This window comes from Pseudorca crassidens, chromosome 2, assembly GCF_039906515.1.
Source record: "Pseudorca crassidens isolate mPseCra1 chromosome 2, mPseCra1.hap1, whole genome shotgun sequence".
In the NCBI taxonomy this organism is placed as follows: Eukaryota; Metazoa; Chordata; class Mammalia; order Artiodactyla; family Delphinidae; genus Pseudorca; species Pseudorca crassidens.
This window is the reverse complement of record NC_090297.1, coordinates 181,888,545-181,960,633: the sequence shown is the minus strand read 5'-3', so window position 1 is coordinate 181,960,633 and position 72,089 is coordinate 181,888,545. Positions and strand designations below refer to the sequence as shown.

General features: G+C 39.4%; 1 protein-coding gene across 1 annotated transcript; it reads left to right on the top strand.

The window, feature by feature from the left end:
* The first annotated feature begins 17,891 nt into the window (after positions 1 to 17,891).
* On the top strand, positions 17,892 to 39,663 carry ATP6V1G3 (ATPase H+ transporting V1 subunit G3). Its single transcript, XM_067715489.1, has 3 exons — positions 17,892 to 17,973; positions 31,762 to 31,862; positions 39,490 to 39,663. The coding sequence occupies exons 1-3, from the start codon at positions 17,892 to 17,894 to the stop codon at positions 39,661 to 39,663; spliced, it is 357 nt and encodes a 118-aa protein (XP_067571590.1).
* Positions 39,664 to 72,089: the final 32,426 nt, after the last annotated feature.

Here is a 72,089-nt window from a genome sequence, read left to right as displayed (position 1 = left end):
ATACATTTAAGATGCCCCCAAGTCAGAACTCTTGGAATATTGTTTGAGTCTAGAGAGGACAATTCTGATATGAAACTCTTGCTTGAAATCTTGAATCACCCCATGTGTCCATCCTAAGCATAAAGGGTTAGAGACCCAAAGATCGATTTATTAAATTTTAAATATTTGGCTTGCTGATTTTATTTTATTTTTTATATTCTACACTTTTGGAGTTCTGTATGCCCATTCAACTTGGCGGTGTGTACAGTGCTTCCTCCAGAGAGGAATCTGGTTTTCAGATATCAAAATCCAAGGAAACAAAAGACAATTAAGGGCTTCCCTTAACCACTGGTGGCGCAGTGGTTGAGAGTCCGCCTGCGGATGCAGGGGACACGGGTTCGTGCCCCAGTCCGGGACGATCCCACATGCCGCGGAGCGGCTGGGCCCATGAGCCATGGCCGCTGAGCCTGCGCGTCCGGAGCCTGTGCTCCGCAACGGGAGAGGCCACAACAGTGAGAGGCCCGCGTACCGCAAAAAAAAAAAAAAAAAAAAAAGCTCAAAGTCAAGAGGGAAACACAGGTTACAAAGCAACATGGTAAGTCCCCTACCTATGAACCTTCAGGTCGTGAACTTTCAAAGATGCGAACATGCGTTCACATGTCCAGTCACATAAGTTAGCTCACAGGTCTGGCATAGGTTGTCACGTGCGTGCATCCTCTACAAGTGGTTGTGCTTCTGTGTACTTTACTGTACAGAACTGTATAGAGTGTAGTAGTACAATATCTTTATTTCAAGCCCAGGATGTCCGGAAGCAAGCGTAAAAGCAGCCGTGATGTAGCTGGTACTACTGTACTTTTCAAGGTACTGTACTGTAAGATTAAAAATGTTTATTTTTTTGTGTTTGTTTTTTATGTATTATTTTTGTGAAAAGTATTATAAACCTATTACAATACAGTACTACATAGCCGATTGTGTTAGTTGGGTACCTAGGCTAACTTTGTTGAACTTAACGAACAAATTGGACTTACGAATGCACTCTGGGAATGGAACTTGTTGACGTGTAGGGGACTTAACTGTGTGTAGGGTATCAACCCATTTTTGTAAAACTAAATGCTTGGTAGGATGCGTGACCAAATGTGAATAGCTACTGCAGGGTGACAGAATTAGGGGCCAGTGTGATTTTCCCTGTCTTTTTTATTTTCCAAATTGTCTTCATCGAGTCTATATTGCTTTTGTAATTGAGAGAAAATAAAAAGCAGATGTAGTAGCCCAGAAATATGGGAGTAAAACCAAACAGGTAATCAAAAAGAATCATTCCCAGACCAGAGGAAATGGAGAGTGTCACTGGGCACTCAGGCTGACTCCAAGGTGGACAGATATGCCACATTGACTGTCTCTGCCCTGCAGCCAGCCTCACCTCACTCACCCGGAAACACACACGAAATCTCACACACACAGTGAGAAACTCACAAGCCTACGCTCACGCACACGCGCGCGCACACACACACACACACACACACAGACTCACTCCTGCACTTCCTTTTTCTTAAGATGACAGGAAGCCGGAAATACCATTCACACAGGCAACCACGCCCAGAGCATCTCTGCACTTCTCTGTGCAGCTCTGGATGGTTTCGACTGTGCCCTCTGGTGTCACATGGTAGGCTTTGGGACAGGTTCATTTAGGGGGAAGGTTGATGTAAGTCGGGAAAATTGAAGTAAAGAAAATTAAGTAAAGCTGTTTCCCTCTCCTGTCTCCATCTTTCCACACCCGTCTTCCCTGTTTCCCTGAGTAATTGTCAGCGCCACGATCCGGGCAACTGGAGGTTTCTTTCCAAAAGATCATCCTGGTGAAATCCATGGACTTTTCCCTTACGCTCTGGCAATCCCTGCTACCCGTGATTCTAGGGCCATGTCCACTGCAGTACAGCACATGAGATTGGCTACTTAAACATTTTTATGTTCAATTCAACTCACACAAGTAGTAATAGATGCAAACCATGTGTACATCAACTCAATCTTCTTTATGAACTCTTTTTTGGTATCTCCTTTGCCTCTTCGAATCTTCCGCTTTGAATTCCATTCCTTTTGGGCTGGTTTATTTCTCCTCATCCAAGGGCTACGATTTTGCCTTAGTCCCACGTTGGTCCTTGGAAAGGCAGAATTCCTTGGTTGAAGGAGCAGGTCCCATTTTCCATTTCATGTGAGCAGGGTGTATCTTATCCTCAACCAGATGGGATCTTGTAGGTTTGTGGCACAGAAGTTTCCTGACACAATGTTGGTTTTCTTTCTCAAACCCTTCAGCTGTCATTCTGTGCTGACCTGCATTCTTCATTCCAGAAAACGCAGGATACATGAATTCAAGAAGCACTTGTGACCTTAAAGGAAGCCAAGGTGTGTACAGGGAGTGCGTACAGGGAGTCCTGGTAGCTGAGGAGGTGTCTGCATGAACAGGAATGATCTGCACTGACTCAGACTGTGTCCAAATTCTTCTAGTCACTTTTAGCTGTACAACCTTTAGAAAATCAAGTATTTGAACACTCGTTTCCTCAACTAAAAATGGGATTCTAATCATCTAATGCAGTCATTCTGAAGTTTTAAGGGGCTTATGATGGGTCACACAGCTCCCAGCACAGAGACTGGCAACGATGCACAGACATTTACTTGCCTTCCATCGGGGACTGATCGTCTTTTCATCCGCCGGACGTCAGCCATAATATTAGCACATCTTTAACTTAAGTTCAAAAGAACATGCCCCAGGACCAAACGTTTTTGAGAGAGAAATATTGTCCTGCCTAAGAATTCAAATGAGAATGGCCAGCATTCCAGCAGAACCACAACTTCTTGGGAACAATCAAGGGCAGATTCAAACATCCAATTGGTTCTAAGGGGAAGAGGAGGTGGGAGACAGAGAAATGAAGAAGAGAAAAGAGAAAGCAGAATTAGTTGAATTCCTTAGAGGAGAGAGAAAAACAATCACTCTGTTACTGTTCACCTCCTGGACCCCTGTAATCCTGTCTTACACATCCAATGAAACCATTAACCTGTAGAGACACAGGTCTCTCCGACAAAATAAATCATTTCTACGACTTCATTTAGACTTCAATAGTCTTCCAAAGTGATCAACTTTTCTAGTTGACCTAAAAAATCAGAATCTGCCTTTGATCATATTTTTTTTAGTGTAACCTCTCTCTCTTCTCCACCAGTGCCCATTTCTCTCTTCAACTCTTCTTTTCCCTAAATTAAGAAAAGAAAGCCTCTGCCAGAGGAGATACTCTCAGAAATAGCCCTCCAGATAGACTCTTCTGAATAAGAAATCAAGGAGGGATATCAAAATTAACTAAGAGTATAATCATCTTGTCTTTGGACCTGCTACATTTTCTGACTTGCCGGTTTAGAGGATGCCCCAGTTTCTTTTAGGACTTGGCTTTTGAATTGGAGCACGCTGAATTTTCCAGATTGAGCGATGAGGGGTATCATGTGTTTCTCTCCTTGTTCCTACTGAGATCACAGGAAACACACGGAAGAGGAAAAAGAAATTGAGGTCCATTCTGGCAACAGACCCAGCAAGTGGTTGCGAAGGAACTAGGGCTGTGAAAGCGAAACCTTCAATGCATGTGCCACAGTCAAGAAGTCTGCTTTCCTTTCAGTAAATATTTAACTTTCCTTAATAAATCTAAGTTCTAGAAAGACACAGTAGATTCCAGGAAGGGCTAAGGTAAATCTTTCTGAGTGTTTCTTTGCCAGATCTAATGCTAGTAATCTCAGGCTGAGTAGTCTGGAAGGTCTTTGGAGTCTGATGGGCTTTTCAACACTGGAAGCTTTGGGCCAACAGGGAGAGTCAGTCTCGAGACCAGCCTGTTCTCATGAATCCTTCAGATTGCAGATTACCGGTGGACAGGGTTACCTGCATTCCCAACATTCTGCTTTAGATGGGGTTTACTGGTCCGTAACAGCAACCCTGGCATTGGCCTCCTGGCAATGGGAGACAGAGCATCATGGACAGGTAATTTTACCTAAAGCTTTCATATCTTACAATAATGATAATCACCTTGTTATATTCTTAACACCTGCTATATTCTTAGTGCTTGTCACATAGTAATAGATACTTACTGAATGAATGAATGATGTAGTGCTTATATGATGACAGACACTTAGCTTAACTACTTTTTGTGCATAATTGCATTTTAATTACAAGTTCACACTCACCCTACAGGGCATTAGGTATGACTGTTCCAATTTTACAGATAAGAAGAAAAGCCTCAGAAAGGTTAAGCAACTTGTCCAACCTAGAAAAAGAGCTGTTTGATTCTAAAACTCCTGTAACAATGCACCATCATCTCGTCTCATCCTCAGTCTTAAAATCAAGGATTATTAAGGAACTATTTGTAATGGTCCTAATGGCAACAAACTAATTATCTCAAATTATTCTAAAATACCCTTTCCAGAAAATTTAACGTCCCTATGCTTATTCATGCATTCAGGCAACATACGAGGACACTGCCAGGTTCTGGGAAAATGGAAAAAGAAGGCTTGAGTTCCTGTCCTTGGAGATCTAGAGGGACTCACACAAAAGTGGAAAATCACAATACAGAGAGTTGAGCATCATGTTAGAGAGACATACAGGGTATTAGGGCACATGGAAGAAGGAGATCTGTGCCCCCCTTCCTCCAAAAATGTCAAATGCATGAGAAGAAATAAGAAGCACGAGCTTGAAAGCACGTAGGTGGTGGCAGGGATGCACCTGAGACAATCATGTAACAATGCCCATGTTCACTTGTTAGACTCATGGCCTCAGTCTCATTTGTCATTTCCAATTTTGGTAAATTGTCACTCAGCCCTTTCCCAGTTTAAAAACTCTGTGGGTTTTCATTTTAAGGGTTAAAAAACTCTTGTGTTAAAATGCTTTGTTTTCAGGTATTTTATTGGCTAATCCTTTCATCATTTTTGCTGTTTTTCTCTATATCCATCACATTCGTTTTAAATTGTGGAGTCAAAAATTAAAATCAGTCCCCCCCTAAAAAGCATTGGAGCAATGATACATATCACATAAAAGAGAAACTCTCCTATGATTCTACTCCTGTTTATATATCCCAGGGTGTGTGGATAGATTCCTACGTGTGCAAGCAATTCTTGAACGACATACCATATTCTTGGTATCCTATCACGTCCCTTAAATTACAGCAACTGCAATTTTTCTATTTCCCCTTTTTCTTTTAATCACCCTCCTCCAATCCAACCAGAGCTTTCGGATTTTCCGTCCTTAGAAGTGTCCACATGTTATAGGTTTTAGGCTCACTTCTAAGCAAATTAAAAGTAGTTTAGGAGAAGAAACTAGCAAAAGAAAACACACAAATAAGTTGCAGATTCTAATTAAACAACTCACAAATTCCAGTGTAATTTTTTCTTATTTACAGTAAACAACCAGAAACATTTGTCTGTTTATACTACAATGCGTGCTGGACCTGCTGGACCTGCTTTGTGTGTTTATTGTCATTGCAGTCACAAAACAAGAAGGCTCTATGGGAGTTCACATTTTTAAAAGATTGTGAAACTCTTTTGAGAGCTAATTGAATTATTATTATTCCATTATCAGCAATATACTTTAGATGCTTTCCATAGCTACAACAGTTGGCTGGAAATACAGAAATGCATTCCAATTCAACCCCTTTCTAACGGTTCATCTCTGATTTGTAACTGTAGCTCACTGAAACTCTTTTATGAAAGAAAGGAAGCAAGGAATGAAGGGAGGGAGGGAGCAAGGAAGGAAAGGAGGAAGCAGGAAAGAATGAAAGAAAGAAAGAAAGGAAGAAAGAAAGAAAACTGTGATAATAGCTAAATTTTCTACACTGCAAATATTTTTCTAAGTGCTTTTCGTATATCAAATCATTTCATCTTCACAACTCAATTACTTTATAGTTGAGGAATTGCAGGTACAGAGAAGTTAACCTACTTCCCCAAGGATACACAGCAAATGAATGTCAGAACTGGGTTCAAGAGCAACACAGTCCAATACAAATATAATATGAGCCACATATGTAATTTTATACTTTCTAGTAGTCACATCAAAAACAGTAAAGAGATGGATTAAATTAATTCTCATACAGTTTATTTCACCCAGGACGTCCAAAATATTATTTCAGCATGCAATTAATTTTACAAAGAGGTGTTTTTACATTCTCTTATGCACACTACATTCTCAAAGTCCAGTAGGTATTTGCGTTTATAGCGCATCTCCCTGTGGACTAGACAGCCACATATGTGATCTCAATGGGTGGGTACGGCAGATGGCTACCATTTTGCACAAAGCAGCTCTAGAGTAGAGTCTGGGCTTTTTTTGCTTTTTTTTTTTTCTTTTGATGTTTGACATTGATCAATGTCAAATGATGAACCTTTGAAAATGATGAACCTTTCCACTGGGTTAGTGGATTTAACTTACATGTACATAACATCAGTTCTAGATAATAATCCAAGTACTTTATGTCTGTCTTGACTTCAGAGGGTGCCTGATGCGCATAGCTGAGTGTTAAGGACCACTTACCTTTTACAAGAATAGGAACCTATTTCATGCAGATGAGCCCAGGCTTCCCCTCACTGCTCCCATCCACCCCACAAGCTTCAGTTCCCCTGTGCATCAGCACCCCCCGCCCCCTCCTTCCCCCACAGCTACCCATTTCCTTCTGATGGGTGTGCAGCTCCTTCTGCCTGGGGCTCTTCTTCCAACCGACCCTTCTTTCTTTGTGTGAGTTCCCAATGCAGAAGAACTTCTCGAGCTCCCTAATCTTGAACTCTCCTTCCTGATGCTCTCTTCCATCCTCTATGGTCGGGTGCTTCGCTGGCCAAGGGGACATGGTGTCCTGGGAGCCAACGTTGCAGAACTGGGAGTGTTCCAGGACCCAGACTGTGTGCATGGGGACAGCACCTATTCCAGGGGAAAGGCTGCACCTGGCAGTCCTTTCTCTAGGTCTGCTCCTAGGCATTATTATTATTATTACTATTGACCACCAAGCAATATGGAACCTTTATTTTAATGTGATTACTTAAACTCCTACGGACTCACATCAAATACCAGTTTGGTTTTGTCAGTAATAATTCTTCTAGTGATAACTCCATTTATAATAGGGTTACTCCTGGGTACTTTCTCTCTGACACCTTAGTCCCTTTTGCTGAGGTTTCCTGAACATTCTTCGGGGTCACCAAAGTGTAGCTCAGTGGTTGCTCCTTGTTTCCCTCTCCCATATACCCATAAAGCAGGAACTAGGTTAAAGGAGCATTTAGGCAGTCCTAGAAGATAAAAAGCTCCTTAAAAGGGCAGCCTGGGGCGAGAGTGAAATGCAAGAGGGAGGTCGCACCCTTCTTTGCCTCCCTGTGGAGTTTCTGGTGAGGAGGTCATGTGAAGATGATGCTGTGTAGTCTCAGTTCTCTATAAAACAAGCTGGGAAACACCCTCTTCTCCCCAGTCGTGTGATGTCCTAAGTCACCCAGGGGCAATTTTTACCTTGACCAAGACCATGGGGTCCCCAAGGGCTGCCTCATCAATTTCTTTACCATGGTTCCAGCCCAGGGGTGGCTCAACCCCATTTTACCTCAAGGTTCTGCATCTTCAGATTCCACCTCAAGCTTCCTTGCTGCTTTCTTTTCCTTTTTTTTTTTTTTTTTTGGCTGAGTTGGGTCTTTGGTGCTGCACGTGGGCTTTCTCTAGTTGCAGTGAGTAGGGGGCCACTCTTCCTTGCAGTGGCTTATCTTGTTGCGGAGCATGGGTTCTAGGCGTGTGGGCTTCAGTAGTTGTGGCACACAGGCTCAGTAGCTGTGGCTCGCGGGCTCTAGAGCGCAGGCTCAGTAGCTGTGCTGAACAGGCTTAGTTGCTCCACGTCATGTGGGATCGTCCCGGACCAGGGCTCGAACCCATGCCCTCCGCATTGGCAGGAGGATTCTTAACCACTGCGCCACCAGGGAAGCCTGTTCCTTGCTGCTTTCTTCACTTTGCTGACGGTGGCAAAAGGCACAGGGAGAAGATAACTCCAGTGGTTGTCGATGATGGACGTCCACAATATTTTGGACCCCATGCCCACCTCCAACCACCTCATGCCACATAAAAACAATCCAGTTTATCTGCAGAATACCCTGTGTCTTCCACGCAAACCCAGGCATACTTTATTCCTAAACCTCTTAAGAGTAAGGCAGCGGGCTTCCCTGGTGGCGCAGTGGTTGAGAGTCTGCCTGCCGATGCAGGGGACACGGGTTCGTGCCCCGGTCCGGGAAGATCCCACATGCCGCGGAGCGGCTGGGCCCGTGAGCCATGAACGCTGAGCCTGCGCGTCCGGAGCCTGTGCTCCGCAACGGGAGAGGCCACAACAGTGAGAGGCCCGCGTACCGCAAAAAAAAAAAAAAAAAAAAAAAAAAAAATGATGACCTGAACAGGACTGCACAGTTCAGAAGTCTGCTAGACAGTCACTGTGATGACCCATGCCGTGTAAAAGTCAGGGAGGTTACACATTATTTCTGCTTTATCCAATGGCTGCCGATAATAGCAGCACTTACGGAGTGCTTTCTCCGTGACAGGCAGTTCTCACACTTGATCCAATTTAATCTTCAAGATATACTCATGGCACAGGTAGTGATTTATCTAACGTTTCATGGATCAGGCTAAATAACTTGCCCAAGATCACCACCCTTATCAGTGACAGGGGTGTGGCCCTAGTGTCTTGAGCTTTGGGTGCCATTTCTGAGCCACCTTACACCCTAAGAAGCCAGGGTCCAGCTGCCGGAGGTTCAGCCTTTGGAGCAAGGGATTCTGCAGCAAAAAGCGTGTAGCGTATCTTTGAAGAAGAACTCCACTGAAATCTGCCCTTTTAGTGGGGATACATTTCAAACGTTGAGGACTAGAAAATATCTTTAATAAAAATGTCTTGCTTTTCTTTCAGCCCTTCCCTGGATTCCCATTTAAATCCTTTTATCTTATCTCTGAATTGTCTATCTGATAGTGAGAATTCTTGCTTGAAAACAGAGTTTAGCAATGTATCTTAGCTAATCCAAAGCTAAGTTTGGATAGTTTTTCATAATTAGAAATCGATAGAGGTTCTCACAGCAAAATTAGGCCAAAAGATAGGAGTTTTTACTGTTATAAGTCACAAAATGAAGCACTGTTTCTAGATCATTATTTCATAGACAATTCCTTTTAGCCGCAGAAGTTTGTCTTGAGAACAACGATTCTACTTGAAATAATAAATTTGATTAAAAAATACATAAAGTAGGTCCTGACAGAGTAGGGAAGTGAGTTCTCTTGGTGGGCAGATAGAAAAATCATAAGAATGTGAGCCGTGAGGGTGATGAGATAAAGGGACTAAATATAAGGTTTTGAACACTTTTTATTTAATTATTCAATTTTTTAAAATGTAGCAGTAACTTGTGCTAGATACTATTCTAAGTTCTTTATAAATATTGATTAGTTTAATCTTCACAACAGCCCTGTAAGGTAGGTACTGTCTTTATCTCTCATTTTCCAGTTGAAGAAACTGAGGCACAGCGAGAGGAAGAGCTGAGCTGGGACCCAGACTAAGCTCTCTGCTCCCAAGTCCCTGTTCTTAGCCAGCTTTATGCTATTTTATTAGTGGTGATGCATACTCCTAACTAGACAGTGAGGGCGTGGAAACTAAGACATAGTCACTTAATGCCTTGACCAACAATTTTGGAATATATTATAGTACAGGTTAAATCTAGCTGAATGTCCTCTCAAAGAAGAGATTGTACAGAAAATTTTTAAAACATTACTTTTCCTCCTGGTAATAGAAACCTTGATCTACCTAGTTTATTAAAAGGAATCTCTTCTGTCTTTCCTTTTCTCTCTCTTCCTTCTCTCTTTCACTCACTCTTTTCTGCCTCATTATGCTTTAGGTCTGTGGTTGATTAATATGTACAGTACAGGGAGCAAAGAGGTAACGTGGTGGTGAATGTACTTTATGAACAGACCTCTTACATAGAAACATTCACACTTACTATGGGATAGACCAGTTGCAGTCAACATACTCTCCCTGGAAGCCCCATATACCTTTGCTCCTGTAGCCATATTTGAGGACATACTGTTTAGCAGGTACAGTAATTCTCCTACATACAAACAAGTTCTGTTCTGAGAGTGCATTCATAAGTCCAATTTGTTCGTTAAGTTCAACAAAGTTAGCCTAGGTACCCAACTAACACAATCAGCTATATAGTACTGTGCTGTAATAGGTTTATAATACTTTTCAAAAAAATAATACATAAAAGACAAACACAAAAAGTAAACATTTTTAATCTTACAGTACAGTACCTTGAAAAGTACAGTAGTATCAGCTACTTCACTGCTGCTTTTACACTTGCTTCTGGACATCCTGGGCTTGAAATAAAGATACTGTACCACTGCACTCTATACAGTACTGTACAGTAAAGAACACAAAAGCACAACCACTTGTAGAGGATGCCCACACGTGACAACATACGCCAGACCCGTGAACTAACTTACGTGACTGGACATGCAAACGCACATTCGCATCTTTGAAAGTCCACAACTTGAAGGTGCGTATATAGGGGACTTACTGCACTGTTATAGAAGCCAAGCGTAAAGGAATGAATTAAACAGGTAAGATCTGTGCCTTCATGGAATGTATTATTCTAGAGGGAGGAGATGGATAATAAGAGAAATAGAAAAACAAAAGGTGAGATGGTGGCGTAAAATAAACAGAGAAGTAAAGTAGTGAGCGTATGGGAAAGGGAGGAAGCAGGGCCTGCAAATTCAGATGGGAGGTCAGAGAAGCCCTCTGTGAGCCAGGACAGGAAGTGGGAGGACCCAAGCTAGCAGATACTAGTGGAAGCACTGCAGACAGAGGAAAGGGCAAGGGCACGGGTTCTGAGGCAGCAGCGTGCCCGGAGTGGGAGCCTTCAGATACCTTGGTTAAGGATCTGATATTTTATTTTTCAAAGTATGTCCTTTTATAAAACAATTATTTATTTATTTATTTTTTGGATGCTTTGGGTCTTCGTTGCTGCACGCGGGCTTTCTCTGGTTGTGGCGATCAGGGGCTACTCTTCATTGCGCTGCACGGGCTTCTCATTGTGGTGGCTTCTCTTGTTGCCGAACACGTGCTCTAGGTGCGCAGGCTTCAGTAGTTGCAGCACGTGTGGGCTCAGTAGTTGTGGCTCTCAGACTCTGGAGTACAGGTTTAGTTGCTCCACGGCATGTGGGATCTTCCCGGACCAAGGATCGAACCCCTGTCCCCCGTGTTGGCAGGCGGATTCTTAACCACTGCACCACCAGGGAAGTCCTAAGGATCTGATTTTTCCCCTAAGGGCAATCGCTATAAGGCCTTGAGCAGAGGAGTGACATTGTTCTGGCTGTTTTAATAGGATCACTCTCACTGCTGTACTGAAAACAGATTTAAGTGGAGCAAGGACAGAAATAGAAGAACGATTCCTAGACTAAGGCCTATCATCTATCTGAGATGATGGCGGCTTTGCCCAAGATGATGATGAGAAGCAGGTGAGCAGTCAGATTCTGAATTTATTTTGAAAGGCGAGTCAAAAGATTTGCTGAAGAACTTGATATGGGTAAGGAAAGAAAGAATGACTCTGCTTTGATCAAATATGTGAAGGGAAAGACCATTTTCTTAAATGGCGGAAAATGTAGGAGGAGCAAGTTTGCTGGGTTTCAGGAACTCTGATTAGGACTTGTTAAATCCAAGATGACTTTTAAACACCCAAGTGAATATGAGGATGGTATTCAGGGCAGAGGTGCAAAGTGGAGATTTCATTTATGAGTCATCAGCATGTAGATGGCATTTAAACCCGTGAGACAGGATGAGATCACACAGGGAGGGAATATAAATAAAAAGGGAAGTGGTCCAAAGATCAAATCCTGGGCAGCTCCAAAATTTACAAGAAAATGGGAAGGAACCAGAGAAATAGAAAGGGAGCAGCCAGAGAGGTGGAAGGAAGAGCAAGATTGTTGGTGTCCTTCAAGGTATGTAGAAGGAGCCTTTCAAGTGATTCAACCAGGAGTCATGGCCAGAGATGCCCATGCCTACCCTTCAAAGCAACATGGTGTACTGAAGACTGTATCCTCCATCCTTTTGAATAAACAGATACTTCAGTAACAACAGTTGGCAGAACAGGGGGTAGAGGCGGTGGTAGACAGTTACACAACTGTCTCAGGATAACTTCCTTAGACTAGAACCGTCAAGATTTTTCACAGAATCCATGCCAAGAAGCAACATCAGCTTCACAGGAGATGGGGAAGCCATTAAATACTGCAAAAGACATAGAAAGACCTGAGTGACAGCATTGTAAGTTTCTCACAGGAAATAGGGTTATTTGTTGTACTGCATATGAAGGAAAGTGTCAATGTAATAAAAATATATATATATGTGGAGTGAAAATATATATGTGAGGGCAAGTGAAGCTTGAGAAATGCCCTCTGACAGGTCATCACAAGGTGCTGCAAGGTGGAGAAGGGATCGGTGACGTCTGAGAGGATCCAGAAAGTTTCGTTCTTTCAAGTTGACAATGGAAATCGACCTTGAAGGCTTTGTTTTCCAGGCAATACAAGAAGGCTATTCCAGGCGAAGGAAGAGTCTGCATAAAGGCGTGGAGGAAGGTTTCTGGGGGTGGGAGAGAGGATGAGTAGTAGGGTGAACGAGCTAGAGGAAGAAGACGGTCAGAGGAGGGGAGACAGGAGTCAGGAGGGCTGCCTCCCTATCGAGTGACAGATAAAGAGAAGAGGATCATATTGGATTGGCATTTGTTTTGTGTATCCCTGCTCAGCTATAATGAATACGTGATGTGAATAATGATTCTGGGCTCTGTAGAAGCCTCCAGACCAAGACTTGGTTCTTTGCTTAAAAACTTACAGCTTATAGTTTTGAAATACCTAGAGGCTCCAGGTCTTCAGGAAACCAGGAATTAAGCTACTTTTCACTATTATTCGGACTCAGGGACTAAACCAACGTGGGCAAAAGGAGGAAGGATCATATGATTAGCTGAAATATGCAGGGGATGGATGGATGGTGAGAGGAAGTCTGAGCAGAAATGAAACTTCAAACGAGAGAAACCAAAAAATATAGACTGAACGCTTGCTAAATGTATAAGTTAGCTATTCAAAACTTTCGATGCTACATTTTTTTCAAGCTAAGTACAAGCAAAACTAAGAGGTATTTCACTGGAATCCAACATTCAACAGTGAAACATTTTCAAAGGGCACAGGTTTTGTTTCTAAGAGTTTGTCATTTATTGCAACTTCTTTTTTTGCATTCTGCACTAATAAAAAAGAAATATGAAAGTATTTAGAAAAGAGAATCAAAGAACAAAGACCTAAATCTACACTATACTAATTCTTACACTTCCTTTTTACAAAGTTACTAGGAGTGCTATGCCTTATTTCTCTACCTCATCTGAGAAACCAAATCACTTCTACTTTTTGGAATTTGTATAAAAATATATAACCTAAATATTCAATTTATTATTGAAAATAATAATAAATAAGCATAAAATAACATCATATATAATAAATAATATACATAATAATAAGTAATAGTATCAGTAAATTGTGTTTCTTATATGGTTACACATAGAAATCAACATGAACACAGAAACCAAAAATGATTCGTACCACTCAAATTAAAGAAAACTGTATTATTTGGTTTAATTTTTAGGTATAAAAGGAAATATAAAATAGAACAGAATAAACAGTAAGACCAGAACAAGTGGTCCCAAATAAATAGGATAGGAAGAACTCTAGTTGCCTAAAACGAGTATTTCTGAGGAGGAATTTTCACTAATTAAGGAAATCTAAATTAAGTCAAATCTCACTTTGTTTTGATATTTTTGTTTTCAAATGTTTGATCACCTAGCATTTTGTTTGATCCATATTTTGATCATGTTTTTATACAGAGGGAAATGCCAATTGATAGGCTTGTTTTCTGTTCATCTTTTTCATGAAGAAAAAAGAAATATGGAAGGAAATTGTTCCTGGGAAGAGAGAGGATTGGGGGGTGGGGTGGGAGGGAGATAGTTGACCTTGAGATGAGTTCAGTCCTTCCACTTAGGAGCCCCTGACCTTGGGGCTGCTTTTCAGGTTTTCTGAGCCACAGTTTCCTGACACTAGTCTTGCTTATTTTATAGGTGCCCCAGTCTCTTTACTGATTAAATCGATGTGATATGTGACAACAATACCCATTTCCAGGACAACCGGGAGAATCAAACGGGTGAATGTAAGGAAATATGCATTGGAATTGTGAAGTCTCAGACGCAGTTGTGTTGGTATTTTGCGGGTGAACAGAAAAAGAAATGCTTGTCCATTAATGCCTCAACAACACAAAATATTTAAAGAACAACTCAAATCTGGGTTATTAACAGATAAAATTTTTAAAGTATGATTATCCTCAAAATGTTAAATTTTATAAATGAAAAGTCACATCTGGAATTCGCTTTGATTTTAAAAGGGACTAACACAGTTACAGTAACCCATTAGTATGATAAAAACGAATCCCTTCCATTTATGATAAAGTTCAAATTCCCCTCCCAGGCTTCCGGCACTACCCACCCCCACTCTGCCCACTTCCCCTGCACTTTACCTTCCCAGTTGTTCTGCAGTTTAGATTGTAAACTCCTGTCCAGCATGGTTTTATTTCTACAGAAGATCCTGTTAATATACCATCAAATCTACACAAGTGTAGGCCTGTAGTTACTTTTTTTTTACCCAGAGCCCAGGCTGAGACGAGATCTTTCTCTGCTTATGGGTAGATTTTTCTATCCCTCCTTCTAAGTGGGACTGTGATCCTTTGAGAGTCAGGGAAAGACAAGATGGAATCATTCTAACTCCCCACTTTCAGTTACACTCAAAGCCCTTTTCTCCTGTGTAAGTGGACACCTCTTCCAATATTCCACTTTGCATCCTTTTGTCAAGAAGGATCGTGCAATGTTCTGTTGGTATTTCTGGTCCCGAGAAAGACTCCTCTATTAATTAAATGAAGAGAAGGAAAACTTCTGTCATAAAATTTAAAATTATGAGTGAGATCTTAAAGGAAATATAATTACAATTTTCTGCCAAGGATATGTTCACTGTAAGTTACAGGTATTTTGAAAGTACCTGACAGTATTATTGTGTTAGTAGCATCTAACAATGGGTGATTCCTCTGTTCTGACTGAACATCTAGGTTATTCAAAACTTGTCATTACTACAAAATAAAGTTGCCATATGACCCAGCAATCCCACTCCTGGGCACATACCCAGACAAAACTATAATTCAAAAGATACATCCATCCCTATGTTTATAGCAGCACTATTTATAATAGCCAAGACATGGAAGCTACATAAATGTCTATAGACAGAGGAATGGATAAAGAAGATGTGGTACGTACATGCAATGGAATATTACTCAGCCATAATAAAGAATGAAGTAATGCCATTTGCAGCAATGTAGATGGACTTGGAGATGATCATACTAAGTGAAGTAAGTCAGAAAGAAAAAGACAAATACCATATGATTTCACCTATACGTGGAATCTAAAATATGACACAAATGAACTTCTCTATGAAGCAGAATCACAGACATAGAGGACAGACTTGTGGTTGCCAAAGAATGGGGGGATGGGTTTGGAGTTGGGATTAGCAGATGCAAACTATTATATAAGGGATGGATAAAAGGCAAAGTCCTACTGTATAGCACAGGGAACTATATTCAATATCCTGTGATAAACCATAATGGAAAAGAATATGAAAAAGAATATATATATATATGTATAACCGAATCACTTTGCTGTACAGCAGAAACTAACACAATATTGTAAATCAACTATACTTCAATAAAAATTTTAAAAAGAAGTTATCATTATTGCTATCAGAGTTTACATACAGAATTCTGATAAGTGTTTGAGAACTTTGTAGACCAAAATTCAATCAGGGCATTGCTGAGTTCTGAGTGCTTGAATTTGTACAATTAGTCCCAGTGTAAATCACTGTTGAGCATCATTTTGTGTTAGTGGCAGGAAGTGGTGTTGAACACCTTTTGTATTTCACATAATACATATTTTCTGTACTAAGTGTCTGAAAGTAAAATGTTCCCCAAGTTGATTTAAAACACACACATTAATATTATATTATTTAGGCAAACTGATTTGAATGAAAAAAAAAATGAAACACCCAGGAAAGGAGTCTTAGAATCAGGCCAGGAAGGTGTTTATTGTGGACCAGAGATGCCTTTGCTGGTGAGAATCTAGCTAAGTACCTTGTTCAAATGGTGACAAAGTCATACCTGTCCCTTCAAGCTTTTAGTATTTTTCTATGCTAGTGTAAAAAAATCATCTTTCTTACCTAATTCCTCTCCTGTAATCTCCCTCCAGAATCACCCTTTCTCTGTAATTCAAGATCTGATTCTCCTGAACTGGCCTCATTTGGTGCAATGCATTCAGGAGATAGTCAATAAGCACTGTTGGTATAAAATTAAAGCAAGTTTCTTACAATGACCTCCACCTAACCATTCACTGAAATCACTGATGATCTCCATTCTCTCAGTTAGTAAAAAAGTACTGACTGATGCCTAAGACAGGCCAAACATGAAGCCAATGAATGAGTTTGCAGTTCGCCTTCAGTCTTCTGCTCTTACAATTGAAATCTGCGTTTAGCAAGAGCTGTGTTTGTTCACATATCTGTTTATCCCAGTTGGATTGTAATTATGCAATAAAAATTAAATTTTATAAAATGATTAAATATGAATGCAAAAAGAAAGAAAGTGCCCTTGTGAAAAAGAGCTTTTTTTTTTTTTTGGAAAGATTTGTACACATGATGTACACCTGGTGCTTTGATACAGGTATGGACGATGAGATATTTTTAAACTGTTAGGAGGAAACTAAAATCTTAAAAGATTTAGCTCTCAGAATGTATTCTACTTGTCTTTAAATTCATTCATCTATTGAAAGAAATGGTACCTGATATTTACAGATGAGGCAACAGAGGTGTCGTTTATGAAAGCAATAGTACATGACACTCCATTCTGCTGATTATAAAGCCTTGGCCATATGTCAAAAGATTAACTTTTCATTTCAGATAAAACTCTTAGATACGTGTGAATGATATTTTATGATCCTCTACTGTGATGAACGTTCCGATCTGTCCAATCACTAGTGGATTGAATCACATCAAATATGATGGATTTCATTGGACTGTCTTAGGACAACCCCCAATGCAAGCACAAAGCAATTAACATAAAATGCATGTTTAGATGATTTTAATTTAAACTCAAAAACTTCAGTAATATTTCCCTTAATGCTGATTTAGTCACTGTACTAAGATCGAACTCTAGCAAACAGCGTTGCCACAGAACAGCACAAAGCCCCAAAGAATCCTTCTCTTTCCTATCACCTGAGGCCTAGGGAGAGAACAGAATAGATGTCTATCATAAACCCAGGAAATCCCCTTTCCTCCCAAAATGTTAATAAATTTGTCCTGAGGATATAATTGAATCGCTAGAAACAAATAAAGACCTAAAACTAGAACTACCAGGACAAAGAACAAAGAAAGATCTTGTAACTTGAAAGAAAAATTCAGCAAATAAGTCAGTATTCCTAGGAGGGATAGGTTCGCTGATCTCCCTAAAGACCTCTTACTGACTCTTTGTAAGTAGATGCAACACCCATTTCACAGAAAAGAGCTAAAGTTGGCAGAAATAAGTTCTCAACTTCCTTGACTTAACTTGTTTTTCTGGATTCCACCCTTGGGCTCTCCTTGGAGTCCAGCTATCCTACTCGCTCAGGCCATTTTGGAACCAACAGCTGTGCTTAGAACTCACTGTTGACACAACAATTTGAGCTATGTGGTGATTTCTCTAAGGATAAATAGATCCATCACTTCCCAGAGTCACAGAAGCCGCCTGGCTGGAGCCGCCGCCATGACCAGCCAGTCTCAAGGGATCCACCAGCTCCTCCAGGCAGAGAAAAGGGCCAAGGACAAGCTCGAGGAGGCTAAGAAGAGTAAGTCTCCATTCTGTCTGATTTGTGAGAGTTTTGTCACAAAAAGGGACGAGGGGGGGTGCAGTAGGATGAGCACGGATCTCAGGGGCAGGCAGACTCTGGTTAAATCCTGGTTCCATGGGGCTTCCCTGGTGGCGCAGTGGTTGAGAATCTACCTGCTAATGCAGGGGACACGGGTTCAAGCCCTGGTCTGGGAGGATCCCACATGCCACGGAACAACTAGGCCCGTGAGCCACAACTACTGAGCCTGCGCGTCTGGAGCCTGTGCTCCGCAACAAGAGAGGCCGCGATAGTGAGAGGCCCGCGCACCGCGATGAAGAGTGGCCCCCCGTTTGCCACAACTAGAGAAAGCCCGCGCACAGAAACGAAGACCCAACACAGCAAAAATAAATTAATTAATTAATAAAACTCCTACCGCCAACATCTTCTTTAAAAAAAAAAAAAAAATCCTGTTTCCACCACACTCCCTGGTAGACCTTGGCCAGTTCATAGAAACTACCCAGTTGTCTGTCCCCCATCACTGTAGTGGGGATGGATTTTGCCAGTTCAGATCTTTTGGACAGGCTACCTGCTACGTGAAATGATAATGGACATTGAAGTTAGGGAGACACAGGCTCAAGCTTTGCCTCTGCAAGTTCCTTCACATTGCCCAGCCTCAGTGTCTCAATATTGTGACGTGGTTCAGAGATAGACCACTGGGAATTCCCTGGCGGTCCAGTGGTTAGGACTTGGTGCTTTCATTGCCAGGGCTGGGTTCAAGCCCTGGTTGGGGAACTAAGATCCCACAAGCCATGCAGTGTGGCCAAGAAAACAAAAAAAGAGAGAGATAGACAACTTCCAGATTGAATCTGCTTACTAAGGAGTGAACATAAGCAAGTGACTTAAGCTCTGTAAGCATCGGTTTCTGTTTCCATAAAATTGTGATCATAACAGTTAATGGCTCATTCTCCTCCCTCTCTGGATAGCTTTTAATTTCTAAGTTTTAAAAATATTTCCATTTTATTCTCATTTTCTAATACTCTTGCTATTTAGCCCTGCATCTACTGACTTAACAGGTAAGATGTTCTCAATAAACCTCAAGCCCCTTCCTGTTCTCCTTGATACTTACAACAACCATATGAATTAGGTATTACTATTATTTCCATTTCACGTATCTAGAAACTGAGTCCATAATTTGCCATGATATTTTTTTAAAAATAGAAAATATCATCCAAGCACCATGTTCAAAGCTTATCTTATTTACCCCTCACACAAATCTATTTTGCAAAAAGGGGAAAGTGATGCTTAGAGAAATTCTGCCCCTTTCCCAAGGTCGCACAGAGGGTAAATGGTAGAGACTGGATTTGGATGGGGTCTGATTACCCAGCCACGATCTTAACAACTGCATGGTACAAAACGTACATGATTTTTATAATGAATAAACTAAGATCACAGATCTGCAACCCAAATTCATGTTCCCTGGGCCAAGACCTCTGTTCTTCCCACTGTCTCATTTCCTATCACATGATGACTTAATCTATAGGAAGGTATGTCATTTACCTTCTCCCTAATCACATGCCCTGTCTCTGCAATTAAATTCAAAGCCCTGCGAGATAGGGATCATGTCTTAAAATCATTGCTTATGTAAATAGTTGTATGCATGGAGTGATAGGAATCGGGTGATACTGGCAGAAGCTAGTTTCAGTGTATCGCATGAAATGCAGGCACAGGACATTATAATGTGAGAGAGGAAGTCGGGCTGAGGCACTGCTCTGTCCCCTGGGGTTTTCTACCGCAGGCAAAATCATTTTCCTTTCTTAAGATAAATTGATTTCCTGAACACTCAGCAAGGTGGGCACCAACAACAAAAAAGAAAAAGACCCCATGTGGAAGAGCTAGAAGAGAACAGGATAGCGAAAGATAATGAAAAAGAAAACTTTACCTAGTTCTCCATTTCTTTTTCTACAAGAAGCCATGCCAAGGATGGCAAAATGGTATGAATGCAGCGTAATTGTACAGGAAACAAAGCAGTCCAGTACCTGCCAGCTGAAACAGTGTAGAAAACTCCCTTATTTTTTATTCAGATTTCTTTACCACATTTGAAATATCCAGAACAGAAAACCAACCTATTTTAAGATGTGATCATTATGTTACCTTTATTTTCCATTATGGAAGAAGTGAAACAATGATAAAGCACATACAGGATCAATGTTATCAATAAACAGCAAGGTCCTACTCTACAGCACAGAGAACTATATTCAGTATCCTATAATAAACCATAATGGAAAAGAATATTTAAAAGAAGAATGTGTGTGTGTGTATATATATATATATCTGAATCACTTTGCTTATACAGCAGAAATTAACACAGCATTCTAAATCAACTATACTTCAATTAAAAAAATAAGTAAACAACAAATGAGAAGCCAAAAAAAGAAAAAAAAAAGAATCACTATTATTATAGGATCCAAATGATTTTTACCAACTACTTCTCCTTTTTCAACATCATTAGAGAAGTACTGTAAATCATACAAGTTTTTTGAAAGTGGGAACCAGTCAGAACAGTCTAAGTTCAGATTTCATAATAAAGATAAAAGCCAAACTTCTTTTCCTTTCCTCAAGTATGTATGCTGTCCTTGGGCAATCTTTCCTCAGAAGTCAGTACTAGAAAATCCATACTGTATTATTCGTATACAAAATGTTCATTTTGTTTGCTGGTCACTGAAAGTACTTGTGTACTTTTCTTTTTCTTCGTCTTTGTTCTTAAATATTCAAGCAAATATCAGTCAGTAATAGTAAATACCCAGACCTTAAAAACATTTTGGAAAATATGTTTCCAAATGTTATTTCAACCAATAACCTCTGCACTCAATTTTACAGAGAATGTCTCTCCTCTGCCTCAAACAGCTTTGAGAAGCATTTTCACTGGATAGAAGCTGTTTTCTTGCCTAGCTGTAACGGGCCATCATACTCACTTCTTAAGCACGCTAAGGCAACATAAAATAATTCCTTTGCTACCTGGTATTTTGTAGCTTCTCTCATATTTCACTATGTTTTATTTCATTCATTTATTTAATTCAATAAGTACTTATCGGGCACCCACCATTTCCAAGCCGCTCTAATACATATGCTGATGAGTAGACCTAGACCTTTCCTTAAAGAATTCCCCAGTGACGTAAATATGTAAATGACATGAGAGGTACAGATAGCCATCATTTTTATAAACCCATATGTTTCACTTTATCTTTTTCCATAAAGAGATTTATTTGAAAATCTGACATAACGAAGGCAGAATAGAGATTCAGAATGAGAACCAACAGATCACAATAAGTGAACACCATTGTAGAAGGTCTAGAATCACCATCTCTTTCTTAAATCCATTTATTGGAAAGTCCCTCAGAAACGTACACATAGAGTCTCTGCTAGAAAGAGACTTGGGAATATTCATTTTAAACGGGAGAAAGAGACGGAGAGAGAGAGAGAGAAAACACAGCAATTTACATGTTAATCCTTTTAGAAAAATATAAGATTAATAAGGTGGACATGTTTAATATTATGTTGCAAAAATATTGATTTATTCCATTAAGGAGGCTGCCTCAGATCCCGGTGAAGCTGTTACATAATCCAGTAGATGGTATAAATAAATGTTAAAAAAATAAAGGTTTTCCCTAAAGGGGTACAGATTAGGGGTTGGAGGCCCCGTTATATAAGGATCACAGGTCCCCACTGACCAGCTGCTGAGACAGATGAGGTTGTTTTTTGTTTTGTTTTGAAGGAGCGGGAGTGCGGAGTTGGGGGTGAGTGAACAGACTTAAAAAGTGAGGCAATAAAATAGAAAAAACATTGGCTTTTTCTTATGTTTCTTTTGCAAGTTATTGAGGATTTCTGAGTTTCAATTTTTTCTTTTCTAAAATATATAAATATCTTTTATATTTTTTAAAATATAAAAATATATAAGAATAAAATATATATAATATTTATATTATATATTATGTTTATAATATTAAATATAAGCATTATATTTTATATAAATATTTAATACGTATATGGCCAAATATTTTTAAGGTTCAGAAAATGATGCCTAAGGCAGTAGGGTACAAACTAACTAGTTATTGTTGTTTTTAACTTATACTATATATATTGTATATTACTATAAGTAATAACAATAGAAGAATGAAATAGAAGAATAGAATACACAGTCTAATTTCATTCTTTTTTACAACTGCAGCTTCTGGGTCAATTTTTCTTGTAATAGGGGAGACTGGGTCTGCTTCTAGATGTTTGCCTCTATTCACTGATTATGGATTCCATTGTATTTTTTAGTTAAGATCCTTACCTACATTTCATTTGAAGAACTCAGATATTTGCCTCTATTCACCGATTATGCGTTCCTTTGTATTTATTAGTTAAGACCTTCACCTAAATTTTTATTTGAGACACTGTTTGGTTGAATTCAGATGGAATCACAGTAGGTTGACACTATTTTAAATAATCTTACTTGAAGTTAATACCTTTTGCCTAAAAGTTGTTCATCAATCAAAGCATCAAAGTGGGTGTGTTGGCCAAAGACAAACTAAATACATTTTTGCAACAGAACTGGGACCTATCCTGGAGCCCAGGTTTGGGGACTTGAACTGCATCTTTGATCAGAATTAGAATAGAAATTCAAGGTACCATTATCAACAGGAGGAATAAGGACTTGTGTTTCTTTGGAATATGATTTTTTACTTTAAGTTATGACCTTTTATGAGAGCAGTATTTATTTCACTTATACCACTGCAATTTTGGAAAGGGACACACCCACAGGGGTTGCAACCAGACAGTGTGGGCTGAGCCTCCAACTGGCTGGGTGGCACTGGGCAGGTCGTCTCTTAGGATCCTGATGCCTTGACCTTCTTAGCCTCAAATTGGAGGAACAGTATCTACCTCGTGGAGTTGATGTCATAATCAACTGAGCGAATGCTTATAAAGGACTTAAAACGCCCGTTGGTACCCAGAAGGGGCTGCACGAGAATTAGCTATGAGTATTCTTCCGCTACTTAATAACGAGGATTCTGAGTTCAGCTGAGTTCCCCTGACCTCCTCAGCATCTTTGATGAAGTCCCCATTGAATTATACTTTAGTGCAAAATAAATAATTGAAATATTTCTACTTCTTACTTAGATAACGCATCAGGGAATACAATAGTGCAGATCTGTCTGGCTCTCTAGGAGGCCTACCAACGATAGTTTTGTAAATCAGCATTTGTAATTGTTTGTTTCCCAGTGTACAGATATTCCAAGTTTATTTAAACAAGCACCTTGATTTCATCAATTTTCACTATGCAAGTGTGTGTTCTGATTCATGAAGATACGCCTTCTACTGAACTAATAAAATAAAAATTGTTACAGTAAAAATTCATGGCCCTGTTTTGTATGTTTTGTAGGCTTGTAAATGCTTCCTTTTTCTTTATAGCCCACAGACTAATGGGGTATTTGTAGGTATGTTGGGCTTTCATTTCTTTGAGTGGGTCATGTTAAAATAATAACCACACGACATTTTCATCTCTTAATAACATTTGGTTGTATTTTTTTTAACAAGGAAAGAACAAGTAAAAGAAAAAGCAAAGTAATTACAAGGAGGTAGAGTAATGAAAGGAGAGATGAAGATAGGCACCAAAAGAGAGGAGCTTCTTTGTTTCCTTGGCAAATTCACTTTTTCCAATGTTTGTAGTAGGTGAACCAAATAAAAGCATTCTTCAAACCAGGTTGGTTATATCATAATATTAACAACCCCCCAGAGCCAAGAAAGCTTTTTCCTTTTTTTTTTTCTTTGTGGTAGAGCAGAATAAAAATGTTATCAGCAACAGATAGAAATCTCCAAGCATTCCTCAAGTGCGCTTTGTGTTTATACCAAATCAAGGTGACCTCTGCTCCGTTTATGCTTTTTTGTTTTCACTTGTATACCTACTGTTTGTACCACACTCAAGTACCTGATTTGGTTTCCAAAGCTCAACTAACATTGTTGCTCTGATTCTCTAAGCCACTCTATTATCTTCCTCGGGCCACTGTAACCAATCACCACACACAGGGTGGCTTACGACATCAGAAATGTATTAACCTCCAGCTCTGGTGGCCAGAAGTCCAGACACAAGGTGCTGGCGGGGCTGCTTCCTCCTGGAGACCCTCAGGGAGAATCTGTCCCGTGCCTCTCTCCTAACCTCTGCTGATCGCCGGCAATCCTTGGCTTTCCTTGGCCTGGAGCCGCATCCTTCTAATCTCTGCCTCTGTAATCACAAGGTCTTCTTCCCTGTGTGTCTACTCTGTGCCCCTATGCTTCTGTCTCCAGATCTGCCTCTCCTTAGAAGGGCACCAGTCATCAGACATAGGGCCCATCTCAATCCAGAATGACCTCATTTTTGTTTTGTTTTGTTTTTTTGCAGTACACGGGCCTCTCACTGTTGTGGCCTCTCCTGTTGCGGAGCACAGGCTCCGGACGCGCAGGCTCAGCGTTCATGGCTCACGGGCCCAGCCGCTCCGCGGCATGTGGGATCTTCCCGGACCGGGGCACGAACCCGTGTCCCCTACATCGGCAGGTGGACTCTCAACCACTGCGCCACCAGGGAAGCCCTAGCATGACCTCATTTTAACTTGATTACATCTGTGAAGACCTTCTTTCCAAGTAAGGTCACATTCACAGGTACCAGATGTAAACATATTTTGAAGGACACAATCCAACATCCTCTAATTGTCAGATTCACTTGGCTGTCCTGAGTCCTTACCTTCTTAGTCTGTTTTTGTTAGTGAAAACGTCTCAAAGAAGTTGCCTGTATTGCCTGTGTCTGCATTTTTTTAAACTCCATTTTCTCCTGAACCCATTCTAATCAGATGTTTGTCCCTCCAACTCCACCAAAGCCCCCCTTGTCAAGACCAGCAAAGTTGCTAAATCCAATTAATTAACTATCTCAGTCCCAACTGAATTCCTCTTTCATCTCTGAAACTCTTCCCTCACTGGACGATGCAGCCCTGCTCTCATGCTTGGCTTTCTCTCATCTTCCCAATCTCTACGGTTGGGGGCCCAGGTGGGACTTGCTCTCTTCTGTATCCACAGATACTTCCTAAGTGATTACATCTAATTCCATGACTTTAAATCCTGGCTCCGGGTTGATGATTCCCAAAATTAATATTTCCAGCCTGAATTGCTTCCCTGATCTCCAAATTTATATAAACATCAGCCTTCTCCCCACACCACTAGATGTTTAATGGCCATCTCAATTAAACTGCTTTCTTGACTCTGCCCCAAAATAAAATGATGGAGCCAGCATTGACTCATCTATCTCTGTTTCTCCATCAACTCTGTCTTCAAAGTATATAGAACTTCTTGTCAATTCCACTGCTGCTTTACTATTTCTAATCATCATTAACACTTGTCTGACCTATTGCAATAGATTTCAAATCGATCTTCCTGCTTCTCCCTAGCCCTTACAATCTATTTTCACCACACTAGCCAAAGAAATCCTTTCTTGTATTATTTTTTTTCTTTTTTCTTTTCTGGTCACTATGTGCAGCATGTGAGATCTTAGTTCCCTGACCGGGGATCGAACCTGTGCCCCCTGCATTGGAAGCTTAGAGTCTTAACCATTGGACCACCAGGGAAGTCCCAAGAAATCCTTTTAAACCAGAAGTAGTATAATGCCACATTGCGGCTAAAAACCCTTCATGGCTTTAGCACCTCAGGGATCCCAGTCTTTTATCAACCCCAAGAGATCTCCGTGACCTGGTCCCACTGCTGCCTCTCTGATATCATTTCCTAACATTCAACCATTCTGCTCTCTTTGACCTGTGACCCAGCCAGGCGGATGCTTTTACTGTTCCTTGAACCTGTCAAATGCCCTTCCCCCTCAGGGTCTTTGCCTCTGCTGTTCCCTCTGCCTGGAATGCTCTTCCCTTTCAGGCATTTGCATGGCTAGTTGTTTCATTCCTTGAAGTCTCTGCTCATATACCCCGTCCTCTGAAAGGCTTGCCCTATCTGTGTCAGCACCCACTGCTGTCTCTCTGTCCCTTAGGCGCCTTGATTCCCCTGCACAGTGTTCATCATCCCTGCCGTATCATATCCTTACTACCTGTTTCCTATCTCTGCTTCCCCCTCTTACATTCAGAGCTCCACAAGAGCAGAAATTTTGTCTGTTGTGGTTTTCACTGCTGTATCAACAGACCTAGAAGAGTGGGGGACATAGTAGATAGACAGGAGTATTGGTTGGTTAGATGTCTCTTATTTCCACTTCATGGAATGTGTGTTGGCCACCTCCTCCTTGCACAGTTCTGTCCTCTCTCTTGGTTTCCCCTACTTCTCTGATGACTACTCTCAGATCCTCCTGAGGTTCCTCTTCCTTTCCTCATCCCCCAATGTTGGTGATCCCTAGGTTGAGACCTTAGCCCTCTTTTCTTCTCATTCCACACCCCCCCCCACCCCGTCCCCTGGCGTTGATTTCAGTGCAAACCCGCTGCTAGGACTAGTACACGCACAAACTCAGATGACTAACAAGCAAATCTCTGTCTCCATTTTAGACCTTTCTCCTGAATTCCAAAGATGTCTGTCCAGCCGCCCTCTGGATATACCCACGTAGGTGTCCTCAGGGAAGCCTACAGAGGCTTCTTTTTTGGTGACATCCTAGGGACCTTTCCTCCAGCTCATGCTTTACTCGCTGCCTTCCTTCTTAGCAAAAGGGTCCCAGGAACTGGAATCTGTTTTCCTAACAATGATTAGAAATTGTTGCATATTCTTACAATCACTTCATATACGATTTTAAAAATCCTTCCAATGACTCTTTGCAGTAGATTCTTAAATCTGTTTTATAGATGAGAATACTCAGGTTCAGAAACTCTAAATAACTGGCTTAAGGTTACAAAGCTTCTAACATCTTATTGTATCAGTGCCTACTGTATCATTCTGATTTCCTTCGGAAATGATCAATGTCATCTTGTCTTCCCACCAGAACACGTTCCAGAACCAGTTTAGCCATACAACCAACAGAGTGTCTCAAGGACCCATCAGCATCTTGGGACAGTCCCTTGGCCTCCTCTAGCCAAGAAACCAGGCAGGATGCAGCTGTGGGCCTTGCCCTCTGTCCCCACATAGAGTTCAAGTGTAACCTGCCCAATTTCTTAGTCCTTTCCCCACAAATCACCTAAAAATCAATCCAATCATCTTTCTCTCCTGCTTTTCCTCCCACAAAACATCCTATGGAATAGATCCCAATAATGGCTTGTTGAATGTAGGACATTTCTATGTAACAAACCAAATGTCTAAAAATGAGTGACTTCAGAGATGGAGAACAGGCTTGTGGTTGCCAAGGGGGAGGAGGGTTGGGGGAAGGATGGATTTGGAGTTTGGGATTAGCAGATGCAAACTATCATATAGAGGATGGATAAACCACAAGGTCCTACTGTATAGCAAGGGGAACTGTATTCAGTATCCTGTGATAAACCATAATGAAAAAGAATATGAAAAAAGGAATGTATCTATATGTATAACTGAATCATTTTGCTTTACAGCCGAAATTAACACAACATTGTAAATCAGCTATACTTCAATAAAATAAATTTAATAAAATAAGGGAATTCCCTGGTAGTCCAATTTTCCCAAAAATATCTCAGAAAAGATGGTCTTGTATTTTTTCTAATCTCAAAAGTAGACAATTCATTCCCATTTCTGTCCTGGCTAAGTCTATTCAGCTTAACGTTTCCTCCTCAAAAGTCTTCCCTGACCTTCCCTAGCAGCCTTTTCTGAGCCCCTTACTCTACATGTGTGGGTCTGTTTGTATTTTTCACTTCCTCTGTTACCAGAAGATGCAACATGACTCTTGGGATGAAGGGGAAGCACAAGCTCTAGAATTTTCATAGTAGAAGTTTCCATAAATGTTGTCATCTTTAACTGTCACAAAACAAATAGAACAAAGATTTCTGTTTCATTGCTTTCACAGTTGATTTTGTGTATCCTTCACAATTTTATGCATTTTCTAATTTTCCTCTTGGACGTTGAAGCAGCATGTACATGTTTCCAAAATACACCATATTGGGACTTCTCTGGCTGTCCAATGGTTAAGACTGTGCTCCCAATGCAAGGGGTGAGGGTTGGATCCCTGATTGGTTACGGAACTAAGACCCTGCATGCCTCGCATCGCAGCCAAAAAAACAAAAATACACCATATGTACCTCAGCTAGAGGCAAGGACCATATCATATATTTTTCTGGCTCTAGCCCTGTGCATAATAAGTAGTATTGAGTGTAGTAATAAGTGTAATAAGTAATAAGTAGTAATAAGTGTTCAATAAATATTGAATGAATAATGGATGAATAAATGAAAACCATCCTTTCCTGCACCACCCTGAAGCACCTGATTTAGCAGTATTTAAAATCGTGACGTGTGAGATTACCACATTCTCTAAAACAAAAGTTAGAGCATTCAGCCTAATAAGCCTGTGTGATCTTGGAGGAAATTTGGGACAAAAATTTGACTGTTGTATTTAAAATCTGTCATAGGGTCGCCCTTGTGTTTGATAGAGAAAGTATTGAGAAATAAGAAAATGAACCCCTTTTGGTTCACAGCAGCCATGTTTTTAATGCTTAAGAAGAAAGAGGTAATTTTTTATGTTTTTTTTTAAAATTTTTATTTTATATTGGAGGATAGTTGATTAACAGTGATGTGTTAGTTACAGGTGTACAGCAGAGTGATTGAGTTATGCATATACATATATCCATTCTTTTTCAAATTCTTTTCCCATTTAGGTTATTACAGAGTATTGAGCAGAGTGCCCTGTGCTATACAGTAGGTCCTTGTTGGTCATCTATTTAAAATAGAGCAGTGTGTACATGCCAATCTCAAACTCCCAATCTATCCCTCGACACCCCGACACGTTGCCCCTGGTAACCATAAGTTCATTCTCTAAGACTGTGTTTCTGTTTTGTAAATAAGTTCATTTGCATCATTTTTTTTTAGATCCCGCATATAAGCAATATCAAATGGTATCTGTCTTTCCGGAAGAGGTGTAATTTAAAAATTTGGAAATCTCCCGCAGAGACGGAGAAGCCAGCTAGAGGTTAATACAAGTGGATGTGACGCATGCATTTTGCTTCACCTCCAGCGAGACAGTCAGCGTGAGGCTCTAGTTTCTTGCCCTGGATGAAATCAGGTGGAAGATATGCAAGCTCTCACAGGCGGCAGCTGCCCAGTCCTTCCAGAAAATTGCTGTGCTAGCAGCGACTTCCCTGTGGCTCTCCTCTTTAACTGAATGAGAACCAGCGGGTGACTGGTGCCACGAGGAGGGGCTCAGACACACTCTGAGCTTGTCACTGCACGATGGAGCTAATATGCAGCCTCTTAAGTGGAGTACTGGATTCTTCCCGGAGGCAGGGCACATGGAGATTTTCTTCTTTCTGTTATTATTTTTATGTGCTAGAGTCGAGACTTTGAAACCAGTATATTTAACATAATTTGCAATTAAGGTGGAAAGTCAAGATGTTTTATGGGGTTGAATCGTATCCTACAACCCATCATTATGTATCCTAGAACCCATTATAACTAAGAAAATGTTAATACATCTTAAACGTATTTTTGTCCTAATGTGAATGATAAGCCGTGATAAGAAAGTAGGCTGGGGATCCAGCAACAGCTTTCCTTGCCAACATATCTAATTGTTCTGCGGATAGCATGTGTTTGGTTGCCACAAAATGGTTAGAACTATCGAGAATAAAGAAATCTGTATATGCAAAATGGTAAGGAGCATTAATTAGGTGGGAAAAAGGTAAGCATTGCTGTGAATGTTCCATTAAGCCTCAAGCATCAGAAGACCATTAATTTATATGAGACCTTGATTTTACAGAGAGTGTAGACAGATTCTGTTCTGAATGAGCTCAGCTCAGTCCCATTCAAGGGTAATACATATTCAAAGAGACACATCTCAATTTATAACTCAGCGACTCTCTTTATCCCATCTATATACAGTGACTAGCAAAGCAACTCATACGCAGCAGGGAGAGACATTTAGACACCATCTACACTCAAATACAACAAAGGTACAGAGAGACGAAACGATGTAAAAGCCTGTATGTAGATTGACACATAGATAAAAGTTTAAGATTTTTTTAATGCTACTTAAAGAGAACACATTTATTTATTTATTTATTCATTCATTATTTTTATTGAAGTATAGTTGATTTACAATGTTGTGTTAGTTTCAGGTGTACAGCAAAGTGATTCCGTTATTTATATATATATATATATATCTGTGTGTATATATATATATATCTCTGTATATATATATATATCTGTGTGTGTATATATATATATATATATATATATATATATATATATATATATATTCTTTTTCAGATTATTTTCCCTTACAGGTTATTACAAAATATTCAATATAGTTTCCCATGCTATATAGTCCTTGCTGGTTATCTATTTTATCTAATTTACGTTTATATATAGTACTGTGTATATGTTAATCTCAAACTCCTAATTTATCCCTCTTCCCCCCTTTCCCCTTTGGTAACCATAAGTTTGTTTCCTATGTCTGAAAATACACTTATTTAGTTCAAAGTCTACACCATGTAACAAATCCTTGACAACGATGAAAAACAAAAGCTTGAGACCTTATCAGAGAGAAGAAACTATGTTAAATGGGCAAAAGAATAAAGGCATTTAACTAAAATAAAGAGACGATAGATTCTGAGACAAATTAATTTTAATACAGTTGAGAATTTCTTTAAAGTTTTAATGATCACAAAGCATTAGTATCTGAAGGTGGTGGGTGGTGAGTGCCTAGCAGCGATGACTATTACTCTATAACCCCCCAAACTTATTCTGGTTGTCAAAAAAAGTCATGTGCTCACCTAATGATCTCCACCGCTTTGTGTTTGTCTGAAACTTTCATCTGCATTGCTGTCTGCTGGCTTAAGGCTTACACCTTTGCTCTTAATAAAAGAAAAGACAGCTACTTAACTAAATCTCATAACCATTAAAAACGGTTGGTTTTACAATCACTTTCAAGTCCCCCTCAGAGAAAGCTACTACAAAAAGTATCTACTTTGATGTGCTCTGGGGCTTAATCAGACTTTCTAGAGTCAACAAATGGCAAGGAAAAAACCCAATAAAATGCTTTAAAAAATTGTTAGTTGGTTTGATAGAGTCTGAGCTGCATGTTTGTGCATTTGGAGATCTGCCAGTATTCAATAGAATCCAGTTGGTATGGACTGAAGGATTCCTGGCAGCAAATCAGGACAGAAAGTCTGACCAAATTATGTCTTTTTGACTCAGTGACAGCTAAAATCTGTTCTCTGGCTGGTACTGCTGTGAGTAAATGGGCAGATATTTTATTGAAACATGGAGGTGTGAAAGAATGTTGTCATTTCCATGTTCTAAAGAATCCAATTGAAAAAACCAGGAATTTTTCAACATCTATCATTTTTTAATGCAGGATGTCATTCTAGAAAAAAAAAAAAGCGTCAAAAAATAATGTAAGAGGGCTTCCCTGGTGACGCAGTGGTTGAGAGTCCGCCTGCCGATGCAGGGGACATGGGTTCGTGCCCCGGTCGGGGAAGATCCCACATGCCGCGGAGCAGATGGGCCCGTGAGCCATGACCACTGGGCCTGCGCGTCTGGAGCCTGTGTTCCGCAACGGGAGAGGCCACAAGAGGCCCGCGTATCGCAATAATAATAATAATAGTAATAATGTAAGACCTCACCCATATTTTTAAAAATCAAGTTGTAAATTCCAGATGGGTTGAAAAGAAATAGTGCTCCTTCTATGCCACTGTTAATTTTCAGGAAAAGCCAAGCGTTTGCGTCAAGCCAAGGAGGAAGCAATGGCAGAAATTGACCAGTACAGAATGCAGAGAGATCAGGAATTTCGACAGAAACACGCTAAGGTAAGTAAGAAAGTCAGCACTGATTTTTTTGCAGCATAGACTATAAGGTATGAATATTCATTAATAATGATATTAATCCTCATAAGGTGTCATGCACACTACCAGGAGAGAAAAATATCCTGGATGGAGCGAATATAGTTCAACCAAGGCTGAATATCAAGCAAAATCTTAAACGTTACAGAATTACTGATTTTACATTTTCACTTCCAAGGCGTTTTGATTTGTCATAGAAAGTGTCAATCTATAGTTATTGTCTAACACATTGTAGATTAAAAATCGTATTCTCAAATATACAAGTGGATGGAATTGGTTAAAGTATTATTCCTACAACAGATTCTTTTTTTTAATTAATTAATGTATTTATTCATTTATTTTTGGCTGCGTTGGGTCTTCGTTGCTGCACGTGGGCTTTCTCTAGTTGCGGCGAGCGGAAGCTACTCTTCACTGTGGTGCGCAGGCTTCACATTGTGGTGGCTTCTCTTGTTGCGGAGCATGGGCTCTAGGCGCGTGGGCTTCAGTAGTTGTGGTCTGCCAATGCAGGGGGCACCGGTTGGAGTCCTGCTCTGGGAAGATCCCACATGCTGCGGAGCAACTAAGCCCGTGCTCCACAACTACTGAGCCTGCACTCTAGAGCCCCCGAGCCACAACTACAACAGATTATTGACTAACACATTTTAGAAAGAAAGAAACATCAGAGAACATTTTGGTTGCTGTTGTCTGTGAACGTTTACTAATAGAATCAATAAAAAGTGTTGCACAATGTTCTACAATGAACTTGTTAGGCCAAATTTCCTTTGGTGGATTCAAGATTTAGGAATGACCCAAGTACATGTTGTTATCTATTGCTGAAAAGTCTTCTGGTATTTCCTTATGATTTCCTTTTCAACAGGCTGGCTTCATTCAACAAATCTTTTAGGAAAATATAAAGAAATGCTTTTTCCTACACTAGCACTTAAAAAAATATCTACAGTTTTCAGTAAAAAAGATATATAAGTAGCGAGAGAGAGGCATGGACATATATACACTACCAAACGTAAGGTAGATAGCTAGTGGGAAGCAGCCGCATAGCATAGGGGGATCAGCTCGGTGCTTTGTGACCACCTATAGGGGTGGGATAGGGAGGGTGGGAGGGAGACGCAAGAGGGAGGAGATATGGGAACATATGTATATGTATAACTGATTCACTTTGTTATAAAGCAGAAACTAACACACCATTGTAAAGCAATTATACTCCAATAAAGATGTGTGTGTGTATATATATATATATATATATATATATATATATATATGCGCGCATGAATTTTTCAGAGCTGATTGCAATATGGCTTAAATTCCATGTGCCATAACTAAAGTTTATATATTTTCTTTTTGCCTCAGCAAAAATACAAATAAAGCTCTGTGCAGAAGCCTGACATTGCAAGATGAACTACAAGCAGTTTGTAAATCTTTCTGTTTACAGCTTTGATTTTAGTGGCAGTAGGTGCGGAGCCCAGGTGGGATCGGGTAAATTGGATTACAAGGTAGGAAAAACTTTTCCAATGGGCTGTTTCTTAAAATAAAAAGCCATTTCTAGAACAAAGTGGACCACTCAGCGAAAATAAATTCTTCTTATCGATATTTGGAAAAAGGAATCATAAAGTCCCAAGTCCACACATGCATATACGCACTCTATGATTGGCCCTTGGCTATCTCTCTAAACTGTCAGCTCTGAAAATGTCATGCACTTACCTTTTACTCTGAACCGCAGATATTTTTTAAATGTTGGGGTAGGAAACAGCATTGCTTTATATTTTCATGAAAGATTTATGGAATGAAGCCAGCTAATTGAAAAGGAAATCATCAGGAAATACCAGAAGACTTTTCAGCAATAGACAACAATATCTACTTTGGTCATTTGTAACATTTTTTTACTACTTTTGTCCCTACTTGTTCTGTTCTCGCCATATGTCTCCCTGTTTTACCCCAGAAGAACTAAACAGGCTGCTGCCACAGGGCCTTTGCCTATGCTCTATCCATTCCAAGGATCTTCTTCTTTTACACACATTCATCTCTCCTTGATCTCTGTTTAGTTGTTAGCTCTTCTTCCTGATCACCTTATCTAAAATTGTGTCTCTCATAAAAAAAGAAAGTAAGTACCCATTGTACTCATAGCATTTATCACTACTGGATATATTATATATTTACATAGTTTGCTTATTGTTTATCTTTCCTTCTGGACTATAAGCACCAAAATGCAGGTTCTTTGTTTTGTTCTCTGTTGCTTTCCTTGACATTGGTATGGAGTCAGCTCTACAGTCAGTATCCAATAAGTATCCAGTAAGAGTGAATAACTAAACATCCCTTCCATGCCTTTATCTTTCCTACTGAGTTCTGTCATAACCATGCCATATTAGGACCTGAAAAAATAATCATTCTTCACACCAATCAGCTCTTTTGATCCTGTGTTGGATATTTCTAATATATACATTTTTAAGTAATTACAAAACTGACCATCATTTTAGAAAGTGGCTGGGTTTAATCTCTTGAAATATTATTTCTCCAGAAGAATCTCCTAAAATGTAAAACTGGTTCAGGATATTTGTTCTCTGCATCAGAGAATAATTAAAATTCCTCATTACTCTCATAATTAGAGCTCTAAGCCAATCTTACAGCTAGTTAATCAAAAGCTTACATAAAACGTTCAGCATGTTTAAGCCTCTGCTACCTCAAGCATATTGTCAACCATGAGCACAGATCTTCTTTCCTGGCGTGACCTCCATATGTCAGACACAGAGCTATTCCAGTTAAAGCTCATCATCATTAACCCAGGGCATGTGGGAGGTCTGGGAGGAGACCCAAGAAACCAGTTTTCTGCCTGCTGTGGGGATTGCTCCTTGATGCTACTTTTTTGGTTGCTTTTTAGCTCTTGTTCATGTCTGGGTTTTTCCAACTCCCCTGACTTGTCAATAGAAGCAAGTATCCCAATGTGGGCTGTATATCAACGAATATTTTTAGAACAAAGATTTACTGATCCCTTGCTTATTTACTTATTCCTTGTTTCACTTTATCCCTTGCTAGAATTTCATACCACTCCGCAATGAAAAAGACCAAACTAAAAATATAGGCAACAGCTTGGGGACTCTAAAAATGATGCCATGCTGAGTGAGAGAAGGCCGTCATTTACACTGTTTGATTTCATTTATATTGGATATGAAGTATATACTGTGTGATTCCATTTATACGATATTCTCAAAAAGACAAAACTATAGTGATGGAGTTACTGCAACCATCCTGTAGAACTTTGGGAAAGTCCTACAAAATAACATCTTCTACCGAAGAAGATAAAAAGAAATCTGGACTACTACAGTGGAAAAATGAAATCTACTGTTAATGCAAGTAGAAGTTAGATGCACCATTCATGTAAACCAAAGACCTGAAAATGGTTGCCCTGGGCATATTGAAGATTTTTGTCTTTAATCTTTCTTCCTAAATTCATATCATGAAAACATTTTTGTTTCCTTGAAGCAACCACAAATTGAGAACGCAAAACTGTGTGTGGGACCTGAACCTCTGATTACCCTTAAACTGGAACATGTAAACAACTCAAAAAGAAACTTATTGAATGCTGAAAGATTTCACCAACACCATCGGTCATTAAGCTGTAAAGCTATACACATCAGTCTCAACACTGAAGGTTTGAAAATACACGTAGAGAAGTCTTTAAATTGTACCCTTCTACCAAATGTACCACTAGTTGTCACTTAATTATCAACTTCTAATTTATACAGTGTCCCAAATATTCAAGCAGCAGGCTTTGGCCAAGAAGAACAGTAGAACAGGTAATAAGTTCTCTGTAACACCTGGTGATCTGCTCATTCTATTCTGTTCAACAAATATGTATTGAGCATCTACTATGTGCCTGGCAACGTTTGAGGCAGTTATAACTCATCAATGGACGAGATGACACTTATCCCTCCCCTTGTGGAGCTTACATTCATTCATTTAAACTCCTACATGGCTTAAAGTAGTACTGTCTTCAGATACAAATGCAATTCTTCCCAAGGAAGACCATTTAAAGTGGTGTATGGTGAGTCATGCTATCGTACCATCTAGGAAACAGTGCAGAAACTCAAATTATTGCAGGTCAAATAAACTCAGAAATAATGTCATATAATTATGCAGGATGAGACATAGGAGTATGGGTTGTTGACAAGGGTATTCCAATGTTTCTGAAAGTTTAAGATGGATTATACAAATTTTAAAGTACAAGCAACACAGTGAGAAATCATAATAATCATTACTAACATTTACTGATTATTTGCTCAGTGCTAAGCTTCTGTGCTAAACACCGTCTTCATAATAAATATCTTCAGAAAATTATCATGTTGCCTTAACAAATCACCTTAAGAATATAACTAATACTAGTGGCTGTCATCTGCCGCCCTAGACCTGCACTGCCAAAAATGATGGTAATTCTCATGTAGATACCAAGCACTTGAAGTGTAGCTAGTCCAAATTAAGACATTCTATAAAGGTAAAATACATACCAGACTACAAAGACTTAGTATGACAAACAATAATGCAATAATATTACACTGTATATTAAAAGAGTAGTATGATTATATTGGGTTAAATAAAAATATTATTCAAGTTAATTTTACCAATTTTTTTAAATACAACTCTAGAAAATTTAAAATTACTTACATGGCTCACTTTGGGGCTATTGCATTTCTGTTGGACAGCACCACTTTGCATTCATGAATCCGGCTGAATTTTTAAAACGATCGCATCAAATGGGTGATGTTATCCCCATTTAAAAAATAAAGAGCCTAAGGTTGAGAGAGTAGCATTGACATATATACACTACCATGTGTAAAACAAATCGGTAGTGGGAAGCTCTTGTATAGCACAGGGAGCTCAGCTCGGGGCTCTGTGATGACCTAGATGGCTGGGATGGGGGTGGTGGGAGGGAGGTTTAAGAGGGAGAGGATATATGTATACCTATAGCTGATTCATTTTGTGGTACAGCGGAAACTAACACATCATTGTTAAGCAAATACACTCCAATAAAAATAAAGAGCCTAAGGTTGAGATGAACTTTTCCAAAGTCCTTTAGGACAGTTGCAATAACTTAGCCTAATAATAACTATTTTTAACACTACTCCAAAGAAAAGTAGATAATAGTTTCATAACTGTGTGTCTTTTAAATTTTTCACCACTTAAGACATTGAATTTAGAAACAATAATTTTTTTTTTTTGAGTTTGGTAGACTCTATCAAACTCAAAAAAAAAAATCCAATATTGGATTTAGAGGAAAAATTTTATTCTGGTAGAACTAATTTTGGTAAGTAGTTCTCTTCTATTTTTCAGTATCTTCATAGCAAAGGAAATTTCGTCCACATGTCTGTGCTTCTTGTATACTCACTTATCAAAATGTTATTTTATAAAAGTTATTTGATGTCTTAGAAGCTATATCACCCCAAAATGACTTTCTTTGAACTAGGAGGCCCCAATTGCCTGGACTATAAACAGAAAAGAACTTGAACCTGATCACCTCAATTGCATTTGATTTCAAGTTTGGGACCCAGAAAGATCATGTGGATTCTAGAATTTAGAATAGCCTTCTTTACCTTGAAGTAAAAAAATCAACCATTAGTGAGGTCTCTTGGACTAAATTAAATGCATACTTTCCATAAACACTCATGGAAGAGAAAAACCAGCTGTGTTGCCTTCACAATGTCCTGTTCAAGAAAGGCTGAGTTTACAAAGGAGATAAAATTAGGAGTTGTCTGCTTGCTTTAGCAAAGGATAACCTTACAAAGGTTTCTCTGCAGAATCCCTTTAAACTGGTAACTCCCCTGGTAAAATTATATTTCAGTCATATCATTACTCGACAGAGAGGCTAAGAGATAGAGGAGGTACTGGGAAATACTGGGAATCACTGCCCATGAAAGACCAATCAGAAAGATAAGTTAAACAGAAGTCTAAAATTACAATGGAACTAGATGGACGAGTACAGATCTTCCTCAGCTTATGGTGGGGTTACCTCCTGATAAACCCATGGTAGGTTGAAACTATCAAAGTCGAAAATGCATTGAATACACCTAATCTACCCATATCATAGCTTAGCCCAGCCTGCCTTAAACGTGATTGGAACACTGTCATTAGCCTACAGTTAGGCAAAGTCATCTAACACAGCTGATCTTGTAATAAAGTGTTGAATATCTCATGTAATTGATTGAATACAGTACCGAAAGTGAAAAACCAAATGGTTGTTTGGGTACAGAATGGGTGTGAGTATAAGGGTTGTTGACCCTTGAGATCACTGGGCCCACTGGGAACTGTGGCCTCCACTGCTCAGCAACACAAGAGAGTATCGTATAGAATATCACTAGCCCTGGAAAAGATCAAAATTCAAAGTACAGTTTCTACTGAATTTGTATCACTTTCACACCATCAAAAAATTGTAACTCGAGCCATAAAAATTAGGGACCAAATGTCTGTATATCCCAATTTATACCAAAATTTTCAAGATTATATCTAATACCTAAAAAAAGGTACACCTGTGCATGTGAAAGTATTTTATTGAGCATACTGTGGCTGTATCTTTCTAAAAAAAAAAAAAAAGGGCTTCCCTGGTGGCGCAGTGGTTGAGAGTCCGCCTGCCGATGCAGGGAACATGGGTTCGTGCCCCGGTCCGGGAAGATCCCACATGCCGCAGAGCGGCTGGGCCCGTGAGCCATGGCCGCTGAACCTGCGCATCCGGAGCCTGTGCTCCGCAGCGGGAGAGGCCACAACAGTGAGAGGCCCGCGTACAGAAAAAAAAAAAAAAGATTTAATGAGTTCAGATAATGTATTTTAAAAATTGACAAACCAGGTATTTGCTCTTTAAAGACCAGCAAAATGGGTTTAATGATGTCTTTCAACTTTATTTTCCAGACTTTTAATACAGAAAGTAAGCAATAGGTAAGATACAGGAATTCAATGGAAACTATTATAAATATCAATACATGAAAAAATTTCTGAGCATGGTATAATGACTGTGAACTTGCATTCAATTTGTACTGTGTGAAGGTCAATTTAGAAGTAGAAGTCACCTGTTGTGGCCAGCTTCCTTTTTTTTTCAATAGTTGATTTACAATATAGTTTCAGGTGCACAGCATAGTGATTCAGGTTTGACTTTTTTTTGCAGATAATATTCTTTTAGAAAAGTGTATCTATCCCACTCATAATACTGGTGATCTTACCCATTCTCTGAAAAATTCTGGGAAAATAATGCATAATGTAAATGACAAACAAGCCAAAATGAATTTAACTTACAAAACAATTAATTTTTTTAATAGATCTTTATTGGAGTATAATTGCTTCACAATACTGTGTTAGTTTCTGTTGTACGCCAAAGTGAATCAGCCATATGCATACATATGTCCCCATATCCCCTCACTCTTGATCCTCCCTCCCATCCTCCCTATCCCACCCCTCTAGGTGGTCACAAAGCACCAAGCTGATCTCCCTGTGCTATGCTTCTCCTTCCCACCAGCCAACTATTTTACATTCCGTAGTGTATATATGTTGATGCTACTCTTACAAAACAACTAAATTTTAATATGATGTATAATGTAGTGAATTGTCTGTTTTATTTTGGCAGATAATGGGCTCTCAGAGTAACATCTCGGAAGAAATAGAAGCGCAAACGCTAGAGAAGATAAAAGAACTGAATGGAAGCTACAACAAGTCCATGGAAAGTGTGATCAACCAGCTTTTGAGCATCGTCTGTGACGTGAAACCAGAAATCCACGCAAACTACAGAATTGCCAACTAAATGTGCACCCCATTGTTCAATAAACGGTGTCTGCATGCCCCCTGGTTGCTTATGGTTTCATGTTTATATTAAGAGATTTGAACTGTACATCTTATATTTACTAGACATCTACAGATTATAATGTGACATAATTCATACATGAATACTGAATTTAAAAGCAAACCAACAAAAAAGTTGTTACAGCTTTCCTGGTAATAGCTATGACCTTGTATTTTAAGTCAGAGTAAGTCAGGAATGCAGGGCAACATATTTTTTGACACTTGAAGAAAAAAATGGACTTGACCATTTTTTAGTGGGTGTAGGTTTTTTTTTTAACTTCCTCTCCTTTTTATCAGTATAGAAAATGTGTACTTACTTGCAGTTGTTAAAAGATCATTTTTAAGGGAGATAGAATCATGACTCTGATCCAGATATAAAATGAATATATGTTAAGGAATTTATTTAATTCAATAATCAATGAGGAAACCAGTAAGATGTTATCACTAGTTCAAAGAAGAATAAGAACTTCATAGATAGAAAGAGAGATGATAGATAGACAGATAGATACATAGGTACTTAAAGAGTAATGGGTTATATAACCATCCTCTCTGCCTAACCTGAACAAAACAAATATTCTTCTCTTTCTAGCAGAAATGTTAAAAAAAATTAAATGAAATTAAATGAGTTGCTAGCATACATGTTTAGGCTAAAAAAACCAAAACCAAACAAACAAAAAAACCCAAAATAACAACAACAAAACCTCCCAGGAGAAATAGTAGGTTAGTATGTGTGATAACCTGAATGTTTGTATTGCCCCAAAATCCATAGGCTGAAATCTAATCCCCAATGTCATGGCATTTGGAGGTAGGGCCTTTGGGAGATAATTAAGTCATGAGGGTGGCACCCTTGTGAATGGGATTCATTAGTGCCCTATCGAAGGAAGCCAGAGGGCGCTCACCCTCTTTCTGCCAGGTTAGGATCCAATAAGCCCTCTGCCCGTGCTTGGAAGAGGGCCTGCATCAAAACCTGACCACATTGGCACCTTCATCTCAGACTTCTAGCCTCTAGGACTATGAAAAACAAGTTTCTGTTATTTATAAGCCACCCAGTCTGTGCTGCTTTGTTACAGGAGCCCCCCCCCCCCAACTCGAATGGACTAAAACAGTGTGCCATTAGCCCAATTGCCTAGACAGTCACAGCTAATTTCTTGTTAAGTACCAGGTACTTCAAGTGCAATGTATAGATTATCTTGATCCCATTGTGGTGGGTAGTATTAGCATCCCCATTTTACAAAATGGGAAACAGAGATTAGGAAACTTGCCTAGAGTTGCTTGAGAAACTCTGACAATTTGGGGCTTCAATCTGGAAATATGACTCCAATGTCCCCAGGCTTCAGTACTGACCCTGCTGCCTCTCTGAAAAGTTTCTACATTTATATCATTAAGAATCCTAGGTACTCTGATCTTCCAATAATATATACAGACAAATTTTAATTCCATTGCAAACAAAATTTAATTAGGAAATTTTCATTGTTACCAAATTATTTGTATACTCAATTCCAAATACAAACTGTAATGATTCTAACTGATCATTGTTTTAGATTACTAGCATCACTGTTTCCTTTTAACAGACAAAGTTAAAATTTTACCATAGTTTTAGATCTCAGAAATATTCAATCGTACATTCACATTAGGTTAATAGAAGAAAATTTGAATTCCATTTGTTTTCCCAACTTTGGGGGCCAAGAAAACCAAACAGTTTAGCTTACTGGTTTCATGTGGTAGATTTCTCCATTTACCGGAAAGACAACTGATTCCCCAATTAATTAGGAAAGGTATCAACCTTTCCTAGGACACTGCCCCTCATTTTTTCAGGGGGAGGAGAAGATTGGAGGAGGAGGTGAAGGCATCAAGTAAAGTTACCTCTATAAAATGAGGGTAGCCATGGAGGAGTTCCAGCTCAACACAGATTTGGAGAATTCAATTACTCTATCCTACAGATCAAGACATGTAAAACAATGAGTAAAACAGTGTATTTGAAAAGTCATTCATGTGAAAAGATCACTTTGAAAAACACAGACTTGTGATTTGCCTTGAATATCTAATCTCACGAAAAATATCTTAAATACCCTGTCCCATGAAAACCATCAAGATGTCAATTTTCTGGATGTAAAAAGCTCATATAGTGTCCAGAACACCAAGTTAATAAATTCCTGCAGAGGAGATAGGATAATTTTTTAAGCCTTAAGCACGACGGAAACACACTAAAATCAGTACAAGAGTTTTCTCAGCAGTAAAGTAGCGCCCACAGCCAGAAGACAAGCATGAAGATTGGGTGAGTCTGGTCCTGGCTGTGCCCCAAGCTCTCTATGTCCTGTCTATGTCCTCTCTATGTCCTGTTGGGCTTCAGATTCTTTTCTAATGGCTTAATAGACAAAATGGTATTGAACTAAATGATCCCTATAGGCCTTCAACATTTAATTCCACCAATCAAATCAAACCAATCTCAAAGAGCAGTACCCACTACTTGGCATTTTCTCGTCTACCTCTGTAGTATTTGTTAACTTTTCCTTGACCCCATATCTACCCTACATGCTATATTGGCAGTAGTGTGTACTGATACCCAGCTTCCTAGATTCTCTGTAACTCACATAGTTTTACATTCAAATATGGTTTCATGTCTTTGCCTAACTGAATGAGTCATTGTTCAAGAACTCTTACACTCTCACAGAAGGTAGAGCCACTAGGGTTTATTTTATTTACATATGAAGAAGGTTTTACATATTTCAGAGATAACTCGATTATCTCTGATAGCTTTCTCAGTCACAAAAAAAGTTGACCTTTTTGCACATGCCCTTATCCTAAACTGCTTTTTCTGTTCCCACAGGTCTTCACACAGAAATGGAATAACCTAAGGGTGCTTTAAATCCTCCTTTATTTTTGTTTTGCTCCTTTGCAACATGAAAAATGACTCCATTAAGTTCTTACTCATTTCCGTTGTATCTGAAAACAAAACCATGCCATTCACAGAAATGCAGAGGGATAAAAATATTTCAGGTTCTTTTCCTCTATATTAGCACACAGATACACACAGAATCAAAAATTGCCACCAGTAAATCAGCCTTATTACCTTACAGAGGGACTGAGCTAGAATAGAGCTGGCCAGAGTATGCAAAGCTGCCAGTGTTGAAATTTGCAGCTGAGGCCATCCTAGAACCAGCCAACCCACTGCATGTAAGAACCTAGCCTAGATCAGCAGAACCACATTACCTGCACTTGACCATCACACTTGAGTGAGAAAAGAAGAGACCATATAAACTGCCCAGAAGACCCATAGACTCACGAGCAACAATAAATTGTTATTTTAAGCCACTGAGTTTTGGTGTGATGCTTTGGGAAGCACTAGCTAACAGATAGACCCATTCGGTATTGCTTTTAAAAAGGAGAGGGTAATCACCTCTCTTGAACGCTGCTGGGAGTTCCAGTGAAATAATACAGAGGTGGGACTTTTAGATTCAGGCATGAGGAGGAGGAGTTTAAGGGGAGAATGTGTGGTGAGCAAGGGAGAGATACCAGCTCCAGATAACCCTAAGACTGCAAACACCACCAGAGACATGGAAATGCAGCTTGAGGGAGATGTTGATGAGGAACACTCACATCTATGCACTGGTGCCTAATCAAATCGCGGAGACAGAGTTTTGGGTAAAGCAGGAAAGAATAGCTTTATTGCTTTGTCAGGGAAAGGGGCACACAGAAGGCTTGTGCCCTCAAACACTGTGTGTCCCAACCTGGGGGGATTTGGTGAGGGGTTTTATAACAATTGTTCAAATTTGGGGCTGCTGATAAGGATCAGGGTGTGTGTAGGGCCTACATTTCTTTAATCTGGCCCCAGGCTGTCTCTTGATGAGCTTCTGTGGTTCTCAAAGTTATCAAACTGTGATCTTCTCTCTGGAATGAAAAATGCTTCATCAAGTAGTTAATATCTTCCATTTGTTGGGGGTTTTAGTTTTGCAGAAGAGCTCAAAGATATTGTTATGCATATCCCTTGAGGTGGAACCAGGACCCTGCCCCAAGGCTGCACTAATGTTTTTTGGCTGCTATACCTGTCTCTGCATCCCCTCCCTTCCCTGATTAGCAACTGTTTGAACCTGCCCTTTGGAATTTGGGGCAGGTCATGGAGGTTGAAGCCTATTTCCTACAAACAAGAAACAGGGGACACAGACAGGCTTCCATGCCCAGGAGCCCCACGGGGTCCTGCTTGGTTTCAGTGTGTATCAAACATGTGTTCTTTGTTTGGGACAGGACACGTTAGAGCATATTCATACACTGACTGAAATTCCACTGAAGAGGAAAAGATTGTGATGCAGAATAGAAGAAAACTATGGCAGAAGCCAAGTCCCTGAGAGAGCAAGAAACATAGGATTCTGATTAACGCAGAAGAGTTGGTCTTAGATAAAATTAGGGACTCTTGCATGAACAGGAATATGGCAGTGGGACTGACATACAAATGGGTGGGTAGATTTAGTGCTAGGAAGATGAGAAAGTTCCTGTCTGATTTACTGCCGCTGCTGTTGTTTGTTTTAATAAATAGGAGGAAAATGATTGGCTGAATGAGAAATTTTAGGAGACTTAGCAAGACAAAACAAGGGGGGAAATGATCATTTTAGAAAGTATGAAGATGGCTATGCTAGGGAAGTGTAATAGGATTGCCAACAGCGTTGAGTGTCAAAATGAGATATAGTACGTTGCCATCCTTTTAAAATGAGATGACGTCAGTCATGTGCTTTTCTCTGGTGATAGCGGGATTCAGGAGTGGGCAGAGGGTGGGCAGATGGTCTCGTTCCACCTCTAGATTCATCAACAAAGACCTGAGATCAGCTCTCTTGTCCTGCTTCCTTCAGCTCAAAAGTTGCACTGGGAAAATTCTTCTCAAAATGGTTATTGTAACCCTAGACCTAAAGAAAACAAGATCACTGAAAGAAAAGCACTAAAAATAAAGATAAGAATATATTCTTTTTTTTTTTTTTTTGCCACGTCATGTGGCTTGTGGGATCTTAGTTCCCCCACCAGGGATTGAACCCGAGGCATGGCAGTGAAAGTGACGAGTGCTAACCACTGGACGGCCTGGGAATTCCCTAAAGGCAGGAATCTAGAGGTCATGGAAAATGTTATGTCTCTATTTTATCAGCGAGAGGGAATGCAATTGCTTCTATTTCTAGCTGGTTGTCCTGTTTCCCATTCTCCCATCTCCATCCTCCTAGGACGGTGGGATCCTGGCATTGCAGGGAGTTACTGGTGTAGGGAATTTCTTCACTCACTTCACAGAGTACCTGAAGGAGGTTCTTGCCAATGACATAATGGAGATCTTACATCCTGTGCAATAGTAATCATTCATCCCCTCATTCATTTATTCAACCAAGGTTACTGAATGCCATTAAATCACACATTGGAGATGGGAAATATATCCAGGGCCATTACGGTAATTGACAAGTCCATGTTCTTACTCCTCCCACCTCCAGTCACCCAAGTGCTCACTTCCAGTGTAAGAGGGGGTACTTGGATGGCATGGGGTTCCCTATGTCCTCAAGTCAATTAAACTCCTGCTATGACACTGTGAAGAGAAGCATATTGACTATGACTGTGGCTAGAGAGATTGTGTAGCACGGTATTAAAAGGCAGCATGCCTGCAGCTAGACTGTGTGGACTCATATCCCAACACCATCAGTTACTGACTCTGTGACCTTGAGCATGTTACTAACCTCTCTGTGTTTTAGCTCCCTCATTCCTCGAACAAAAGAGTAATGGTGTTACCACAGAGAGTTCTTGTAAATATTAAATAACTAGATACCAGAAAATACTCAGCATGTTACCTGGCACATTATGTGTGATATATAAGAGTTTATAATAATAATTATCATTATTGTTATTATTATAGTAGAAAAAGAACTAAGCCAAATCAACTGATTTAAGGACAGAATGATTGTGGTATGGGGTGGTGAGGTGGGGAATGGCAGAAAACCATTGTAATTTACTTCTGCAGCCAGCTTAAATAGACTATTATGAAATTATCTCATTTTTAGAGTAAGCTGTTTATCTTCGGTGACTGTAGAATCCAGGAGAACAGAAGTTTAATGGAGCCTGTTTTATCATGCTAGCACTTCCACTGAAAAAGCATCCACAAGTGTTAACTTGTTATCATTTTTATTAATGTGTAATCAATTAATAAGAACATATGTGTTCCACAGACCAACCCCAGAGATATTTAAATAGAGCTTACAGTGAATATGAGAACCTTGCCAATATTCTAAAGACCTGTTTCCTAGTGAATTCACAGTTTGTAGTCACAGTTCAGGAAGATGCTTTCCTAAGCAAAAGTGTAAATATGCCCAAACACCCCAAATAAAACCACCAGCACCGAATGTGATGTACATTCAGTCTACACAAGAGGCAAGAAGTTTCCCACACTGACCCTATCAGAGTCAGCAAAGTTTGAAAGAGCTGTGATTTTGCTGATTGAACATTGGATAGCCCACCATTCGTGAAAGAAGTTTCAAAATCATCTGTGATCACACAGAAGGGAAAGAGAAACCCTCAGGCAATATATATACACCAACACAATACCACTCACCGCCCCAGCTGTGAAATGAGTAATTGCATCGATAGTAACCTACACCTCTCTCTTTCATTCAAGTTAAGGCCTTGCTAATGGTGAGACAGTCAAAACAACAGTCTTAGCAGCAATATTAGCAAATGAAAAATATTAAGGCCAGTTATTATAATAACTTGCCATTCTCTTTGCCTAGAGTTTCTTTCTCTATCTGGCAAATTCTACTGGTTTTTCAAGGCAGTGATGCTGAAAACTTGGCCTCTGTGCACCCGTGCCGAATAGAATCTCAGAGACAGAGTTTTGGGTGAAGTAGGAAAGAATAGCTTTATTGCTTTGCCAGGTGAAGAGGGACTCAGTGGGCTCCTGCCCTGAAAAACTTTGTGTCCCAACTGGGAGGACTTGATGAGGAGTTTTATAGCAATAATTCAAGGGTGGGGTTGCTGATAAGATTAGGGTGTATGCAGGGCCTTCATTCCTTTAATCTGGTCTCAGGTAATCTTCTTGATGGTCTTCTCTGGTTCCTTTAATGTAGCCTCAGGTGGTTTCTTGGCTGCTACTCCCTTGTCTTTGCATCCCCTCCCTTCCCTGATTAGCAACTCTTCGAATATGCCCTTTGGAACTCAGGGAAGGTCATGGAATCTGGGGTCCATTCCCTACAAACAAGAAAATGAGGTACAGAAAGGCTTCCATGCCCAGGAGCTCCACAGGGTCCAGCTCGGTTTCACTAGGGTTAAAGGTTTGTTTCACTTGTGAAGTCTTACTCAACTCCCCTAGGAAAGATGGCCATTACCACATAGGTGATTTTATAGCTCTATCATAACACTTCCCATGTTGTAGGACATAGTCTATTGGTCTCTCCCCATCCCCTAACTGTGATTCCTCCAGGTCAAAAGCTATGTCTTACTAATCTTCATCTCCTAAGGCCTAACTCAGTGTTTGGCCCTGGATTGGTTAATGATTAATTAATAAATTTAAAGTTCATAGTAATCAATTGTTCTTATTATGATATGATAATAGATCCTCATGTACACTTCAACAGGAATTTCACAGAATTAGAACTTAGAATATTTCTTAGAATCTATTTTCCTGCTAGAAAAAGAGTACCCACAAAGACAAGGAGATGTAGAAAGCTAGAGAATTGCATTTAGGAGAAGGCTTAAATTGCTGTTGGAGAGGCTAGAAGGGTGGCTTAGGAAGGGCCTTCGAGGCCATGCTAAGAAGTTTGTTCTTTAGCTGAAATGGATCAGGAGCCATTGAGCAGCTGTAAGCAGTAAAGTGAAATAATGAGAACTGCACATGTATTGATCAGAGTGCCTCCAGTGGATTAGAAAGGGGGACCAGACTGGACACCAAGGCATCTGTTAGGAGGCTATTGTTGGAATCCAAGTGGGTGATAAGTAGGTCCTTATCTATAGCAGGAAAAGAGACAAGAGGATAGAAAGAGAGACAATAAAGAGGTAGAACTGACCTGAGAACTCAATGGATATGAAAAGAAAACATGATAGAGTTCTTAAAAAAAAAAAAAAAAGAAACTTAAGGAGAATTCAAAGGAAAAAAAGACTGCGGACACTGAGAAGAAACAGTCCTCTGAGGACAAAGGGGAGACCCAGATGTTAACAGTCCTGCAGAAGGAGACTGAGCATATATCCTGGCTAGTTCCTGCCAGACACACAGACTCAGTTTATACCTGTTTTCCTGGTAGACTACTGAGAGCTCCCTCTTTCATTCTCACAGTTGTCATCCTATGCAGAAACCAAGGTTAAATCAAAATAACATACCTGAAATCCTGTTGAGTTCTACATTTCTCTACATCTACCTGCCACTACTGACACCCATTCTCCCCACCAGAATCTTGACTCTCAGATTTTGTCCAGCTCTCTCCATCTCAATCCCCTTATGTCATCCAGCCCCCACAATTGCCTCCTTCTCCTCCCACCTAATAACAACACAAAACAATATAGAGGGCCTGGAGATCTGGGAGGATTGGTGGGTGTGTGAAATATCCTAGGAGCTACTCTACATTCATCATTGTGCAGGATGTACAGCTGTTCATGCAGGCAAGTGCACTCTATTCTGAGTCGCGAGGACCTGGAGTCAATCTCATGCCATCATAGGCTTTCTCAAGAGAGCTCATCTCTCCAAGCTCATCTCTCCAAGCTCATCTCTCCAAGCATATTACGGGTTTTATATTTTCCTGAACATTGATGGGGTCAAAGGGATTGTTCATGCCCTAGCATGTAGCATTTCACTTGAAAATTTTCTTTTGCTCCTGTCTCTCCCCCAAGGTCTCTCCAGCCATTCTTTCAAGCAGTCATGCTTCGCCAACCTCAAAAACATGGAAACCAGCCACCTAGTCTCTTTCCTCGTGAAGTTTTCTTTCTTACATTGTCTTCTTTTCTCTCTTTCCCTGCACACTCCCTTATATAACCCTTGGGGGGAAAAAAAGAATAACTAAATCCAGCATCAGCTTCTATCTCCAAAATGGATATTCCCACATCCGTCACTTTGCTTGGCAAACAAAGAATCATCCAGCTACCGGAATCCAACCTCTAATAAGGCAATGGGAAAGTTTAAATAACAAACTCCAATCTTAAATTAGTTACAGTACACAATTTCCCAGATAATCCACAAAACTCCTTCTGGTGGACACAGCTAATCTTAAATTCCAGGAAGAAATGAGAATACTGGGTTTTAAATTTATCTTCTTAAAAATATGAATATGACAATACCATCATAGAGAGTTTAATTCAGTAGGTCTGGGACGAAATCCAAGAATCTGCTTGTTTAACAGGCACACTTGGTGATTCTGATGCTGCACTGTCTGCAAGAGATTCACTTTAGACAAAAGGACACACACAGGCTGAGAATAAAAGTAAGGAAAAAACATATTCCATGCAAATAGTAACCAAAAGAGAGCAGAGGTGGCCATACTTATATCAGACAAAATAGACTTTAGGTCAAAAATGATCACAAGAAACAAAGAAAAACATTATATAATGATAAAAGAGTAAATTCATCAGGAATATGTAACAAATATAAATACATATGCACCCATGATCAAAGCACCCAAATATATGAAGCAAACATAAATGGAATTGAAGGGGGAAATGGACAGCAACAAAAATTAACAGGAAATTTCAATACCCCATTTTCAATAATGCACAGAACATCCAAAAAGAAGATCAATAAGGAAACAGAGAACTTGAGCAACACTATAGATCAAATGGACCTAACATATACAGAACATTCCACCCAATAGCAGTAGAATGCTCATTCTTCTCAAGTGCACATAAAACATTCTCTAGGATAGATCACATGTTAGGTCACAAAACAAGCCCTAAACTATGTAAGACTGAAATCATACCAACTATCCTTTCTGACCACAACAGAATGAAACTAGAAATCAAGAGCAGAAGAAAATCTGGAAAATTCACAAATATGTGGAAATTAAACAACACACTCCTGAACATCCAATGGTTCAAAGAAGAAATCAAAAGGGAAATTTAAAAATACCTTGAAATAAATGAAAATGGAAACACAAGATACCAAAACTTATAAGATGCAGCAAAAGAGTCTTAAGAGGGAAGTTTACAGAAATAAATGCTTACATTTTTTAAAAAAGAGAAAGATTTCAAATAAACAACCTAACTTTACATCTCAAGGAACTATAAAAAGAACAAACTAAGCCCAAAGTTAGCAGAAGGAAGGAAATAACAAAGATCAAAGCAGAAATAAATGAAATAGAGAATAAAAAACAACAGAAAAGACCAACAAAACTAAAAGCTGTTTTTTTTTAAATTAGATCTGCTTTATTTTTATTTCAAACTTTATTAATTTTTTATATTTTGTTTACTTTTTTAACATCTTTATTGAAGTATAATTGCTTTACAATGGTGTGTTAGTTTCTGCTTTATAACAAACTGAATCATATATATATATATATATCTCCCTATATCTCCTCCCTCTACGTCTCCCTCCCACCTTCCCTATCCCACTGCTCTAGGTGGTCACAAAGCACTGAGCTGATCACCCTGTGCTATGTGGCTGCTTCCCACTAGCTATCGATTTTATATTTGGTAGTGTATATATGTCCATGCCACTCTCTCACTTCGTCCCAGCTTACACTTCCCCTTCCCCATGTCCTCAAGTCCATTCTCTACATCTGCATCTTTATTCCTGTCCTGCCCCTAGGTTCTGCAGAACCTTTTTTCTTTTTTTTTAGATTCCATATATTTGTGTTAGCATACAGTATTTGTTTTCGTCTTTCTGACTTACTTCACTCTGTATGACAGACTCTAGGTCCATCCACCTCACTACAAATAACTCAATTTAGTTTCTTTTTATGACTGAGTAATATTCCATTGTATATATGTGCCACATCTTCTTTACCCTTTCATCTGTCAATGGACACTTAGGTTGCTTCCATGTCCTGGCTATTGTAAATAGAGCTGCAATGAACATTGTGGTACATGACTCTTTTTGAATTATGGTTTTCTCTGTGTTTATGCCCAGTAGTGGGATTGCTGGGTTGTATGGTAGTTCTATTTTTGGTTTTTTAAGGAACATCCTTACTGTTCTCCATAGTAGCTTTATCAATTTACATTCCTACCAACAGTACAAGAGGGTTCCCTTTTCTCCACACCCTCTCCAGTATTTATTGTTTGTAGATTTTTTGATGATGGCCATTCTGACTGGTGTGAGGTGATACCTCATTGTAGTTTTGATTTGCATTTCTCTAATGATTAATGATGTTGAGCATCCTTTCATGTGTTTGTTGGCAATCTGTATATCTTCTTTGGAGAAATGTCTATTTAGGTCTTCTGCCCATTTTTAGATTGGGTTGTTTGATTTTTTGATATTGAACTAAAAGCTGTTTTTTTGAAAAGACAAATAAATTGACAAATCTTTAGCTAGACTTACCAAGACAAAAAGAGAAAGGACTCAAATACATAAAATTATAAATGAAAGAGGAATCATTACAACTGATACCACAGAAATACAAAGGATCCTAAGAGACTACTATAAACAATTATATACCAACAAATTGGACAACATAGAAGAAATGGATAAATTCCTAGAAACATACAACCTACTCAACTGAATCATGAAGAAACAGAAAATATTAATTAACCTATAGCTAATAAGGAGATTGAACCAGTAATCAAAATCCTGCCAACAACAGTAAAAATCCCAGGACCAGATGGCTTCACACATGAATTCCACCAAATATTTAAAGAAGAATTAATACCAATCCTTCTCAAATGCTTCCAAAAAATTAGAGGAAGGGAACATTCCCAAACTCATTTTATGAAGCCAGCATCACCCTGATACCGAAGTCAGACTGCAAGAAAAATATAGGCTAATACCCCTGATGAATATAGATGCAAAAATTCTCCACCATATAGTTTCAAACTGAATTCAATAGCACACAAAAAGGATCATACAACATGATCAAGTGGGATTTCTCTGGAATGCAAGGATTGTTCAACATATGCAAATCAATAAAAGTGACATACCACATTAACAAAATGAAGAACAGAAATCATATAATCATCTCAACAGATACTGTACAGAAAAATCATTCAACCAAATTCAGTTTCCTTTTATGATAAAAACACTCAATAAACTAGGAATAGAAGGAAATTACCTCAGTTTAATAAAGGCCATATGTAACAAACCCACAGCTAAACCATACTTAATGTTGAAAACTGAAAGTCTTTTCTCTATGATCAGGAACAAGGCAAAGATGTCCACCCTTACCACTTCTATTCAACATAGTACTGGAAGTCCTAGATACAGAAATTAGGCAAGAAAAATGAATATAAGTCATCCAAATCTGAAAGAAAGAAGTAAAATTATCTCTGTTTGTAGATGGTCTCATATGTAAGCAAACCCTAAAGACCCCACAGAAAAAAAACTTGGAACTAATAAGCAAATTCAGTAAAGTTGCAAGACATGAAATCAACTACAAAAATAAATTGTCTTTCTATACACTAAAAATGAACAGTCCAAAAAGGAAGTTAAGGAAACAGTCTCATTTACAATAGCATCAAAAAGAATAAAATACTTAGGAATTGCCTTAACCAATGAGGTGAAAGAGGCTTGTGCAATGGAAACAAACATTTATGAAAAAAATTAAAGATATAAATAAGTGGAAAGACATCTCATGTGCATGAATTGGAAGACTTACTATTGTTAAGATGTCAATTCTACCCAAAGATCTACAAATTTAATTCAATTCTTATTAAAATCCCAATGATGGTTTTTGCAGAAATAGAAAAACCCATATTAAAATGTATATGAGATCTCAAGGGACCTCAAATAGCCAAAACAATGCTGAAAAAGAATAAAATCAGAGGACTCCCAATTTCTGCTCTCAAAACTAAATACCAAATTACAGTTATCAAAACAGTGTGGTACTGGCATAAAGACAGATACATAGACCAATGGAATATTTGGATTCTGTATCATTTTAGATCAATAGAATATATGGACTCTAATACATGGGCTTTCTCTATTAACAAAAGAAAAATTAGACTAATTGGTCTTCATGAAAATTAGAAAAATTAGTGCATCAAAAGACACTATCAAAGAAGTAAAAAGTCAATCCACAGAATGGGAGAAAATATTTGTAAATCATATATGTGATAAGGATTAATATCCAAAATATATAGAAAATTTCTAAAACTCAACAACAGAAACACAAACAACCCAATTCAAAAATGGGCAAAAAACTTGAATAGATACTTCTCCCAAGAAGATATACAAATGGTCAACAAATATATGAAAAAGATGTTCAACATCACCAATCATTAGGGAAATAAAAATCAAATCCACAATGAGTTTTTATCTCACACTTACTAGGATGGCCATTAATAAAAAAAAAGAAAAAGAAAAAAAAAGAAAGAAAAACAGTGTCGGCAAGGATGTGGAGAAATTGGAAGCTTTATACATTGTTAGTAGGAATGTAAAATGGTGCAGTTGATATGAAAAATAGTATAGAGGTTCCTCAAAAAAATAAAATATGAACTACCACATGATCCCACAACACAACTTCTGGGTATTTATCTTAAGGTATTCAACAGTATCTCAAAGAGATATCTGCACTCTCATGTTCATTGCAGGATTATTCACAATATCCAAGACATAGAAACAACCAAATGTCCAAAGATAGATAAATAGATAAAGAAAGTGTGATATACACATACAACGAAATATTATTCAGTCTTAAAAAAGAAGAAAATCCTGTCATATGCTGCAACATGGATGAACCTTGAGAAAACTATGTTAAATGAAATAAGCCAGTCACAGAAGGACAGACACTGTGTGATTTTGCTTATGTGAGGCATCTGAAGTAGTCAAACTTGAAAGCAGGAAGTAGAAACATGGCTGCCAGCAGCTGGGGTGGAAGTAAATGGGTGTTATTGTTTAATGGGTAGAGTGTCAGTCATTAAGCCGAAAATGTTCTAGAGCTTTGCTGTACACCAATGTGCATGTAGGTAACAATACTATACACTTAAATTTTTGCTGAGGATAGATTGCATGTTATGTGTATTTTTACCACAATAAAAAAACAACAACCTAAGACACTTTTGTGAAGGATGATACTTTCGGTAGATTTAGAGAGAGAAAAAAAGTACATGCGATTCAGTCCAGGTGTGAGTGTGTTAAATGTGGGACACTGAGAAGGGAAAATTGAATAAGGAAGAAATTGAGATGATGCTTGGTTGTATATTCTTTATTAATGTACTGAATTATTAATTATAAAATACCTAGCACATGTTGATTTTTTAGGGCTTGAACTCTTTTTATTACTAAAAAATGTCTTGCCAAGATTTATTATAAAATATATTAATATGTGTTTCTTTCCTCACCAAACAAAACCAATAAAATTTTCGCAGGACTTGCCTACTTTTTGATTTCTCTTCTTCTTCCACAGTAAGTTTTTATTCTTTAGTCTGTTATTCATTTGTATGTGAGGATGTATGTGTATTTTTTTTTTTTTGCCATGACTTTATTGTTAATATTCTCAGTCTTTCTCATTTTCTCCCCCTTCACAGATCCTTTACATCTTTCCTTGGGATATATTTGCCAATAGTTTTTCTTTCCATTCCCAGTGGCTCCAGTAGCCTTTGCTGTGGTCTCTGACAGGGCGTGGCCAAGGACCAGGCAGCAAAGTAGACACTTCTCAGTTGAAACCCAGCTTTGTCCCACCAGATTAACCCTCTGCAAGTCCTCCAAGACTCAGTGTGCTCATCTTAAGAACGCATGATGCCCAACTCACAAATTTACTGTAAACATTAAAGTGAAAAGGGAATAAAGATCCTCCTCCAGAACCTGGTTCACAGTAGAAGCTCCAAGGAGAGATGACTCCCCTGGATCTCACCTTCTGCTGTGGGAGAAGGGGGGCAGCCCCTCTCCTACCTCAGGGCTCTGCTTGTTTTAACCAGCAGTTTATGTAGAATATCCCACATGACATCTCTGCTTTCTCTGAGTTCTATTTCTGCAAACCTTTCAAATCTCTTCTAAATGTCCTTACCCTCAAGTCTTACATACATTTTATTTTTACAGTATCAAGTTCCTTGATCATTCTCTGTAGCAATCCAGGTCTTCTTTTTCAAGTTGTTGACTTCTATCCTCCACTCTGCCATCTTCTTTGCCATGTCCTTTTCTTGGGTCGCCAAGTGCCCTTTTCTTTTCAAAACTTTCTTTTCTTCTGAGCAGAGTATTCTATTTCCAACGTCTGATTACGTAGGAAATGGAATGCAAAACTTGACCTTGGTTTGTTGGGAGTCTTTCTTTTCTTAGAGATGAATCCCATTACACTATAAAGCAGTTGTATATTAGTCACTCTCAGCATCCCTGCCACACGTGTGCCTGTTGGACCACCAAAATGTCCCCGTCAGTACACAATACGGAATAGTAGCAGAAGCCAGCTACAAAGAAATGTGCAGGGAAATTTGTTTTTTAAAAAAGGAACACTCATTTTAGTTTCTTATGATAAATGAAAGTCTCTGTTTTTGGTTCATCTTGTTTTCTTTTTATTTCTTCTTTTTTTTACTGTATTCATCCAATATTGTTCTTAAATCTTTGTTACAAAAGTAATATATTCTTCCCTTATGTTAATTTCCTAATTTCCTTTTGCATCTTATTCCTCCCTAATTTGAACAGTCTCACTAAAAGCCTCTACTGATTTATCTAATAGCATCATACTTCTATTTCTTCTCATTTTTATGGCTGTAATAATGTAATAACTTTAATAACCAAGCATAATTTTAATAATATTTCATTTTTCATCATTCATTTCACTTTTTTATACTTTTCCTGAATTTGTATTCCCCTTGACAACTTTACATGTTTGTTCCTCATCCCCTATTTTTGCTGAAGAAATGCCATCTTTTATTCAGGAAGTTATTAGTCTCTCTATTTTACAGATGAAACAATTGAGGCTCCAAAAGATTAAATATTGCCCACAAGGTACATAACTGTTCGATTTGCAGAGCAAGAATTTAAATGTACACCTATTGATTTCATAACTCAGTGCCCATGATGCAGACAGCTTCAGACATGGAGCTCCACCTGCAGCAAGCCTGGGGTGCAAGAAAGAGGAAGCTGCTCCCAGGAGAGTTCCTAAGGTCTGTGGCACAGGGAAGAGTGCCCTTCACCTTATCGTAGAGGTCATTCATTTACTGAGTTCAGTCTGAGAGCCAGGATACTTTTCTTTTTCTTTTTTTTTTTAAAGCAATATATTTTTTTAAATTGAAGTATAGTTGATTTACAATACCATGTTAGTTTCAGGTGTACAGCACAGTGATTCAGTTATATATATATATATATATATATATATATACATATTCTTTTCAGATTCTTTTCCTTTATAGGTTATTACAAAATATCAAGTATAGTTCCCTGTGCTATACAGTAGGTTCATGTTGATTATCTGTTTTACATATAGTAGTGTGTATATGTTAATTCCAAACTCCTAATTTATCCCTCTTCCTCCCCTGTCCTCTTTAGTAACCATAAGTTTGTTTTCTATGTCTGTGAGTCTCTTTCTGTTTTGGAAATAGGTTCATTTGTACCTTTTTTTTTATATTCCACATATAAGCAATATCATATGATATTTGTCTTTCTCTGTCTGTCTTACTTCACAGGGTGTGGAGAAAAGGGAACCCTCCTGCCGTGTTGGTGGGAATGTAAATTGATACAGCCACTATGGAAAACAGTATGGAGGTTCCTTGAAAACTAAAAATAGATCTACCATATGATCCTACAATTCCACTCCTGGGCATATCTCCTGAGAAAACCATAATTTGAAAATATACATGCACCCCTATGTTCATAGCAACACTATTCACAATAGCCAAGACAAGAAAACAACCTAAATGTCCATTGACAGATGAATGGATAAAGAAGGTGTGGTATATATATATATATATATATATATATATATATATATATATGTGTGTGTGTGTGTGTGTGTGTGTGTGTGTGTGTGTGTGTGTGTATAGTGGAATATTACTCAGCCATAAAAAAGCCATTAAATATTACTCAGCCATAAAAAAGAATGAAATAATTCCATTCTTTCAACATGGATGGACCTATAAATTATCAGGATACTTTTCTTGTTGATACTTTTGAGAAGTGGCTGGAATGGGTTTAACTAGAAGGTGTAAGTACTATAAACAAGTAGAATAAGATAGAGCAGACTGTATTATTAAAATGATGAGCCTAATTGTGAAGATAAGATTTAAGCAAAACCTGAGGAAGGTGAGGGAATCGGTCAAGGTGATATGTGGAGAGTGATAGATAAGATTGCATCCTTGTCCGAATACATCTTGCCTCTCTTTTTGAGATTATAAATCTCTGACCAATTGACATCAGGAGTGGCCATGACTCTCTTGAACTAAAGAAATGTGAGTGCAATTATGTCCCCATTTCTAAGAAGAAGGCTTGGGAACCATGTTCTTGAATGTTTTCCCCATATTTCCTTTTCCTTTGTCACAGTATCAGTAACGTTCAGATAAGGGGTGATCTTTCCAACTGGATATGAGAATAACACAACTCAGAGTAAGCACTGGACATCGAACATTAGAAAGTATAAATCTTTGTTTTTATATGCCACTGATTTTTGGTGTTCTCTTGAGCTGACTGATACATAATAAAGGGCTTTCAGGAAGAAGAAAAAACTTAAGCAAAGACCCTGAGCCTGGAGCATGCCTGGTCCCTCTGAGGAAGTAAGAGGGCAAAAAAGTAGGAGCACAGTGAGCAAATGAGAGATTAGTAGAAGTGTTCAAGAAGGGGGCACATCATGTAGGGCCCTACAGTCTACTGTAGGAAATCCAGCTCTTTACGCTGAATTAACTGCTGAGTCATTGCCAGATTTGAGTAGAAGAGTGAAGTCATGTAACTTCAGCGTTGTAGGCACACACCCCAATCTTATCAGCAACCCCGCCCTTGAACCATTGCTATAAAACTCCTCACCAAATCCTCGCGGGTCCGGACACACAGTTTTGAGATGGCGTGAGTCCGCTGTGTCCCCCTTTGCCTGGCAAAGCAATAAAGCTACTCTTTTCTACTTCACCCAAAACTCTGTCTCTGAGATTTGATGCGGCACCGGTGCACAGAGGCCGACTTTTCAGCACCGTGGGCACAATGCTGCGGTGGTGCAGTGGGGAGAGGCCCCAGCAAGGAAAGAAAGGCATCTCAGAGAAGGTTGGAGCGGCCCTCAAAGATTAAGGAGGGATTTGCTGCTATGAGCAGGGAAGGTATGTCCAACAAGTGTAGGCCTCTTTACCATGTTAGCTCTTCGTTGTTTTTTTATAAGCAAGATCCAACAGAATAGTTTGTCATTTCATTGACATTCAAACATTCCATTTTTATGTTCTCTACCCTGCCTTTTAGAGATATCATGAACTATTACTTCTGCCAATCAACTTCACCTTTCCCCGTTTATCTTCCATGAAAAGTTCAACCAAAAAAGCTGCCCCTGTTGGTGCTCGAAAGTGTGTAGAATTGAAAGTGAGAACTTGGGACCAGCAAACACCCCATCTCCATCATAGCCCCCTGTCCTTACCTTCTGTCCATTCGTTTGCTTCTCGATGTTTCGATGAGGCGTTAAGCCACGTTCTTTCCTGTCTGAGCCCCTTTTTCTTGTTCTTGAACAAGGCTCTAGAGAACTTTTCCATTATCCACAATTTCTCTTTCTTAGTCTATCAGTCTTAATCCCATAAACTGACCACCACAAATCCTCCCAGGTGCCTGGAGGCTGTGTCTGAATCCCTGCTTGAACTCTATAACTCCATATGTGACCTTAACTCTATCCTACAAGCATTTATTGCATTTTGCTATCTCTGATTCAAGTTACACATGGACTGCCTCCTATAATCCCTTCAGCAGCTATTCGTGTTTATTTTGCTCTTTAATCATTAACTTCCCTCCTCTTTCTCTCTCTCTTTTTTTTTTTTTTTGCCACGTGGCATGTGAGATATTAGTTCCCCGACCAGGGATTGAACCCATGCTTCCTGCATTGGAAGTGTGGAGTCTTAACCACCGGACCACCAGTGATGTTCCAACCTCCCTCCTTTCTAGAATGTTCTCTAGCTTCCTATTTTACAGAATAGTATTTCCCGCTCCCCCCGCCCCGTCTCTGGTGTCTTAGGAAGACTTCTCATCTCTGGATTATTCTTGATGTCTTCCCCTTTTAACAAGGATTTGCTCATCTTCCATAGGTGTCTGCCAGGGTTTCAAGCTTTTGAAACATTAATTTTAGGGGAGAAAGACTCTTCCACGATTGTCACCATGTCTACCCATTCAACGGCCCCCTTTTCTCTTTGGTAAGAAGAATCGGTCATAGCCTGGCCTTGTAAAACTCATGGTCAGTATTTCTTTAGGACGCCATCATGTCAAGTTTTCCTTTAATCTGAACATTTCACTTTAAAATAATGGTTTAATAGAGAATGGACTTTAGGACCTGGGCAGGGGGAAGGGTAAGCTGGGATGAAGTGAGAGAGTGGCATGGACATATATACACTACCAAATGTAAAATAGATAGCTAGTGGGAAGCAGCTGCATAGCACAGGGAGATCAGCTGGGTGCTTTGTGACCACCTAGAGGGGTGGGGTAGGGAGGGTGGGAGGGAGACACAAGAGGGAAGAGATATGGGGATATATGTATATGTATAGCTGATTCACTTTGTTATACAGCAGAAACTAACACACCATTGTAAAGTAATTATACTCCAATAAAGATGTTAAAAAATAAAATAAAATAATATTTTATTCAAAATGTCCTGAAATATGGTTTCCTTTTTGTGCAATGGTTTAACCTAAACATTCCCTTAAAGTCTCTCGTAAATCACAATGAAACTAATAACATGGATGGTGCTGTGTACATCTGATGCATCACAAGTTTGTTTTCTTTTTAATATTTATTATTTATTTTTGTATTTTGTTTGCTGACTCGGGTCTTAGTTGCCACACACAGGATCTTCGCTGAAGCATGTGGGATCTTTTGGTGCGACGTGTGGGCTTTTCATTGGGGCGCGAGGGCTTCTCTCTTGTTGTAGCATGCGGATTTTCTCTTCTCTAGTTGAGGCGCACGGGCTTATTTGCCCCACCGTATGTGGGATCTTAGTTCCCCGACCAGGGGTCAAACCCACATCCCCTGAATTGGAAAGTGAATTCTTTACCTCTGGGCCACCAGGGAAGTCCCATGATGCATCACAAGTTTGGCTTTGAGTGTTCAACTGTGATTTCTATGATCTGGGACACGGAGATGTCAGAGGTTGTCTTGTCTTTTAGGTCTTCCTACAAACATAACTAAAAAGATGAATTAGGGATGTTTAGATTCAGGATTAAAAGGCACATTTTGAAAATGTGAAGCTTGTCCAGAAGAAGGTTGAGATGAATTGGAAAAATGCTGGAGGTTCCAAATACTCCAAGTGTTAAAACAAAATTAATATTATTAACTTCCTGACATGCGGAGGTGCTTAGAGGTTAAAAGTCTACATCTACCCTGTCATAACTGCTCACATCTTAAATAGTGGTTGGGTTTTGCTTTGTTCTTAAAATGTTGACAATTTGGGCAAAACGGCATTGCCTATTTATAACAATTAGGTTGCACTTTGCAAATGTCCCCACCAACACACACAGAGACACACAACACATACAGACACACACACACACACACACAAAACCTTGGCTTGTTTTAGTAAACACAAACATGAAATAGGCTGAATGATTTGGAACAATTACAGCACCAGATTGTGTGTAAATAAGTAGTGACCAACCCTGCTTCATACCCTTGGAAATATTTAAATCCACGGATCACCTTTGACTACTTCTGGACTCTTCCTATCACTGTCTCCTGTGTCCAGCTGAAAAACCTTCCCACACTTTTCCCAACTCTACGTCCCACATCCCAGAGTCCTGTGTCCGCTCATCTAAGTCACACTCATAAATGTATTTGCAGTCCCACTCTCATATTTAACTGCCCGGTGTGGAAGGAAGCCCTCTGGAGTGGAGTCGGGTTCCGGTCCTGGACTGACCTCACATTCTCAACAACACATAAAGCAGCAGCAACAGAAATGTCACCCTCCCACGCAGCACTGAGCATTTGCAGCCACAGAAGCGGGTTCTTTCTACACATCAGTATTTTCAGTCTTTGTCACAAACATAGCTCGAAAGTGCCAGTCTCCTCATTTTAGAGGCGACAAAACTAAACCTCAGAGAGGTTGAGCAGTTTGTTCAAAGTCACAGAACCAGTAACTGGGATGCAAGCCTGAATGTGTGTAATTCTGCGAAACATCACCAAAACGGCTCCATGACCTTGCAATTTCACTTTTCTCCTTTAGAAAAAACTGGAACAACTAGAGGCTCTTCCCTCCTGCTACCACAGCTGGGAGGATTCAGTGTTGGACACCAGGATGTCCACTCTGCCAGCCCATAAATGTCTTCTGCGTGCAGAGCCTGAAAAATCCTTCTTCAGCCGGTAATCCTGACCAGAAGGGACCTCCTATATTTTGGCCACTTAGAAATCCTAAATCAAGACCTCAGTTTAAAATAAATCTTACTCCTTGTATCCAGCCTTTGGATTGATATTACATTAAGATATTACATTTTCTGCTTCCAGAATTTCAGAGGCTGTATCACTGGTTGCCATCTTCTGAGGTGTTAGATTATATTTCTACTTTATGCTCTCCTAGCTCCATATTGATAAAATATTGGGTCCAATTCTTTGAAGGCTCATTTCCTTTCTACTTCTTAGGCATGAAGCTCTCCCCGGGTTGAGGGGAGGTGCACCCACTCCCTCGCTCTCTGCCCGTGCCTAGGTCCCATCTACAGACCTATTATTCCCACTTGCTTTGCTCTTCTCAGTTCAGTCCTACAACAATGATGCCTCCCCTGTGCTTGCGTCCTGCCCTCAGACAAAAAGCTCCATCTCCTGAAGGGCTCTCCATCCCTCTTTTCCTCGCTGCTCTCGGGGAGCAACCTCTTATTTACCCTCCGCTATTGTGTCTGCTTCTCTTTGCTTTCCCACTCCAGCCAGATTCTATACCAGTTTCCTCCTTCACCGCACAAAGCTTCTTCTTCCTGTGCTTTCTTCCCCCGTCACAGCCCCGGGAGCTCCGTGCATTCAGGTGGGTGGATAGGACTGGCTCCAGTATTTTCTACCCTTTCATCCCAGACCCTGAAGAAGGCACAGCTGTTTCTGAATCCCTTTTAGGATAACAAGCTATGGGGAAATGCATCCTTCTTCACCATAAAGGTTAAAAGCAGTGTCACTTTGACCCAGGACTCTATGATGTCCTGTTCCCCTTATACCCAAGAACCCCTGACAGCACAGCAACCCAAGGATGATCACCTCCCTCACTCACCCTATACAAGGCAGAGCTCATCCTTTTCTTACCTGGAAAGTTACCTATAATCAGCTACTAGGGGCTGCCCTAATTCCTCCCCTGGGCTGTTGCTCCTTCCCTACTTTCTCTTTTTTTTTCTTTTTCTTTTCTTTTTTCTTTTTCTTTTTTTTTTTTGTGCATCTTGCAGGATCTTAGTTCCCCGACCAGGGACTGAACCCATGCCCTCAGCAGTGAAAGCGCAGAGTCCTAACCACTGGACCGCCAGGGAATTCCTGCCCCTTCCCCTCTTTTTCGAGACCTCCTTCCTCTGGATGCTTTTACTCCCAGGTTCCCAACACACCAAGTACCCCAGGTGGTGATAAAATTTTCTATATTCTCAGACTTGCACTCCTGCTGCAAAATGTCCATCCATAGTCCTATGTTACAGCTGATAATAGCTATCTGTTAATGGATTTAATCAATCTTGGGGTTTTTTAAGTCTAAAAGAGGAACTTGCTGGCCAAATGGTCTCTGCAGTCCAGAATAAGATCCGCTGAGAATTGCTTCATCCTGCTTTGGAGAACCTGCTTTCCTGCTGGGGCCTCTGGTCTCAACCACACTCTGCCTGGCAGGGATGCTACACCGTCCAGAATCCCTTCTTTTTTTTTTTTTGTCAGTTACCCTGTATCCCTCAGGACTTGGCTGTCACAGAAAATAAAAAAGATCTGAACCAAGAATCATGACTCATTAATACGGAGTCTCTAGTATCATCCTAACACTGAAAGAAAAAAAGAGGAAAGACAACAGCATAGAAGTTAAAATATGGAAATTGAACTTTGTCCAGTTAAAAGCGATCTTTATTATTTCTGAGAGAGAATTTCTTTTCCAATAAGCTCATTTTAGAGTACAAATTCCTGGGTTTTCTATCTCATCCCAAATGTTTCTTGATATTGTGGCGAATTGCACAGATGTAAATGTGATGCCCCCAAACCAATATTATTCTATGACAATTATAGGTGATAATATAGTAATTTTTGATATGGTAATCTTTTCAAAAGATTACCTATTAAAAAACAGAAATTGAACATGAAAAGCTTTCTAGTATTTATCATTTAATAATAGTTTCTTTGAATTGGGCAGCAAGTATTAAGGCTTAAATAAAACACTGGAGAAGGAGTTTGAAGACTTGCATAAAATTTAAACTATTTCTAATTTGTACCATAATTTTGACAAATTATTTTACATGTGCTTTTGTGGATTTTTCTATTGTTAGATAAGTGGAATTATAATTTTTAGTGGAAAAATATTGTGAATAAAAACTGTATTTAAGAAAGACTTATCTTCAGGGTCTGAATTCTAAATATGAGGTGGAGAAACATCTTACGTTCAGCTAAAATTTGTCAATAATCTCAGTATGAACAACTGTGAGTTGGAACTAGGCTGAGTATTAGGAAAAAAAAAGAAAAACTGTTGAGGAGTTCTGAATAATATTACATGGCTTTAGTAGGTTATTAGTCATGATAGATAGAAATAAGTTAAAGATCACCTGCAATCAATATAATATTGTAAGTCTACTATACCTCAACTTTGGGGAATTCCCTAGTGATCCAGTGGTTAGGACTCTGGGCTTTCACTGCCAGAGCCCAGGTTCAATCCCTGGTCGGGGAACTAAGATCCTGCAAGCCGCATGGCCCAGCCAAAAAACAAAAAAGGAAACAAAAGAACAACAAAAACTATACCTCAATTAAAAAAACAATTAAAAAAAAAGATATGCAGATAACCATATGGGCATCAACAGGTATTAATGCTGAGAAAGCCAAGGAAATATATAAGGAAGGCTTAATAACAAGAGAAGTAGTGTACTCAAATAACACTGAAAACAAACAAAAGAAGTAAGATAAAGATGAGTCAAATGAAGCCTGAATAAGAAAATAATGTAATTCTCAGAGAAAGGGGAATCTAAAAATAGAGCTTTTGAGGAAGATAAACGGTTTTATTTTACACATACTGGGAGTGAAATCATCTCAAAACAACCTAGTCGAAATATCCAACAAGAAATTCAAAAACGAGACTCAAAATTGGAGAGCAAGATTGGAAGTAATACTAATAGATCTTATTTCATTTAGCTGTTAGCATGTGCTGATAACTGGTTAAGTACTTTCCAGAGATTACCTACATACTGCACACAGGTATAACTTAAGAGGAAAACAGGCTACCATGCAGCCCACCAACTGGAATAAAAGGCCAAGAAATGGGGCATCTCAAGGCCTGATGTCAGGAGAAAAGGAACGGTCCCTTTAGGACACCCAGAGGAATTGGTATCAATCATTTTGTGCCCATGTATCATTCATTCAAGATTAAAAATCAGAAGTTCCCTCAGGGAAGGTCAAGGTGATGTTAAAAAGTTACAAGCGTGAATGTCGGGCACAAAGACAGCACACCTCACTACAGAAGGCCATCGTTGAAAGAACAATGACAGCTCAACTAGACTGAGCACTTACTCCGTGTCAGACGTGGGACCAACGAATTTGCATCCTGACCATAAATTTCAGATGCAGGCACTTGTACTAGTTTCCTGAGACTGCGTGAAAAAATGGCCACAAACTGGGTGGCTTCCACGAATGGGAATGTATTCTCTCACAGCTCCAGAGCCCAGATGTCTGAAGTCAAGGTTTCAGCCGGCCTGGAGGCACTAGGAGAGAACCCTCCTGGCCTCTTGCAGCTTCTGGGGCTGCCAGCACTCCCTGGCCTCCTTGGCTTGTGGCCGCCTTATCCTTCTGTCTTGTTCTTCACGTCACTTTTCCCTCTTCTGTTTCTTAAAAGCACTTGTCATTGGATTTAGGGCCCAATTCACCACCATCCTATCTCACGATCCTTAATTGAATTACGTCCACGAGGATCTGTTTTCCAAATAAGTGAACATTCACAGGTTCCAGAGAGTAGGATGTGGAGTTATCTTTTAGGAGACCCCCATTTACCCCACAGCAGTAACACAAGCATCTTCACTCTGCAAAACAATCCTGAAGCCTGAAGACAGCTAGCAACTTGCCCACAGACTCACAGCTCTGAAGTGAGGATGAGCCGTATTCAAAGCCGGGTTGCCTAGTTCCAGCGTCCCTGGTCCAAACCACGACACTGTACTGTGATCCACAGGGCGTAGGAGGCGAAATAGTGTGGAAGGAGAATCCAAATCAGAAATCTAAAAGGAAGCGTTTCCACCCATATCGGGACAGAGGAAATAGCCCTAGACCATGGACTGCACCATGCAGTTTTTGACCATGGAGATAGTGTCAGTCAACATGGAGATCCCATTTCATACATTTATTTGTTGTCCAAGTTAGTTATTTGGTAAACTGTATAAATTTGATATCACAATATGGGACTCTGCACTAATCTCTTGGATTGTCTTTACATTAAATCCTCCATTTAAAGATTGATTCCTGAAATAGATGGGCCTCACTCATTACAATTTTAGTCAAGAGTTTAGTCCACAGAATAGGGAAACCAGGAAAGGGATGCTCCATCAGAATGGTGCTTTGACCATAGGAATCCATGTCAATATGAATCCATGTCCGAATAAATCAAGTGTCATATCTGTACATGTTCTAGAGTTATTGCTGGTACCTTATTAAATTATATACTGTTAAACTGCGAGATATGCGCGTGTGTCCAAACATGTGTGTTCAATCCTCCGCTTAGATTGTGAGATCTCTCTCTCTCTCTCTCTTTTTTTTTTTTTTTTTGGCCATGCCATGCAGCTTGTGGGATTTTAGTTCCCCAACCAGGGATTGAACCAGCACTCTTGGCAGTGAAAGCACTGTGTTCTAACCACTGGACCACCAGGGAATCCCCCTAGATTGTGAGGTCTTTGAAGTCAGACTTCTACCCCCAGGTTGTAGGATAGTGTCTTGCCTGTAAATAGGACCAATAAACATCTTCTAATTCCTTGACATATTAGCAAGTACCTTTGACATGGTTATCATGAGGCATATGGATTTCAAATAAAATAAAAGACAGGGTCCCTGTCCATCTAAAGCTTATAATGTGGTTGGCTTTTCTTTTGTCTTTCTCAAAATCTGTATTCCTTATATTCGATATCATGTCATAACCTATAATGGAAAAGAATCTGAAGAAGAACATATATATATATATATATATATATATATATATATATATACACATATATATTTGAATCACTTTGCTGTACACCTGAAACAGTGTAAATCAACTATACTTCAGTAAAAAGTGAGCTATATAAAAAGAAAAAAAGATCCGTATCCTTTTGAGTACAACGTTCCAAAAGCTGGACACAAACAAACAGCTATAGAAGTTTCCAGTGTTCTTCCTTAATTTAATTAAGAAATTTTATAATGTGTCAGAATTAAATTTGATACAATTGCTAGAAAAAAAAAGTGTTAAGAAGTGAATCCAATTTTTAAATTATAATGGTCAGATTTATAGTTGATGTTGATTAACCTAATAAGATTAATCTGTTTTAGTATTTTTACACTTTGTGTGTGAAATTCACCTTCAATTTCCTAAATTGTGAGTTTGTTATCTACTTGCTCAGACCACCGTGTAGTGGACTTTGGATTTCTATATATTACAGTACCAGTTCAGTACTTCCTACTTACACAAAGTAAGGTGACTGCCTTGTATCCAGTACAGTAGTTGTGTCATTTACAGCTAGTATCACAGTTGCTTTGGCCTTCTATCTTTTATTGCCCTTCACCTTACAATAGTAAAAGACAGGAAATTCCTAAGGAATGGTACCACTGGCCGTGAATACATGATCCAACATCATTATTGCAAATTTTTAGTAAATATGACATCGGAATATTGTTAACAATAAATGTAGCATTTATAGGACGTGATCTCATGTGGAAATTCATGCCTACTTCTCAGTTTATTATATTTGGGGGAATGCTATTCTTTCTTGTTAAAGATGTACTAAGACTCAGTTATGAAATCTACGCTGACCTTTTCTTATGGGAAACATACTACCATGTGTGGCCCATTCTTCTACCACACACGTGTGGATTTTTCCTCCTATTTTTCTCATTATTCAACGGCACAAACTATCCCTTTCCTAAGTCCCCACGTCAAGGAGCTCTTTCTGGACCATCCATCTAAAGGAGTCCCTATCTCCATCACCCTTGTCGTCTCATTATTTAAAGCCATGTCAATTATTTCTCTGTTCACAGGCATTGCCTGCAGTTCCCTCTGCTATTACTGCTTCTCCTAGAGTACAGGATGGTGCCAGGCACACAGTGTGTTCTCAATAAATATTTGTTGAATGAATTAATGAATAATTGATCCAAACTCTTATGTACAATTAAAGCCCTGTGTTAAACTCAGACTAATAGTAGAAATAGTCTGCTCCTTGGCAAATATGGGAAAGATCTATATGGGACAGAGAGAGCTATAAGTAACTCTCAAATTACACTGTAGGTTTGAGTTTTATTTCTGGGAGGATTTTTCTATAGGTCAAATCATTCACTGGAAATATTTAGGTCCTTTGAATATTTCACAAGGTAGCAACATATATTTTAATATTTAAAGGGAAAAATTTTCTAATCACATTAGTCATCCTGTTCTACTGAATGCCACACAGATATAAGAGGCATTACATTTCTTACGTCTCCAAATTCCTACTGAGAATATATGTTTAATCAAAATCAATTAGAGATGACTGTATCGTCTAAGAGCATGACATCGACCTCTGCAACCAAATGAAGGTGTTTCTCCTTACTCTCCCCCCTCTCCCCCTCCCCCACCCTCCACTTCAGACTCCAGTCCCCAGTCCAGGGTGTCACCTGTGCTTCTGAGCTACAGACTGTAGACTAGAGAGTCCCACGACCCTCTCCTTGGGTTTGATTAATTTGCTAGAGCAGTTCATAGAACTCAGAGAAGCGTTTTCTTTACTAGACTCCCAGTTTGTTATAAAAGGATATAACTCAGGAAGAACTGGAAGGAAGAGATGCCCAGGGCAAGGTGTGGGGACAGGGTGCAGGGCTTCCGTGTTATCCCAATGCTCCACCCTCCAGCACCTCCATGTGTCATCAACCAGGAAGCTCTCAGAACCCGTCCTTTGGGTTTTTTTATGGAGGCGTCATTATAGGCATGATTGTTTAAATCATTGGCCATCAGTGATTGATTCAATCTCCAGCTTCCTTCCCCCTCCCCAGAGGTAGGGGTGAAGGGGTGAGAACTCAAGTTTCCAGCCCTCTCATCACATGGGTTGCTTCCCTTGGTGATCAGCCCCCATCCTTAGTGATCTAGGGCCATTCCAAAAATAACCTCATTAACACAGCAAGAACAGCCCTATCACCCTCATCCCTGAGGAAATTCTAAGGGTTTTAGGAGCTCTGGGCTGGAAACATGATGAAGACCAATTACATATACATATATTCACTAATGCTCTCTTGCCTCTATTTGCTGGGTTACAATTCTTCTCACAGCCAGGGTAAATTCACCATATGCAAGGATTCTCCAGTCCTTCCCTAACTGCAATATTCCCTAAACGCTCCCATCCCAGTTGATCTACAGCATAAAGTGACTATTTTTCTAACAGAAAATGACCACCCACAAAGTTGACAAACCACACTCCTGTTTTTTTCCTCTCTTACAAGTTATTGGGTTTCAACAAGGAATAATGAATATGATTCATGCAACTATTTTGGCTCAAAGAGCCAACAGAATATCTTGGGCGTGGGGTGATTTTGCAAGATGGGAACTAGTTTTTACCTGGATCTTTCTATCGGATACCAGTCCCTGACCACTACATCAGCCACTTCCTAATTGAATTTTGACAACAGATTGTAGGGTAGGTGTTATTATCCTCATTTTACAGATAAGAAAACTGAGGAAACTTATCACAGCTTCACAGTTAGTGAGGAATAAGTTATCCTCCAAACTCATGTCTTTCTACCATCAGAGCTGGCGTCCCTTCCTCTTCTGGGAGGACTGAAAGTCTGTGGAAGAAATAATAAGATGACTAAGAGTGGTCCCTGAGTGATAAAAGAGAAGAGATACTCCACAAAGGTATCACTTATCTGTGGAATCTAAAATATGACACAAATGGGCTTCCCTGGTGGCGCAGTGGTTGAGAGTCCGCTTGCCGATTCAGGGGACACAGGTTCGTGCCCCGGTCCAGGAAGATCCCACATGCCGCAGAGTGGCTGGGCCCGTGAGCCATGGCCGCTGAGCCTGCGCGTCCGGAGCCTGTGCTCCGCAACGGGAGAGGATGCAACAGTGAGAGGCCCGCGTACCGCAAAAGAATAATAATAATAAAATAAAATATGACACAAATGAACCTATCTACGAAACAGAATCACAGACATAGAGAACAGACTGGTAGTTGCCAGGACTGGGGAGGATTGGGGAGGGATGGAGTGGGAGTTTTGGGTCAACAGGGGCAAACAATTACATACAGGATGGATAAACAGCAAGGTCCTACAGTCTAGCACAGGGAACTGTACTCAGTATCCTGTGATAAAACATAATGGAAAAGAATATGAAAAAGAATATATATATATATATGTATAACAGAGTCACTTTGCTATACAGAAGAAATTAACACAACGTTGTAAATCAACTATACTTCGATAAATTTTTTTTAAATACAGGATGCTATGAGGGAATGAGATAAAGGAAAGTAAGTATAAAGTGGATGCCAGAGAACACGGCTCTTCAAACGTATAGTAATTTGCATCATATTAGAACAAATGAAAGATGAGAAAGACCAGAGCCACAGCAGTGGAAGGGTTGGAAACAGAGAGAAGGGGAAATATTCAAGAAATGTCAATGATGGGCATCAAGGCAAACACAACATTGCAAGTGCCCGTGTGGAGCCACCAACAGGCGCTGGTTAACTGGCTTTCCCGCTCCAAGGGCGAGAGTTTTGTGGTAAGTTATCCGTTGGGTGTTACTGGGATGGGGGACCCTTTCTGAACAATATACCTAGGATTTAGTTTTGGTTGTCTCTTAAATTTGAAAATTATATAACAGTTTTGTCTAGAACAACTTAATTCACACCATGAAATGTTTACTAAGCAGTAGCTTAAGTATATGTTCATATGCCAACTAAAAAGTAATTATTTTTTAATGAACTGTTCAGATTCAACTACATTGTAGTATTTGTCTTAGATGCCAATCCTGCCTCAACGAGGTGAAGCACTTTTTAGCCAGACGTATTTAAACAAAATGTTTTGGTCTTTGTTCTGCACAGTTCCTCTTTTATCTCCCGTGTGTGTGCGTGTCCATGTGGGTGCAATGATGCATGCGTTCTGTTCTTCCGTGTTTTATGCTAAACGACTTGTTTCATCTTAACTGGACACTTTGCCTTGTCCGCTTGGATGTGTTCATTACAAAATGCTATCAATCTTTCAGTCTGCAATTAACGATGTTCTTCAACTATGGTATTTCCATAACTTGAGCTTTTCATTTTTGTTTTCCTATGTACTACTGTATAGATCTGTGCATTTGTGGAAAACTGAAAATACAGCCCAGTCTTCCAAACAAACATTTGGAATTATTTCTTCACACACTACTATTTTAACCAGGAATTTTGATAGGAAAAGAATAACTTCTGGGTTAATGCTTTCTCTATAAATCTCTTAGTACAAAACCGAGAAAGAGAGAGATAGAGAGAGAAATTAGGAAGGAGGGAGGGTGGGATGTAAGGAAGGGGAAAAATAGATTATTTCCTGTTTTGTACCATTTAATGTTTCTTATACCTGCAGCAGCTATAATTAAAGAAGGCTGTATTAATTCTCTTGAATTTGCTGTTTAATCTCGGCATGACAATTTACTTACAGGCAACACAAGCTCACACAAAATTACATTTCTTGAACATAGTTAGACCTGAACCAATGTTAATTTTCAATTTCCTCTGAAAAAAAATTCTTTTCTCTATTTTTAGAAATAGATTTTCATTCTACAGAAAGGAAACAATACAAAACTATCTTTTTAAAACATAGAGGGTTGGCCATTTTGGATGGTTTATAGAAAAACTAAAATACGATTAAGGAAGAACAGATTGGCTGACAGGTATAGGAAATAAAGCTTGGTTGGGTGCTCATGTTACTACTTACACAAATCACATATTTACCTACACTGTGACACTTCAAAAATATATTTGATCGGTGTATAACATGATCCTTCACCTTCATTTCATTTCAAGAAGTTTCTTCATTATATTGCTAGGGTATTTTGTAAATTCATTCATTCAACAAATAACTATTCAGTAGGTACAGCATGCAAGGCTCTGTGCTACCCTCCAGGTGATGCAGAGAAGAATGATTTTCAGAAGCTACCCACAGAGGCCAGAAGGACAGAAATATGATACAATTTAAAGTGTTCAGTGCCAACGGTGGTTCCGGGTAAAGCACTGTGAGAACGTAGACAAGGCAGGAGGCTGATATTTTTGGGAAAGCAGGAATATACAATTTAATAATAACTCCAGAGGCATACAGAAATTATTCCTTTATTAGCTCTTTCTGAATGACAGGTTCTTTCTGCCTAATTTTGTGTGGTTGGAACTGCTTGGAGATAGCTCACTTTTTGTGCTGGCACAACCAAGGCGCCGCAGACACAGATGGTGAAGGTGAGTCTCCACCAGGGCCAAGGCGACAGCCATGGCCACCCTCCAGGCAGGAGGGCCGGCGCGGACAGACCTCATGACAGGTAGACGACGTCGTAAATATTTTAGCAGGTAAGCGTCTTTCTCATCCACTTAGCAGACACAGCAGCTAAGTCAACTGAAGGCTTTTGGAGGATGACAAAAATCAATCCAGCCCCACAAACGTGTGCTTCTAATGGCTGTGGTGAACGTTTTCTTCCTCCTTGCTACCAGCTCCTTTAAAGGTGATTCCCAAAGGCTTTTTCCCTTTGTTTCCATTTTGTGGGGAGTAAATGAATTCATGGTTTGTTGTTTGTGATTGAAAAAAAAAAAAGGCAAAACAAAAAATACCTCTTTCCTCACACTCTTCCTCAACATACC

What these genes read in the sequence shown, in the direction of transcription:
- ATP6V1G3 (XM_067715489.1), top strand. Translation starts at nt 17,892, where the DNA reads ATGACCAGCCAGTCTCAAGGGATCCACCAGCTCCTCCAGGCAGAGAAA. An exon ending in GCTCGAGGAGGCTAAGAAGA is followed by an intron (nt 17,974 to 31,761) that starts GTAAGTCTCCAT and finishes GTTAATTTTCAG; the next exon opens with GAAAAGCCAAGCGTTTGCGT. An exon ending in TTCGACAGAAACACGCTAAG is followed by an intron (nt 31,863 to 39,489) that starts GTAAGTAAGAAA and finishes TTATTTTGGCAG; the next exon opens with ATAATGGGCTCTCAGAGTAA.